Source organism: Mesocricetus auratus, unplaced genomic scaffold, assembly GCF_017639785.1.
Source record: "Mesocricetus auratus isolate SY011 unplaced genomic scaffold, BCM_Maur_2.0 Super-Scaffold_4256, whole genome shotgun sequence".
NCBI lineage: Eukaryota > Metazoa > Chordata > Mammalia > Rodentia > Cricetidae > Mesocricetus > Mesocricetus auratus.
In genome coordinates this window covers 109,300,338-109,372,426 of record NW_024429182.1, presented here as the reverse complement: position 1 = coordinate 109,372,426, position 72,089 = coordinate 109,300,338, and the positions used below count along the sequence as shown (strand labels likewise).

At 40.1% G+C, this 72,089-nt stretch overlaps 1 pseudogene; it reads right to left on the bottom strand.

The window, feature by feature from the left end:
- Nucleotides 1–42,954: 42,954 nt before the first annotated feature.
- LOC101844070 lies at nucleotides 42,955–46,410 on the bottom strand (annotated as a pseudogene).
- Nucleotides 46,411–72,089: the final 25,679 nt, after the last annotated feature.

The following is a 72,089-nucleotide window of genomic DNA, read 5'->3' as shown; positions in this document are numbered from 1 at the left end:
GCCCTGTGCTTATTGTTTCAATCTCTGCCTGCTCATATGCACTGTGCTTATTTGATTCATAGGGCCTTGTTCTCCTGGTGTCCTCCAAGCCCTCCCTCTAGATCTTACAATCTTTCTGCCTTTGCTTCAGTGTGATTTTCTGAGCTCCAAGGGAGGGATTTGATGGACAACTTCCATTCACTTTCTTACTTTGTATTATACATGGCTGAGGTTCTCTGAATCTGTTCCCATCTGCTTCTGGATGAAGTTTCTTTGATGATGATAAGGTACAGATCTATGTGTACAGCAGAATATCATTAGGAGTCATTTTATTGATTTTTTTTTTGGTTTTTCAAGACAGGTTTCCATTTTTTAAAAACAAGTAGTGTTTGGTTTTATGTTAGGTCTGTGTGCCATCTAATCTCTCTCTCTCTCTCTCTCTCTCTCTCTCTCTCTCTCTCTCTCTCTCTCTCTCTCTCTCTCTGCTTCTTGGTTTCCCAAGCAGTGTTGAGAATGGGTACCTTCCAGTGGAGTGGGCCATAAATCAAATCAGACATAGGTTGGCTTCTCTCACAAGTTCTGTGCCACTGTTGACTTAGCATATTTTTCACTCAGGACAGACTGTAGGTCAAAGATTTTGTGGCTGGGTTGGTTTCCATGTTTCTCTTTCAGTAGCCTGCAGAGTACCTTCCCACATCAAAGGGATTAAAACATAGGGGGAAAGTCTCCTTGGAGGCATCAGCTCAACTTCTCCATGTTCAATGAGTGGTGTGAGTATTGTCTGTCCTCAGCAACGGGGCCACATTGTCAGTTTGTGGAGAGCAACCCTTTGTCTTAGCAACTGCCTGGATCATGTACTTTCAGTTAGTATCAGAGGTCTATCTTGGTTTCCTACTTACATAAAATTATTCATTACATTTCAATTTTGAACCTAATGACATGAACATTCATACTATTTCTAGTATTTTGAAAATCTCTAAAAAGTCTCCTCTTTCTGTTGAACAGTCTTGACCAGGTGCTAACTATGTTGTTAGTTCTTAAAAAGCTCTGCTGATCAATGGTCTTCTGAGAAGAAAACACAGAAAATAAAAAGGGGTGAAAATGAAAGCAGAAATAGCCTTCAACCTGACACCCCAAAGATTTCCAGGACATATAGGAGCTGGAAGCAAGAAAGAAGTCTCCTAGAGCTGCCAGTGAGAGTGCAGTCCTGCCAACACCTACCATGCAGACTCCAGGTCTCTAAAAATCTGGCAGAAATTTTCAAACACTGTTTTCTGTGACCTCTTAAAACACCCTTATGTAACAAACAGGGTTCATTTACACAAGGTCCCCTTGAATGAGAGTGCAAAGCATCTTAGTAATTCTTCAGGTTTCTTCAGAGTATTGTGGACTACTAAGCTCCTCTGTCGTCTTTCATTCACGTCTGACTCTTCTATGTTTACATCAGAAGGTCCTTACCATGTACTAGTATATGAATCTTCAGTCTACCTCAAGAAAAGGTACCAACATCTTTCTAACTACTCAGCCCATATATCTGAGTGTCATGCTTGTGACCATTCTCTCCTTCATCCCACATATTTAATCAAAAGTTAGGTCCCGAATTACTTTCATATCTCTTAAATCTGCTGGTTTCTGTGAAGCCTCAATTTTACTTCCCTAGTCTAGACTATCATCATTGCTGAAGCAGAAAGTCTCCTAATGTTACAAGTTCATTTGTCATTCATCCATCCACCCATCCCACAAATACACATCATTTCACTTCTGTAAAACAAGCACTGTGCAAGGCACTATGAAAATGAAGGATATTAGGTCTCTTTCCTAATCTACTTTATAACCAGAGTGGGAAGGCATATTAATCAAATTATAAATAAGAGTACTGTAAGTTGACTCAGTAATAAGAACACTGAAGGAGAGGTTCTGTAATGTGACTGAGGCCTTTGAAGAATCCCTTTCCCTCTTTTCAAATAAAACGCCTGTGAAAATTAAAAGGATCATTTAAATTTGATGTTTGCACTTGTATGAGTGCTCAGCATTTATGACATTTCTATTGTTTCCAGAGCTACATTATATTCTGTGGTAAACATGAGATTTTTTTTAAATATTTCTTTTATTTTTGTGATTATAATTACATCATTTCCCTTTCTCTTTCCTCCCTTTAAACCTTCCCATATACCCCTCCTTGTTTTCATTTAAATTTGTACCCCCTTTTATTATTTGTTAGTATATACATATATATTTGGCATATATGCGTGCGCGCGCACACACACACACACACACACACACACACACACACACACATATATATATTCTATTTAGGAATATATATGTACATATAAATAGAACCAGCTGAATCTGGATAATGACACTTGAATGAGTAATTGAATAATTGCAGATATCAGGAAAGTAAAAATGGATTTTTTTATAGTATAGAAGCTAAAATAAAAATTGGCAGTAGTTATGGATAGTCAATTTTCTTTCACTAAGAATGTGTTGAAATCTGGTGGTGGTGGCTTATGCCTTCAATCCCAGCATTTTAGAGACAGAGGTGGGAAATCTCTATGAGTTCAAGGCCATTCTGGTCTACAAAACTATTCCAGTACAGCCAACACTACACAGAAAATCCCTATCTAAAAAGAAGTGTTAAAAATAGCATTGAACTGTAGCTGGTCTGTCATTCCAGAGATGACACTACAGTTTAACTGTCTGTCCTAATATCTATCTCTCCCTAAAAACTGGAAGCCTCTAGAAAGCAGTGTATGCTTTCTTAACTACTGTGTTACAAACACCAAAATCCTACAAACCATTTGATAGACCATACACAGGTTGTTTAATGGGTAGACAAGTTAAAATTTACACTGTGACAGTTTAACGCCTGTTAAGTAACTTTATGTCTTGAGAACATCAAATAGTTCCTGAAGATGGGGCTGGAGGGTATAAGAAGTGTTGGCATCTCTACCAAGAATGTTTTTTATATGTTTTTTTATTTTTTATTTTTTAATTTACATAGCTTGTTTTACATGTCAATCCCAGTTCCCTCTCCCTCCCCTCCTCCCGCACTCCCCTTCCCCCCCACCCTCCCACCCTATTGCCAAATCCTTCCACATAGGGGATATCTAGAGTCTGTCATTTCACTCTGGGTAGGGTCCAGGCACTCCCCTATGAGTCCAGGCTGAGAGAGCATCCCTCTTTGTGCTATAAGCGCACGAAGACTGTTTGTATTCCAGGGATAGACACTGATCGACATCTCAGGGCCCCATAGGTTGCCCAGGCCTTCTCGCTGACACTCACATTTGGGGGATCCAGATCAGTCCCATGCTGGCCTCTCCACTGTCACTCTGGGGTCCAAAAGCTCTCCCCTGTTCAGATCAGCTGTCTCTGCTGGTTTTGCCAGCCCATTCTTTGCCAATTTGCTCATCACTCCTTTCTCTCTGTGACTGGGTTCCTTGGGTTCAGTTCAGTGATTAATTGTGTGTTTGCCCCTGCTTCCATCAGTCACAGGATGAAGGCTCCTGAATGGTTATAGACATCAAGTTCATTATCATGAATGGGCATTCGAGGTGGTCTCTCCACTATTGCTTAGCTTGCCAATTGGTGTTATCCCTTTAGATCACTCGAGGTCACTCTGGTGCCTGATCTGTCTTAGATCCTATGATTCCCTCTTCCCCCTATTCTACCCCCACACCCTCAACTTCCTGTTCCCCCAGGACCAACTCTCTTCCTCTTCACCCCCTCTCTTCTTCCCAGGTCCCACTCCCCCCCCACCCCTTGCTGTGTTCCCCATCCATTCAGAGGATCTTGTCTCAATCCTTTTCTCTTGGGTACTATGCATATATGCATATCTTTTAGGTTCTTTCCTGTTTCCCAGACTCTCTATCAGTTGAATTGCAGACTGGCACTATCCTGATCCATGTCTAAAATCCATATATGAGTGAGTACATACCATGTTTGTCTTTTTGCGACTGGGTTACCTCACTCAGGATGGTTTCTTCCAGTGCTATCCATTTCCCTGCGAATTTCAAGATTCCATTGTTTTTTCTGCTGAGTAATACTCCATCGTGTAAATGTACCACATTTTCTCTATCCACTCTTCAGTTGAGGGGCATCTAGGTTGCTTCCAGGTTCTGGCTATTACAAATAATGCTGCTATGAACATAGTGGAGCAGATGCCCTTGTTGTATGAACTTGCCTCATTTGGATATATGCCTAAGAGTGGAATTGCTGGGTCTAGTGGTAGATGAATTCCCATTTTCCTGAGGAATCTCCATACTGATTTCCAAAGAGGCTGTATGAGTCGGCACTCCCACCAGCAGTGGAGGAGTGTTCCTCTCTCTCCACATCCTCTCCAGCATAAATTGTCTGCGGTGTTTTTGATTTTAGCCATTCTGACAGGAGTGAGATGGTATCTCAGAGTTGTTTTGATTTGCATTTCCCTGATGGCTAAGGATATTGAGCACTTTCTTAAGTGTCTCTTGGCCATTTTAGCCTCCTCTACTGAGAATTCTCTATTTAGCTCTGTACCCCACCTTTTAATTGGATTCTTTGGTGTTTTGGAGACTTGTTTCTTGAGTTCTTTGTAAATTTTGGAGATTAGCCCTCTGTCAGATGTAGGGTTAGTGAATACCTTTTCCCATTCTGTGGCCTGCCTTTTTGTCTTTTTGACTGTGTCTTTTGCCTTACAGAAGCTTTTTAGTTTCAGAAGGTCCCATTTGTTAATTGTCGATCTCAGTGCCTGTGCCACTGGTGTTATGTTTAGGAAGTGGTCTCCTGTACCAACTCGTTGAAGAGTATCTCCCACTTTCTCTTCTAAAAGTTTCAGTGTGGCTGGATTTATGTTGAGATCTTTGATCCATTTGGATTTAAGTTTTGTACAAGGCGATAAACATGGATCTATCTGCAGTCTTCTGCATACCAGTAACCAGTTATGCCAGCACCATTTGTTGAAGATGCTTTCTTTTTTCCATTGTACAGTTTTAGCTTCTTTGTCAAAAATCAAGTGTTCATAGGTGTGTGGGTAAAAATTAGGGCTTTTGATTCGGTTCCATTGGTCTACCTGCCTATTTTTGTGCCAATACCAAGCTGTTTTCAGGACTATAGCTCTATAATAGAGCTTGAAGTCAGGTATGGTGATGCCTCCTGAAGTTCCTTTATTGTATAGGGATGTTTTAGCTATCCTGGGCCTTCTGTTTTTCCATATAAAGTTGATTAATGTTCTTTCCAGGTCCTTGAAGAATTGTGATGGAATTTTGATAGGGATTGCATTGAATCTGTAGACTGCTTTTGGCAAGATTGCCATTTTTATTATGTTGATCCTACCAATCCAAGAGCATGGGAGATCTTTCCATTTTCTGGTATCTTCTTTGGTTTCTTTCTTTAAAGACACAAAGTTCTTGATATACAGGTCTTTCACTTCCTTAGTTAACATTATCCCCAGATATTTGATGCTGTTTTTGGCTATTGTAAAGGGTGATGTTTCTCTGATTTCTTTCTCAGTCACTTCATCATCTGTATATAATAGGGCCACTGATTTTTTTGAGTTTACCTTGTATCCTGCCATATTGCTGAAGGTGTTTATCAGCTCTAGGAGTAACATTGCGGAGTTTTTTGGGTCACTGATGTAAACTATCATATCATCTGCAAATAGTGAAAGTTTGACTTCTTCTTTTCCTATTTGTATCCCCTTTATCTCCTTTTGTTGTCTTATTGCTGTGGCTAGAACTTCAAGTACAATATTGAAGAGATATGGACAGAGTGGACAGCCTTGTCTTGTTCCTGATTTTGGAGGAATTGCATTGAGTTTCTCTCCATTTAGTTTGATGTTAGCTGTTGGTTTACTGTATATTGCTTTTATTATATTCAGGTACGTTCCTGTTATCCCTGATCCCTCTAGGACCTTTATCATGAAGGGGTGCTGGATTTTGTCAAAGGCTTTTTCAGCATCTAGTGAGACGACCATGTGGTTTTTCTTCCGCAGATTGTTAATATGGTGGATTTCATTGATAGATTTTCTAATGTTGAACCATCCCTGCATTCCTGGGATGAAGCCTACTTGATCATGGTGGATGATTTTTCTGATTTGTTCTTGAATGCGGTTTGCGAGTATTTTATTGAGTATTTTTGCATCGATGTTCATGAGGGAAATTGGTCTATAGTTCTCTTTCTTAGTTGTGTCTTTGTGTGGCTTGGGTATCAAGGTAATTGTAGCCTCGTAGAAAGAGTTTGGCAGTGAGCCTCCTGCTTCTATTGTGTGGAATACTTTGAGGAGTATTGGAATTAGCTCTTCTTTGAATTTCTGGTAGAATTCTGCACTGAAGCCATCTGGGCCTGGGCTTTTTTTGTTTGGGAGACTTTTGATGACTGCTTCTATTTCATTAGGGGTTATAGGTCTGTTTAGATTGTTTATATGTTCTTGATTTAGTTTTGGCAAGTGATATCTATCAAGGAAATTGTCCATTTCCTTTAAATTTTCAAATTTTGTGGAGTACAGATTTTCAAAGTATGCCCTGATGATTCTCTGGATTTCCTCAGAGTCCGTTGTTATGTCTCCTTTTTCATCCCTGATTTTGTTAATTAGCATGCTCTCTCTCTCTCTCTGTCTTTTGGTTAGTTTGGACAGAGGTTTATCTATTTTGTTGATTTTCTCAAAGAACCAACTCTTTGTTTCATTGATTCTTCTCAGTGTTTTCCTGGTTTCTACTTGATTGATTTCAGCCCTCAATTTGATTATTTCCTGGCGTCTGCTCATCCTGGGGGAGTTTGCTTCTTTTTGTTCTAGAACATTCAGCTGTGCTATTAATTCTCTAGTATGACTGTTCTCCAGTTTTTTCATGTGGGCACTTAGTGCTATAAACTTTCCTCTCAGCACTGCTTTCAAAGTGTCCCATAAGTTTGTGATGTTGTGTCTTCATTCTCATTGAAATCGAGGAAGTCTTTAATTTCTTTTTTTATTTGTTCCTTTACCCAGGGATGGTGCAATTGTGCATTGTTCAATCTCCATGAGTTTGTAAGGTTTCTGCGATTTGTGTTATTGTTGAATTCTAATGTTAATGCATGGTGGTCTTATAAGATGCAGGGGGTTATTCCAATTTTTTTGTATCTGTGGAGATTTGCTATGTTTCCTATTATGTGGTCAATTTTAGAGAAGGTTCCATGTGGTGCCGAGAAGAAGGTATATCCCTTTGTATTTGGGTGGAATGTTCTATAGATGTCTGTTAAACCCAGTTGGGTCATAACTTCTATTAGTTCTTTTGTTTCTTTGTTAAGTTTCTGTCTGGAGGTCCTGTCTAGCGGTGAGAGTTGAGTGTTGAAGTCTCCTACTATTAGTGTGTGAGATTTTATGTGCATTTTAAGCTTTAGTAATGTTTCTTTCACGAATGTAGGTGCCTTTGTATTTGGGGCGTAGATGTTTAAAATTGAGACTTCATATTGATGTACTTTTCCTTTGATGAATATGAAGTGTCCTTCTTCATCTCTTTTGATTGATTTTAATTTGAAGTCTAATTTGTTAGATATTAGGATTGCTACACCCGCTTGTTTCTTGGGATTGTTTGATTGGAAGATCTTTTCCTAACCCTTTACTCTGAGATAACGTCTGTCTTTGATGTTGAGATGTGTTTCTTGTATGCAGCAGAAGGAAGGGTTCTGCTAGTCTGTGTTTTATTTATAGGCAAGTTGAGGCCGTTGACATTGAGGGATATTAATGACCATTGATTGGTGATCCTTGTTTGTGCTTGATTTATTGTTAGTGAAGTTATTTTGTGTAGTTTCTCCTCCCTTTTTCTTTTGGTGTTTTGTAAAGTGTCATTATATATTGCCTGTGTCTTTGTGAATGTAGTTATCTTCCTTGGCTCTAGGTTTTCCTTCTAGCATTTTCTGTAGAGCTGGATTCATGGATACGTATTGTTTAAATCTGGCTTTGTCATGGAATATTTTGTTTTCTCCATCTATGGTAATTGAGAGCTTTGCTGTATACAGTAGTCTGGGCTGGCATCCTTGTTCCCTTAGCGTTTGTAGGACATCTGTCCAGGATCTTCTGGCTTTCATCGTTGCCATTGAGAAGTCAGGTGTAATTCGGATAGGTCTGCCTTTGTATGTTACTTGGCCTTTTTCTTTAGCTGCTCTTAATATTTTCTCTTTACTCTGTAGGTTTGATGTTTTGATTATTATATGGCAAGGTGACTTCTTTTTCTGGTCAAGCCTATTTGGTGTTCTGTAAGATTCTTGTACTTTCATAGGCATATCTTTCTTTAGGTTAGGGAAGTTTTCTTCTATGATTTTGTTGAATATGTTTTCTGTACCTTTAAGTTGAATTTCTTCACCTTCTTCTATACCTATTATTCTCAGGTTTGGCTTCTTCACGGTGTCCCATATTTCCTGGATATTTTGTGTTAAGGATTTGTTGGTTTTGAGATTTTCTTTGGTTGACGACTCTATATCCTCTAATGAGTCTTCAACACCTGAGATTCTCTCTTCTATCTCTTGTATTCTATTGGTGATACTTGCATCTGTAGTTCCTGATCGTTTACCCAGCTTTTCTATTTCCAGCATCCCTTCATTCTGTGTTTTCTTTATCGTTTCTATTTCAGCTTTCAATCCTTCAACTGTTTGAGTTGTTTCGTTAATTTTTTTGTTTGTTTTTTCTTGGTGCTCTTTAGATTCTTTGAGAGATTTGTTTATTTCTTGAATTTTTCCCCCATTTCATGGATTTTTTTGTTTGTTTTTTCTTCTATTTCTTTAAGGGATTTCCTCGTTTCTTCTTTGAGGGTCTCCATCATCTTCATGAAATAATTTTTAAGGTCTGTCTCCTCTTCTTCGTCTATGTAGTGCTTTTTGGGTCTTGCTGGTGTTGGATCCCTAGATTCTGCTGGGGTCATGTTGGTGTTTCTATTGTTGAGTGAGCTCTTATCCTGCCTTCTTCCAGTGGGTGCTGGTAGGGTCTTTCCGTCTCCACTGGTCTCCTTCCTTCCTGCAGCTGAAGCAGGGGATGCTGACATGGAGTTTGGGTCCTGGTAGGGCTGATGTATTTCCTGAAGCTGGACTCACTGGGTTTCGGTCTTGGAATTGCTGACGTCTTTGCTGTGTGGGCAGGTCTCCTGCAGCTGTACTTGCTGAGGTTGGGGTCTTGGAAGGGCTGATGTCTTTCCTGAACCTGGACTCGCTGGGGTTGGGGTCTTGGAAAGGCTGATGTCTTTCCTGAAACTGTTCTCGTAGGGGTTGGGGTCTTGGAAGGGCTGATGTCTTTCCTGTGTGGGCGGGTCTTCTGGATGCCAGGAGCAGCCCAGAAGATCAAGGGGATGGGTCTTGGGGGGGGTCCCGCCGGAGACGCAATCTCACCTGAAGCTGGACTCGTTGGGGTTAGGGTCTTGGAAGGACTGATGTCTTTCCTGTGTAGGCGGGTCTTCTGGATGCCAGGGGGGGCCCGGAAGATCAAGGGGATGGGTCTTCCCAAGAATGTTTTTAAATGTTTAGCATTGTTAATCTCACTCAAAGATGAGCAAGAGAAGAGAAAATTTCACCTCTCACTTGCACTCCAGTATGCACCTTTCTTATTTGTTTGGTCAAATGATTCTTTAATGTGAACTCTCAATGTGGCTTCAAACAGTGCCAATTATTTTCTGAACAGCAACAAGTCAATGAGCCAAATTAAATGTCTTTCCTCATCATCCTCTAATTATAATTCTTCCTAGTATGTAAAGTTTCTTAGCACAACATTAAAATATTACTGTATAATTCAAGGTCATGTTTGCACTGAATAAATTACTCTAATTCAAGTGTCACATTAATTAGGGATACGAACCATATGTACATATGCTTCTAGCACTTAGAGAGCCAACAGAATCACTAAAAGACTTCAGATGTTAGTATTAAAAATAATCTTCAAAGGAAAAATATGTCACCACTTACCTTTCCTGAGATACAGACCAAACTCATAACTAAGAGACAAGAATTTATTTTTTTATAATTAGCAATGTTTATTATGGAACTTGAAGAATGAAACACTTCTTTAAGGTAGTAAATTAAAGAAAAAGATCCAAGTCATTGCAGAAAGTGAGAAGTTGCTTAAATTTTATAATATTATAGGCCATCATGGTGTGGTAGTGCATGCCTGTAATCTAAACATTCTGAATGCAAAGGGAAAGCAATTAAATAGATGGAAATAGAAAAAATCACCCTTAGTGATATAGCAGACTCAAAAAGACAAATATAGTATGTATTCAATTAAATGAGGATTTTGGCTATTAAGTCTTCAACAAACAGGCTATAATTCATATAATGGATTATAAATTAAGGGACTATGGGGAGAGAAGGGAAAATAAGGTATACAATTATATGGGAGAGACTGGAATGGTCAAACCAAATGAAGAGGGAGATGAAAGACATGGGGTGGTGAGCTAAACTAAGGTTCATTTGAGGTGTTAAATGGAGGTTTTCTAAAATATAGACATATATGAATGTAATCAAAAGAGAATCACAAAATGGAGACAGAGTCCCAATTGGACATCTCTGTTGACAAATGAAGACTCTAGTTTGGGGAATGGGTTATATCTAATTGAGTTGTTGACCAAAGGGTCTCCCTGTGAATCCCCAAATTCCTCAGGCTATTGCTAAAGGCATTAGTTGCTCTCCACAAACTGATGACAAGGTCCTATTTCTGAAGATAATACCTACACAACTCAAGGAATAAGGAGAAGTTGAGAAGTTGAGCTGGTACCTACCTAGGGCACTCAATCCCTGCTGACCAGTGTTTAAGGTACTGGGAGTTACTCTGCATGCTACTAAAGAAAAAGGTAAACATCAACCCAGCCACAAACCATTTGATGGTGACCTTAATGCAAAATACATTAATGTAACAGTGACACAAAGCTTGTGGGACTAACCAACTAATATCTGATTGGATTTAAGGTCCAGTCCATAAGGGAACCCATTCTTGATACTGTTTAGGTGGCTAAGAATCTGAAACTAAATAGGCCAGGGATCTAGAGGAAAAGTTAAAGGTCTGGTTTATTAATAGCAACAGACTCATAACAACATTCTGATACACTAAAATCACATTCCTTCTCAATGTCTTAGTCACTGTTTTATTGCTGTGGAGAGATGTCATGACCATGGCAACTCTCATCAAGAAAAATATTTAATTGGGACTTGCTGACATTTCAAAGGTTTAATTCATTAACATCATGGCAGCAAGTGTAGTGGCATAGACGAAGAAATGATTCTGGAGTAACTCAGAGTTTGACATCTGGATCAGCAGTCAGTAGGAGGAGAGAGAGATGAAGTGCCTAGCTTGAGCATTTGAAATCTTAAAGCCCACCCCCAGTGACACACTTTCTCCCACAAGGCCACAGCTACTCCAACAAGACAACATCACCTAATACCTGTCAAGTAGTGCTACTCCTTAATAATTTAGGCTTGTCCAAACCACCCACATTCTACTCCCTGTCCCCTACAGGCTTATAGCAATAACATAATGAAAAATTGCATTCAGTCCAACTTTAAAAAACCCATAGTCTATTACAGTCTCCACACTGTTTAAAAGTGCAAAATTCAATGTCTCTTCTGTGACTCAAAGTAATCTCTTAAATATAACCCCATGTAAAATCAAAATCAAAAATGCAGATCACACGCTTTCAACACACAATGGTCAGAATATTCATTACCATCCTAAAAGGGAAGAAAGGGAACATAATGAAGAAACACTAGACTAAAGCAAAACAAAAAACAGCTGGAAAACTGCACACTCTGTATCTCCATATCTGATGTCAAAGCACCTTTCATATCTCCATCTAATTTCAGTTGTGTTGGCTGAAACAGCCTTCTCTTGAGCTGGTCCTGCATCCTGATAGCTGCTCTCCTTGCCAGGTGTCCCATGACTCTGGCATCTCCAACGTCTTGGAGTCTCCAATGAAATCCAGGCCTAACTCCCAGCTTCACACAATGGCCTTTCTAGGCCTCAATGCAGGGACATCCCTGATACTCACCTGGCCTCAACAACTTTCTTTAGACATGGTGTGGAATTCCACAAACTCTTGCAGCCTTTCCTCTAAAACCAGAATCACGTTGCTGAAGTCACCAATTTCTTCTGCTTGCTGGGGCCAGAACATGGCCTCCTTATTCAAACACATTTTCACCAGCTTTCTGTGTTTAATGGCTTCTTTCACTGTCTAAGCATGACTTCCTAGAACTCATTGTGTAGACCAGACTGGCCTTGAACTCAGAGATCTGCCTGCCTTAATGTCTGAGTGAGTGCTGGAATTAAAGAGGTGTTCCACGATGCCTGGCCCTAAACTTTTCTTTAATTCTTTTTCACAAGTTGGAAACTTAACTGGGTGAGGTGTTGCCTTAAGGTAAGTTACCACTCCATTATTCCATTTAGCATCAAGCTTTTCTTTAATCTGTTTATCTTCTTCAATACAGGAATTAGTTCCATTATAACTCTGAGTACCGCCTTTATCTTCAAACTAATTTTTTTTATTTTTCCTTGCTCAATTTTCTCCTTTTTATAGATCTGCGTAAGACTGGATACTAATAATCACATGGCACAGTCAATAATAGACTGTGCTGAAGTCTCCTCTGTCAATGCCATTAATCTAAAACTCTCCAATTTAGCTTCACACAGACTTTTTGTACAAGGGCCAAAAGTACACATTCCTTGCCAAAATACCACATTTAGCCACATTCCTTGCCAAAATACCACAAGAATGGTCTATAGGCCACTTGCTAATATTCTTTCCCACTGAAACTTCTTGAGCTAGGCCTCCGCAGTTCAATCTGCCCTCAGCACTGTCTTCTATGCTTTCACTAATAAATCCCATTAAGCACAGCTTAAAGTGTGCAACTACTATCCTAATTTAAAGTTCCAAAGTCTACATTAGGTCAACAAGCAACCTTGTCAGACCTGTAATAGCAATACCCCACTCCCTGGTATTAACTCCTGTCTCATTCAGTGCTCTATTGCTGTGAAAAGACAGCATGATCATGTCAACTATTGTAAAGGAATATTTTTAATTTGGGCAGACTTATTGTTTCAGAAGTTTAGTATATTCTTGACATGACATGAAGCATGGCTGCAGAGAGAGAGACAGAGACAGAGACAGAGACAGAGAGACTAAGCCTAGCTTGAGCATTTGAAAATTTGAAACCCCAATGAAACCCCAAAGCACATGCCCAACAGTTGCATACTTCCTCCAATAAGGCCATGCTTTCTAAAAGCTGTCAAATAGTGCCACTCAGTATTGACTATGTATTCAAATCTATGAGCCTACGGGGAACATTCTCATTTAAACACCACATTCAACCATCATCATAGAAGCTTCCTTCTAAAGGAATGGGAATAAATGCAGACCTCCTAACTGAACAATGTACAGAGAGTGAAAGACCTTAGAGCACTCAGCACTAAATGGAATGACTCTAAAAATTCTCCCTAGGGTCAGGGTACCCAGAGAAACAGAGGTAGACAGAAGAGGGGCTCTAGAACACCAAGGAGCAAGGCCTTCCAAATACAGGAGAACCGATGCACATGTGAATTCACAAGGACTGTGGCAGACTGCACAGGACGTGCCTGTGTCTGGGCCTGATGGGTTTCCCACTGCTGAGAGTGGAAGAAGCAAGCAACCCAGAAGCTATCTGCAAATGATAGCCACTGGCAAATGAAAAATCAGTTTTTTCCATTGTAGTCTCGCTGAGTATACAATCCAGTGAGTGTACTTAAGATCAGGCCCCATAGCTAGCAATGGATGGTCAATACAAAACAAACTCAATGTTATCTTTGGATTTGTTTTCTTTTGTTTTTAATCTCGTAATGTTTTGTCAGGGCATTTTTTTCATTTTTGTTATTGTTTGCTTGTTTGTTTCTTTATCTACAAGTCTTATGCTTATACATTAATAGTAATTTTTTATTTTTATTTTTTAATCTTTTTATTTAAATTAGAAAGAAGCTTGCTTCACATATCAATCCCAACTCCCTCTCCCTTCCCTCTTCCCCCCGCATCCCCATCAATCTCCTCAGCCCACCACAATCAAGACTCTACTCCCCAGGGGTGGTGAGATCCTCCATGGGGCATCTTCAAAGTCTGCCATTTCATCCAGGGCAGGACCTAAGCACTCCCCCATGTGTTCAGGCTGAGAGAGAATCCCTCAGTGTGGGATGGGCTCCAAAAGTCAATTTGATGCCAGGGATAAATACTTATCTAGTACCGAGGACTCCTCACTGACACCCACATTCCAGGAGGGGGGGGTTCTCGATCAGTTCCATGCTGGCCTCTCAGTCATCAGTCTGGGATCCATGAGCTCTGCCTTGTTCAGATCAGTTGTTTCTGTGGGTTTCACCAGCCTGGTCTTGACCCCTTTGCTCATAACTCCTCCCTCTCTGCAACTGGATTCCAGGAGTTCAGTTCAGTATTTAGCTGTGCGTGTCTGCCTCTACTTCCATCGTCCACTGGATGAAGGTTCTAGGATGGCATATGAAGTAGTTATCAATCTCATTATAGGGAAAGGGCAATTAAGGTAGCCTCTCCACTATTGCATAGATTGCCAGTGTCATCCTTGTAGAACTCTGGAAATCTCACTAGTGTCAAATCTCTCCACAAACCTATAATGGTTCCCTCTAGTATGGTAACCCTCATCCTGATCTCCTCTATTTTTCCCCCAGCTCAACCTTCCTGAGCCCCTATGTCCTCCTCTCCCCTCCTCTTCTCCCCATATTTTTCTCCCAGCTCCCTCTCCATTCACCCATGCTCCCAATCCCCTCAGGAGATCCTATCTAGTTCCCCTTTTCTGGGGTACCATGCATGTCTCTCTTAGGGTCCTCCCTGTATCCCAGGTGGGATTTTAGGCTGGCACTCCCTTGTTTCATGCCTAAAATCTGTATATGAGTGAGTAAATACCATGTTTGTCTTTTGTGACTTGGTTACCCCACTCAGCATGGTTTCTTCTAGTGCTATCCATTTGCCTGCAAATTTCAAGATTCCATTGTTTTGCTTTTCCCAACGAGTAGTACTCCATTGTGTAAGTGTACCATATTTTCTCTCTGCAGTTGAGGGGCATCTAGGTTGCTTCCAGGTTCTGGCTATTACAAACTGTACTGCTATGATGACGTCCTTGTTGTATGAATGTGCAGCTTTTGTATATATGGTTAAGAGTGGAATTGCTGGGTCTTTTTTTGGTAGACTGACTGCCATTTTCCTGAGAAATCTCCATACTGACTTCTAAAGTGGCTGTACAATTTGGTACTCCCACCAGCAGTGAAGGAGTGTTCTCCTTTCTCCACAACCTCTCCAGGATAAACTGCCATTGGTATTTTTGATTTCAGCCATTCTGACAAGAGTAAGATCGTATCTCAGAGATGTTTTGGTTTGCATTTCCTTAATGGCTAAGGATATTGAGCACTTTCTTAAGTGTCTCTCAGCCATTTTAGACTCCTCTACTGTGATTTCTCTATTTAGTTCTGTACCCCATTTTTTAATTTGATCCTTTGGTGTTTTGGAGACTTGTGTCTTGAATTCTTGTAAATTTTGGAGATCAACCCTCTGTCAAATTTGGGGTTAGTGAATACCTTTTCCCATTCTGTGGGCTGCCTTTTGTCTTATTGACTCTATCCTTTGCCTTATAGAAGCTTCTCAGTTTCATGAGGTCCCACTTATTAATTGTCAAACTCAGTGTCTGTGCTACTGGTGTTATGTTCAGCAAGCAGTCTCCTATACCAATTAGTTCAAAGGTACCACCCACTTTCTTTTCTAGAGTTTCAGTGTGGCTGGATTTATGTTGAGGTCTTTGATCCATTTGGACTTAAGTTTTGTGCATGTTGACAGACATGGATCTATCCACATTCTTCTGCATGTCAATATCCAGTTATGCCAACACTATTTGTTGAAGACAATTTCTTTTTTCCATTATATAATTTTAGCTTCTTTGTCAAAAATCAGGTGTTCATACATGTATGGGTTAATATCAGAGTGTTCAATTAATTCCATTGTTCTACTTGTCTATTTTTGTGCCAATACCAAGCTGTTTTCAGGATTATAACTCTATAAAGTCAGGGATGGTGATGCCTCCAGACATTGCTTTTTTGAACAGGGTTGTTTTGGCTATCCTGGGTATTTTGTTTTTCCATGCAAAGTTGATAATTGTTCTTTCAAGATCTGTGAAGAATTGTGCTGGGATTTTGATGGGGATTTTATTGAATTTGTAGATTACTTTTGGCAAGATTGCCATTTTTACTACATTGATGTTACCTATCCAAGAGCATTGGAGATATTTCCATTTTTTGGTATCTTCTTCAATTTCTTTCATTAAAGACTCAAATTTCTTGTGATACAGGTCTTTCAATTGCTTGGTTAGGTTTACCCCAAGGTATTATATGCTTTTTGTGACATTTGATGTTCCTGTGCCTGAGGATCACCATTGAATCTCCCATCCTGCTGGGAGCAAACACACCCCAGCATCCCAGTTTTCATCTCCACACACAGGACTAGGTAAACTGGGACCACCTTCCTGTGCCTTGGGATCTCCACTGCAGCTCCCATCCTGGCAGAAGCCTATGTGCCCCTGCATCCTAGTCTTCTTTTCCATCCACTTGACTAGATAAACCAGGACCTGTTTCCAGGCAGCTTTCCTGTGCCAGGGTACCACTATTGTGGCTCACATCCTGGTGGGAGCCAACATACCCCAGAATCCTAGCTCATTTCTCCACCTACGGCACCAGGAAGAAGAGAGCTACCAGAATAGTGGACTTCATTGTACCTAACAGAAGGGAACCCAGTACCACCAGGAGAGGAAGAGGCTCCTTCTGTACCCACTGGAAGAAGGAATGGGAAGAAGACAAAATAAAAACACATTCAGCAACAGGAAAATCAATATGACACCGCCAGAGTCTAGAGACTCTACATCAGCAAGACTGGAACATTACAATGCAAATGAAGCAGAAGAAGAGAATGACCTTAAAAACAACTTTATGAAAATGATAGATAGGATATGAGAAAATCGCTTAAAGAAATGGAAGATAAAACAAACCAAAATATGCAAGAAATGGAAGAAAAGACAAAGCAAAAATTGCAAGAAACTATTCAAACAGTGTAAGGGTTGAAAGCTGAAATAGAGACAATAAAAAATCCATTCTGAGGGAATGCTGGAAATAGAAAAGCTGGGCAAATGGTCAGGAACTACATAAGCAAGCATAACCAGCAGAATACAAAAGATGGAAGATAGAATCTCAGGTGTTGAAGATACACTAGGAGAAATAGATTCAGCTACAAAAGAAAGTCTTACGTCCAACAAATCCCTAACACAAAATATCCAGGAAATATTGGACACCATGAAAAGACCAAACCTAAGAATAATAGGTATAGAGGAAGGGGAAGAAACCCACCTCAAATGGACAGAAAACATATTCAGCAAAATCACAGAAGAAAACTTTCCCAACCTAAAGAAAGACATGCCAATGAGGGTACAAAAAGGTTACAGAACACCAAATAGAGTGGACCACAAAAAAGTCATCTTGCCACATAATAATCAAGACCCCAAACATACAGAATAAAGAAAGAATATTAAGATCAGTTGAGGAAAATGTCAAATAACATACAAAGGCAAACCTATCAGAATTACACCTGACTTCTCCATGGAAACTCTGAAAGTCAGAAGGTACTGGATAGATATTCTACCAACACTAAGAGACCATGGATTCCAGCCCAGACTGCTATAGCCAGCAAAACTTTCAATCACTGTAGATGAAGAAAACAAGATATTCCAAGACAAAACCAGATTTAAACAATGAATATCCACCAGTCCAGTCCTACAGAAAGTTCTGGAAGGAAAGTCCTAACACAAGGGAGTTAACTACAACCAGAAAAACATAGGCAACCAACAATCCAACTTTACCAACAACCAAAAGAAAAAAGGGGGTGAAAATCCACACACAATTCCAAAAACAACAACTTCAAAACAAAAATAAGCAATCAATGGTCATTAATATCTCTCAATATTAATGGTCTTAATTCACCCATAAAAAGACACAGGTTAACAGAATGGATTCCAAGAGAGAGTCCATCCTTCTGCTGCATAAAATAAACACACCTCAGCTTCAAAAACAGATGTTACCTCAGAGTTAATGGTTAGGAAAAGATTTCCCAATCAAATCGGCCCAAGAAACAAGTGGGGGTAGCAATCCTAATATCTAACAAATTAGACTTCAAACTACAATCAATCAAAAGAGATGAAGTAGGTCATATCATACTCACCAAGAAGAAAACAATCAAGATGAATCTCAATTCTGAACATCTATGCCCTAAATACAAAAGTACCCATATTGATGAAGTAGGTCATTTCATACTCATCAAGAAGAAAACAATCCAGATGAAATCTCAATTCTGAACATCTATGCCCTAAATACAAAGGTACCCATATTCATAAAAGAAATACTACTAAAACTCAAATCACATATAAAACCTTACACAGTCATAGTGGGAGACTTCAACACCCCACTTTCACCACTAGACAGGATCACCAGACAGAAACTTAACAAAGAAGCAAAGGTACTAATAGAAGTTATATCCCGATTGTGTTTAACAGACAACTATAGAACATTCCATCCAAACACAAAAAAATATACCGTCTTCTCAGCCCCACATGGAACCTTCACAAACATCAACCACATACTTGGCAACATAGCAAACATCAACAGGTACAAAAAAATTAGAATAACCCCCTGTATCTTATTAGACAATCATGCTTAAAAGTTAGAATTCATCAACAACGCAAATTGCTGAAACATTACAAACTCATGGAAATTGAATAATGTGCAATTGCACCATTCTTGGGTCAAAGAGGAAATAAAAAAGAAATTAAAGACTTCCTAGAATTCAATGAGAATGAAGAAACAATATACCCAAATTTATGGGACCCTTTGAAAAGAGTGCTAAGAGGAAAGTTCATAGCACTAAGTACCCATGTGAAGAAAATGGAGAGTAGTCATACAAGAGAATTAACAGCACAACTGAAAATTCTAGAACAAAAAGAAGCAAACTCACACTGGAGGAGTAGACACCAGGAAATAATTCTGAAATCAATAAAGTAGAAACCAGAAAAACAATACAAAGAATCAATGTAACGAAGAGTTGGTTCTTTAAGAAAATCAACAAGATAGACAAACCTTTATCCAAACTTACCATAATACAGAGAGAACATGCAAATCAGAAATGAAAAGGGGGACATAACTGAGGAAATTCAGAGAATCATCAGGTCATACTTTGAAAACCTGTACTCCACAAAATTTGAAAATTTAAAGTAAATGGACAACTTTCTGGATAGATATCACCTGCCAAAATTATATCAAGAACAGATAATCAATTTAAATAGACCCCTAAGGAAATAGAAGCAGTCATAAAAAAGTCTCACAACCAAAAAAACATCCAGTGCAGAATTCTACCAGAAATGCAAAGAAGAGCTAATACCAATACTCCTCAACTTGTTCCACACAATAAAAGAAAAAGCTTCATTACCAAACTCTTATTACAAGGCTTCAATTACCTTGGTAACCAAGTCCCAAAAAGACATAACTAAGAAAGAGAACTTTAGTCCAATATCTCTCATGAACATTGATACAAAAATACTCAAAAACTGGCAAATTGAATCCAAGAACACATCAGAAAACTCACCCACCATGATCAAGTAGGTTTTATCCCAGGGATGCAGGAATAGTTGAACATATGAAAATCCATCAGTGTAATCTACCATATAAACAAGCTAAGAAACAAAAATCATATGATCATCTCACTAGATGCTGAAAAGTCCTTTGATAAAATACAACACCCCTTCTTGATAAAGGTCTTGGAGAAATCAGGGATAACAGCAACATACCTAAACACAATTTTGTATTATTATGGATTTTGTGTGTTCAACAATGTGTGTCTCTGTATCTAAGGTTATTTCTTGTCATTTTTTTCCTTTGGCTCTTTGATTTTCTATTCATTTTTTCTTTCATCCTATTCAAGTTTGTTTCTTTTTATTTTATTGTATTTAATATTCTTATTTTATTTTTCATGTTTGCTTGTTTTCTAATAAGAGAAAACAAGAAAGAATATGGACTTGATCAAGTAGGGAAATGAGGAGAATCTGGGAGGAGATAAAGGGAGAAAAACAATAAAATAATCTATTTCAACTAAAAAAGGTGGAGGGATGTTGCCAAAATTAAAAGGCCAGCCTAGTCTACATAGGAATGTCAGGCCATCCAGAGCTATACAACTAACCTACTGTCAAAAAAAACCTAACTAACGTAGTTGTCATCTGTAGTAGTCCCATGTTGCAGCACCAAGCAGTGTTTGTTTGTGCCCCACATTTAGGGGCCATCTGGGGAAATCTGTCTTTGGGGAACTTCATCATATCCAACCTACTTGCCATGTTCATACCTGAGAAGGGGGATGTGTATTGAGAAAACAGCAGGTAAAGGTACTAAGGAAAAGATAGAGACACCAAATAGAGTCAGTAGGACAATCCAGTAAATACTGCATTCACAAAGTTTATTCTTTAAAATTCTTATATGCCCCAACCAAAATGGAAAAATGGAAAAAGACTTTCTTATCACGTTACAATAAAGAAACACACTTTCTTCCTTAATTCTCCAAAAATGTTGTAACCACTCCTTAGATTAAATCTCTCATTATCTGGTGATGTGGAAGTCCTGTGACAATAAAGCACTGCTGGCCAATAGGAATCGGATAGGTGGGACTAGGAGTCCAGGAGGACTCTGGGAAGGAGAAACACAGAGAGTCAAGATGTAACGCCATGGGGTAGGAAGCACGGAAACCTATCCGGTAAGAAAAATACTTAGATTAACAATTATGGGATAAATACTTAAGTCAGAAATAGCCAGTAAGAAACAAGCAAGGCCAACAGCTTCATAATTAATATAGCCTCCTGTGTGTTTATTTGGGACTGATGCAGCTCTGGAACCAGGCTGGCTGGAAGGCTTCTCTCAAAGGAAAATGTTTCCATTTACAAATGGTGATCAGAAGCGGGATTGAATTTCCACACAAAATAACAAAAGCTTTAAAGGAATTTTAGAAACAGAAGAACAGAGAGAAGCACAGATTTTTGGTAGCAGCATTTTTCTCAGGTGGGCTCTGTTTTGCTAGCGACAAGCTGAGATTCATGCGGCTCGCTTACAGGAGTCTTCCTGACTCTGCATAAAAAGAAAAAATAAAACCCAGCAAGGTGCTTTAAAGAGATTCTGCTAAAGATCCTTTGAATGGATGGGGAACACGGTGAGGGGTGAGGGGGAGTGGGAGCTGGGAAGAAGAGAGGGGGAGAAGAGAAAGAGAGAGTAGGTCATGGGGGAACAGGAAGTTGAGTGGGTGGGGGTAGAATAGGGGGAAGAGGGAATCATAGGTTAGAAGACAGATCAGGCACCAGAGTGACCTCGAGTGATCTAAAGGGATAACACCAATTGGCAAGCTAAGTAATAGTGGAGAGACCACCTCGAATGCCCATTCCTGATAATGAACTTGATGTCTATAACCATCTGGGAGACTTCATCCAGTGACTGATGGAAGCAGAGGCAAACACACAATTAAACACTGAACTGAACCCAAGGAACCCAGTGGCAGAGAGAGAGGAGTGATGAGCAAATTGGCAAAGGATGGGCTGGCAAAACCAGCAGAGACAGCTGATCTGAACAGGGGAGAGCTCTTAGACCCCAGACTGACAGCAGGGAGGCTAAAATGGGACTGATCTGGACCCCCCCAAATGTGAGTGTCAGTGAGAAGGTCTGGGCAACCTATGGGGCCTTGAGCAGTGGATCAGTGTCTATCCCTGGTATACAAACAGTCATCGTGTGCCCATAGCACAAAGAGGGATGCTCTCTCAGCCTGGACTCTTAGGGGAATGCCTGGACCCTACCCGGAGTGAAATGACAGACTCTAGATATCCCCTATGTGGAAGGAGTTGGCAATAGGGAGGGAGGGTGGAGGGGAAGGGGAGTGCGGGAGGAGAGGAGAGAGAGGGAACTGGGATTGACATGTAAAACAAGCTATTTAAAATTAAAATAAAAAATGATATAAAAAAGAGACTCTGCTAATGATTAAAAGGTGTGTACGTACAGCTGGAAGTGGCAGTGACCACATCTCCAAGCCAGCAGCTTTTGCTGGATGTCAGCATGGACTGAGACAGTAAGCTGGAGTCATGCTTACACCCGCCATCTTGGAAAAACAGCAGTTTAAACAGCCATGGTTTTAACAGATAAGACACATGGGCAGAAAAACATAAAGATTTACAGTAAAGTCAGACTTGGATGAAGAAAAACCTGTAAAGGTTTACAGTGTGTTTTGAAATATGCATAAAATTGAGAGAGAAAAAGAAACGACATAGTGGTAAATAAATAGAGAAGCCGGCTATGGTGGCGCATGCCGGTAGGATTTACTGCAGAGGCAGAGGCAGACAGATTTCCAAAGAAACAACGTCTCAGAGAAAAATAAATAAAAGTAAAAGAAATAGAATAATAATAATAAATAAATAAGCCACGTAAAGATGGAAAATTCACAGAGAGTCTGGATACTGTATGCTATTGTGTTTTTCAGATTTTTGATTGCTCAGGAAGGAACAGCTGCTAAAGTACACTTGATTATAAATGCTGCTGAATTAATTCAACTTATATCTTTTGAAAATGCCTTGACTTCAAAATTTAAGTATAAGGATATGTTACTTGGGAAAGGAGTTTTTGTTTATGTTTCTACAGAAAATGAAAAGCTGAGGATTCCTTCCAGGCTTCTGTGGTTTGATGAATCAAGACCCCCGGAAGCAGTGGGCCAGGTGTTCTAACAATTGAGACAGCTAAGATGATGGAGCTTCGCAGACCCTGAAAATAAGGACTTCTACAAGTTTCTGAGTTTTGTCATGATCCCCATGATATAAACAGTGCCCCTTTCCAGCACAAAGCAGTTTGGAATGAGCGACGTCCTAATTCCCATCTTGTTTATAAATCTTTGTTTTCATTTAAATGGGGTTGTTTATAATTGGCTAATGATCACAGCCAATCTCTTTTTAATGGTAAAAAAGGGAATTATGGTATGGGTATTGTTTTTCATTTATTGATACAAATTCAAGGTCAATTTTGTGATATGTATATTTCTCCTCTTGATTAAGTATTGTGCTTATACTGATCTTTTAAAACATTATGCATAATTGAAGACAGACTATAGATAGTTACTTATAATAGAATTTATACTTAGGTAAGTTAGGTTTTCTAGATATACAGAAATATATTTGAGATAGATAAACAGTCTTCAAACCTCTCAAAGACCTTCAGAAAATGGCATTTAAAATGGTTTAGGGTTTTTCTTGACAATGAGAAATGTCTGCTACTGGCAGCACCAATTATGTCTGAGAGGAAGATGGGCATCGAAGAAACTCGTTATGGAGTTTGCTTTCAACATGGCAAGATTAGCCATTTGGTCAAGAAACTGCTCTTGCCTAGACTGTTTGACTCTTGCTGTATAAACTGGACATGCAGGACCCACAGGAAAGTGACTGCTGAACTCAGTATTACAGGGTTCCTGCTTCATGGAAGAGTCTACGAGACTTTCTACAGGACACAGAGAAATGACTGACAGACTGCCAATGCAGATGGACAGTTTTGAAATTTCCTGCTTTGCTGAGAAATCTTCTGGATACATTGTGGCCTATGGGCTGAAGATGGATGCCCCTACATTACAGAGGAATTTTGGGTGACTGTCCAGGTAGCAAGATGTCTCTGTCAATCCTAGTGTTTATATATTATCCTTCTGTGGTCTTTGATGGAATTGAAGACAGATAGTTATAATTATAGTTTTCCTTAGTTATGATAAAAGATAAGCTACATATAGGACTTTGGACTCACAAGAATGAGATAGATGATATTTTCTTTAAATCTTGCTAAATGTTGATAGACAAAATGTTGTAACTGTGTCCTTACTTGATAACTTCTGTTATATATAATTTGACTATGTTAAAGTTAAGACCTTTCTTTTTGTTTAGACAGAAAAGAGGAGATGATGTGGAAGTCCTGTGTCAATAAAGCACTGCTGGCCAATAGGAATCTAGATAGGTGGGACTATTTGTCCAGGAGGACTCTGGGAAGGAGAAACACAGAGAGTCAAGATATAACGCCATGGGGTAGGAAGCCCGGAAACCTCTCAGGTAAGAGACATACTTAGATTAACAATTATGGGATAATTACTTAAGTCAGAGCTAGCCAGTAGGAAACAAGCAAGGCCAACAGCTTCATAATTAATATAGCCTCCTGTGTGTTTATTTGGGACTGATGCGGCTCTGGAACCAGGCTGGCGGGAAGGCTTCTCTCAAAGGAAATGGTTTCCCTTTACAATGGCCTTGAATGTTTAAGACTAACCACACCTTAGACTAAGCCTCTTGCTATTTAGAAAAAACATCCATGCTTAAAACCAATATTCTACAGCAAACACCCCTTTGACCTTTAGGTCTTATGACTTTAACCTTGAAGAGCAAGGATAGTTTTCTACTCTCTGACCTTAATTCAAGATGAAGCAGAGCCATTTTATGGCCCCTGACACTAAAGTAATAAAATATTATAATTATATAATTTATCTGTTTTAATCTAATACACAATGTGTTATATTAGTGGTGCTTTTACTTTGTTTTGTTTTTCTTGTTTCTTACATGAAGTTTTTGACTCCATAGGTCATAAAACTTGAAAGTCCATTTGTTTAAGAATATTAATAAAATTTGTCTTTTAAAGACTTCAGTCTCTGAAGAAGGCAAGGTTAGAAAAATAATTACAGATACATTTAGCTTTGTCTTCTGTATAGGGCAGAGGAATGCTAATCTCTCTCCAGTTACTTCATCCATTGGCCTTTAAAGGAGATGTCTCCAAAAAGTATCAATGTCATATGTTCAGCAAACAAAGCAGGCTATATTTCTTCCTGAGCACATGGACTCTATTATTTGTGGTCACTTGACCCCTGATGAGCAGAAACTGCTTTTGTACAATGTTGATCCTATGATAGTGATGGAAGACATGACTGACAAGCACTATTATTTACCTCTGATGTCTTCTGTAGGGGAAGTATAAGTGCTAAATCTTTCCAAAACTGTGCTGGCCCCTGCCCAGATGTGTATAATTGTGTGAGTGTGTCCTTAAAGATTTTTTTTAAAAAAACAGTCTTTTCAGGTTGCCAATCAAATACAGGGGAAGATGCTGGAAATTACCAGCATTCTCAATTATTGCCAAGACTCCATAATGGCAATACCATGTTCTAAAATAGGATAGCCTCAAGAAACCTAAAAATAAAGTTCTTCTTCTAGTTTCCAACTATTTAAGGAAGGTAAGAACTAGAAGCTCATGGGAAATTTCAGACAGAATTGTTTTGTTAGACTCAGAATGGATTCAGTTGGATCAAACAGTCTCATCTCCAATGTTTCAGATACATAATTTATAGGTTTATTTGCTCTAATCAGAAAGAAAGTTTCCCAACAAAGTTCACCTTCCTGAATATTTCTTAGATAACTTGGCTGTCCATTTCAGGGAGCCTTTTTATTCAGGAAAATTCAGTCTCAGAAAGACTGTGAAAGGAAGACCCAAGGTTTGATCTAATCTTCATATATTGAAGAAAGGCTGGGTGTGTGTCTTGAATGGATTGCTGCATTTACATTCCTGAGGCTTTCCTAATTCTCTTAGCTGAACCAGTCTTGAAACTCAATAAGGACAAGAGAATTATATTCCAAAGAAATTGAAAGAAACTTTCAAATACAATTGAACAGGGAAAAGGTTTTAAAGTATTTCAGAATATTTGAATATATTGCAATTTTAGTTAAGTTTTATGTTTTATACACAATGGAGAAAGGAAACAGATGGTATCAATACAATGGAGACTTGCTGCAATGAGACTTTCTGTCCCACCAGCCAGCTCCCAACTAATGGCATGACGACTTCTCATTAATTATGAAAGCTCGGTCTATAGCTTAGGCTTGCCCCTAACTTGCTCTTGTAAGTTAAATGAACCCATTTATGTTAATCTGCTTCTATCAGGTGGGATTAACCTCTCTTCCATCTTGCATCTCCAGTTTTCTCTTCGTGTCTCAAGCACCTAGGTTCCTCCTCTTCTTTTCTTTCCCTGGAAATCCTGCCTATACCCTATGCCTAGCTATTTCTAATAAGCTTTTTATTACACCAGTCACAGCAAATACATCTTCACAGAGCATAAAATACCCCACAACAATTTGACAATGAACTTCATATGCTATCCCAGTGTGACCACAGTGTGCACTAGCACACACTCTTTTGTTCCTTCTTTGTAGTTTAATGGGGCAGCATAGCCTGCATCCACAGATTGTCTTGTCTGATCACATGGAACTAAGTCCTTGGTGGAAAACTTGAAAGCAAGATACACCTTGATTTGCAGAAGCATCAACTCGTCCATTATAAGCTACAAATACACAGGCACATATCTTGCTGTGCAGAACAGTCATAGCAAAAATAATACCTCTCCTGTCTCCTGAGCTGGGAATTAAAATAAGAGGGGGAATTGCAACAGTACACCAGAAGACATTTAAAATAAGCATCTAAACTAGAAAGTTCTATAAAGATTAAATACAAAATGGAAAATTCAGCATTATCATGAGTAAGCACCACAAGAAAAAAATAATACATCCCCTCAAATGCATAAAACTTAAACAAAGAAATAATGTATATGTAATACAATGTTTTATAACTGGATTCTTCTATGGTATCCATAGAATGGAGGTAAATTGATTAAAATGTTCCTTTAAAATATTTGCTTTTGAAATAGCACTGCTAAAATTTGGGGGAAAATTCTAAATTCTTGACTGATATATTGATATCTAAATTAAGGTTTGAATTTTAGTCACATACATAGCATATGATGACAAGGATTTTTTAAATATAGTTTTTACATTGTATATGTTTTTAAAAACTGTAAGAAAATTTGAGGAAGCACTTTAATAAAAATCCAGAAATAGACATCAACATGATTATGATCTCCCTATGCTCTAAGACAAAACATATTTCTAAAATCTTCTAACAATAAAATAATAAATATGGTGGAAAATAACTGTATAAATTCAATATTTCGGTAATCATAAAATCTCAGGAATTCTTTGGATGCAATAGCAGAATAATTAAATTATGAAACATTTACATATGAGCCATAAGATGGAAATACTTCCCCTCCACTGAATCACAATATGTAACTGAATCTATTAATAAACTTACAAATGGTAGATTGATCAAAATTAAAGGAAATTCATTCATTGAGTATGTAGAATATATAGAAAAGAAATGAATTCAAATATGGAGAAAGAATATAAGTTTATACAGCATCTTCACAAACAATCTTTATAGGAGACATATGGGTCCCCACATAATATACAGAAAACATGATAACTTTTGACATGCTTTGTCTATATACAGTATTGACTTCAAATTACTTCCCTTTAAAAATATTTTTCATATTTATTTATTTTATTTTATGCATATGAGTTCATTTTCTGAATATTCACAAGTGCATGCACTCCTGGTGCCAAGAAATGTCAGAAGAGTATGTCAGATTTCCAAGAAATGAATCTATAGATGACTATGAGACACCATTTGGTACTGGGTACCAAACATGGTTCCTCTTCAATAACATGAATGATTTCTACTGCTGAGTCCAGTCTCTCATTCTGTGTCACAATGAGTACTGATCGTTCCTTATGATGAAACTCCAGCAGACAGATGAAGGCATTGCTTTAATTTTGGAGGGTAGATGTCTACAGATAAAAAGGGCTCAAAGGAAAGTTCTCCTTATATTTGCTCATTTTCTGTTGCATTCATTAATATTTTTGGTTATTACATTAAAGCAAACACTATATGAAAGTTGGATATTTTGAATTAGAAAATGTATATATCACTGTGTGTGTTTGTGGGTAGGGGTGTGGTGTGTGTATGTGTACATGTGGGTTCTCACAGAGGCCAGAAGAGCCATCAGATCCCCTAGAGCTGGAGAAGCAGGCTTTTGTGAGATGACTGATTTGTGTGCTGAGACTGGAACTCAGATAATCTGCAAAAGCAGTAAGCACTCCCAAACACTGAGCCATCTCTCATTGCAGGATTGGAGTTTTACTAGACAAGAAAATAAAATAACAAATTGAAAGGTATCAATTTTTGAGGACCATGCTAGCTAATTTTCTGCCAATGTGCCACAGGCTAGAGTCATCTGAAAGGAGGAAACCACAATTGAAAAGAAAAACGCCTCCATAAGATCAGGTGGTAGGCAGGCCTATATGGCATTTTCTTAATAGGTAATTGATGTGGAAAGGCCCAGCCCCTAGTGGGTTCAGTCACCCCTGGGCTGATGGTTCTGGCTTCTATGAAAAAGTAAACGGAATAAGCCATGGGAAGCAAGCCAGTAAGCAGATCCCCTCCATGGCTTCTGCATGATCTCCTGTCTCTTGGTTCCTGCCTTGTTTGAGTTCCTGTCTTGCATTCCTTCAGTGATGATCAGTGGTTTGGAAGTGCAAGTCCAATAAATCTTTTCTTCCCCATTTGCTGTTTGCTCACGGTGTTTCATGGAAGCAATTGAAATCCTAAGGCATATCTGTACCAGGATAGTGTGGTAGCTGTGACAAACATGACTATGTCATTTGGGGAAGGTTTGTGGAAGGATTTGATGTAGAAAGGTCATTATGTTTTGCAAGCTCAGTGAGCTGCTATGTGGGATCTTGGGAGATGAGAACATTGAGAGCAAAGAAGATTATGGATGTCTGGATTGTGAAATATTAGCAGCAAGTAAAGACTCTAATTGGCCATTTGTGAAAAGTATCTGTGATGTCTGGCCAGGTGGACCTGAAGAATCAGCTGTGATTAACCAGAGACCAGAAACACTAAAGTAAAACCTTTGTTTTGCTGGGACAATTGATGCTGATTAGCTAGAGCTGCAGAATCAGCCATGATTAAGAAGAGGGTGTCATCTCTGAGTGAAATTTTCTGGGAAGTTTGTTCTCAGAGGCAGCACATGCAAGCTGTGTTTACGGGTGCCCAAAGTTATACTTTGTGCTGCCAAGCCAAACTTGGTCATGTGTAAGAATCTCCCAGGTGGTACAGGTTTTTAAGGCATTTATGGGCCTGGAAGAGCAGCTTGGCTTAACACTCTGAGAGGCAGAAGAGAACTTGGGGTAGCAGTAGAAGCCCCACGATAAAGGCGACATGCAGAAAAGTTAAGACTGCACCATGAAAAGCATCCAGGAGAGACTATCGGTGAAAGTGCAACCCAGTTGCAGTAGAAGACCCCAGCATTTTGAAGATGGTTGTACCATGGGAGGACCACCAAAAACAGAAGCAGCTGTGAAGTGGAAACATCTGGAGCCTAGAAGACCAGCTGTGTGTGCTGCAGAGGGCAAAGCTGGAAAAGTGACCCAAGCCTCTTAGAGAAGACCAGAAGACTGTTGGACATGGAATAATTTACACCGTTGGAATGTCATTTTGTTTTGTTTAGATTGTGACTGTTTGCTCATTCCTCCCTCTTGAAGGAAGAAAGTATTTAACTTAATTTTTTTAATTTATAGCAACCCACAGTTGAGAGGCTTTGAATTTTTAAGTGATTTTGGATTTTAAAAGATCATAGATTTTAGAGACTGAACTTTTAAAATGTTTGAATTTGTAAAGAGAGTGGAGATTTTAAGTTTGTTATATGTTATATATTTGTGAAATTTATTAATCTTGGGTGCTGAAAAGATGGCTCAGTGGTTGAGAGTACTGGCTGTTCTTCCAGAGGACCCAGGTTCAATTCCCAGCACCTACATGGCAGTTCACACCCCTTTGTACCTCCAGTTCCAAGGGATCTGATACTGCCATGCCTATGCACATAAAATACAGTTAAATAAATTATTTTTAAAAAGAAATTTATTAATCTGGTATCTTGGAGACAAAACATAATGAAAGATTATGTATCAAAAAGTGTGTGTCAAGCAGACAAGGGATCAGTTGTACTGGCCAATTATATGTCAACTTGACACAGGTGAGAGACTCTTCAGATAGGGAATCCCAAATGAGAAAATGCCCCCATAAGATCAGATTGTAAGCAATCCAGTAGAGAATTTTCCTAATTAGTGATTGATGTGGGAGGGCTCAGTCCATTGTGGGTGGTACTATCCTTGGGCTGGTAGGTTTGGGTTCCACAAGAAAGCAGACTGAGCAAACTTTGGGAAGCAAGTCAGTAAGCAGCACACCCCCCACACCAATAGCCTCTGCAGCATCAACTCTTGCCTCTGGGTTCCTGCTTTGTTTGAGTTCCTGTCCTGACTTACTTCAATGATGGACTAGAATGTAGAAGTGTAAGCCAAATAAACCCTTTCTTCCCCAACTTGCTTTTTTGTTTTAGTGTTTCACTGCAGTCACTGAAACCCTAAATAAGATAAGGGGATACTCTCCTGTTACTGTAATTACTTGTTAAATACTCCAATTCAAAGTATATTGGTGTGTGTGTGTGTGTGTGTGTGTGTGTGTGTGTGTGTGTGTGTGTGTGCGTGTGTAATTCCAGAGATACACAGAACCAAGTAGGATGTTGTTAGCTTACTGGGCAATGATAATAGTAAATACCACTGTCAAACACTAATTGACGGCCAGGTGCTAATAATATTCCCACACTTCTATAAGACTTGTACCATTGTTATTCCGCTCTACAGATGAGGAAGCTAAAAGGAAAATAGGATGACTGACTAACCCTACTCTTATATCTATTATCAAATACATAAGTTGGTCTTTTCTTCTGAAATCCTCACTGAAATGAATATCAAAGAAAGAAAAGCTATGAATGCCTAAAAGCAAAGAAGAGAGAAGGAGAGCTGATGGGAGATGTGGACTCCTTTTACTTCACAAAGGAACGCTGGCATAGGAGCATGAAACAAGACACAACTAGAGGATATGGAGTCACCAAGTATTAGTGAAAGAAAGTAAGAATCTTACTTAAGATCACAGGACCCTTTTCTGCTCTTCTCATATTGTCAACAGTGATGTAGACCAGAAGCAGGATGTATTTCTTGATCACATGAAAAAGCAACAGTGAATCACTCAATATATACAGTAAGAAGCAAAACAGATGTACACTGAACTGGACTACAAGGCACTCTGCATACTGTCTCTACTGACCCAAGGGGAATCTAGGATTCTTCCAGGTTCTGGATATTACAAATAATGCTGCTATGAATAGATTCCTTGTTGTATGAATGTGCATCTTTTGGGTATATGGCTAAGAGTGGAATTGCTCGGTCTTGTGGTAGACTGATTCCCATTTTCCTGAGGAAACTCCATACTGATTTCCACAGTGGCTGTACAAGTTGGCACTCCCACCAGTAGTGGAGGAGTGTTCCCCTATCTCTACATCCTCTCCAGCATAAACTGTCATTGGTGTTTTTTATTTTAGCCATTCTGACTGGAGTAAGATGGTATCTCAGAGTTGTTTTGATTTGTATTTCCCTGATTGCTAGGGATGTTGAGCACTTTCTTAAGTGTCTCTCAGCCATTTTAGTCTCCTCTATTGAGAATTCTCCATTTAGTTCTGTAGACCACTTTTTAATTGGATCCTTTGGTGCTTTGGAGACTTGCTTCTTGAGTTCTTTGTAAATGTTGGAGATCAGCCCTCTGTCAGATGTGGGGTTAATAAATATCTTTTCCCATTCTGTGGGCTGCCTTTTTGTCTTGTTGACTATGTCCTTTGCCTTGCAGAAGCTTCCCAGCTTCAGCAAGTCCCATTTATTAATTGTCGATCTCCAGACAGAGACTATTAAAAAAAAGTAAGAACAAATCAAAATTAGGAGTTGTGGAGCTCAGCTCGAGCAGAGAGATTTACCACAAAATCCCTGCATCTAAGGCTCATGGATCATTGAAAAAGAGGGCTATAGAAAGATTGTAAATCCCAGAGGGACAGGAAGTTTGCTGAGATTGTATTTCCTAAAAATCTCAGATAATAGACCCACGAAGTCTCACCAACATGGTGGCCTAAACATGACCCACAGAAGGATGACACCAATAGCCTCGCTAACATGAAAAGTAGAAAACTCAGGTGACCTCAACTCAGCTGCATTCTGACTCAGAACACTAACACCCTTGTCAGTAATGATGTGAAAAATAAAGGGAAAAGAGAAACACACTGAAGTCATAGGAAATGAAGATAGTGTGGGAAGAGAAATAAAGCAAGCTACAATACCCGGGCAGCAAGTACTTTTACAGAGAAAAGTAGCTCTTACAAAATAAAATGTTGATATCAGAATTAAAGTCAAACAAGCATTACAACTTAAGCATAAAACAGTCTCTAGAAAAAGAAACAAAATGAGCAGAAGAAAAAAGTTATGAAATTCATAGCTCTAACTGAAGATGTTCAATTTATAGTTAGTAGAAGGTACAGAAGGTAATAATGTAGAAAATGTAAGAGTAAGGCTCCAAAAGGCAATTAGTATTCATATATTTCTTTTGTCTGTAGTGAGAAGAGCAGCAGGCTCCTATGTGTCCAGGAAATAAACAAATAAGGTCCATGTTCAGTCACATTGTATGGAATGTTCAAATACCAGAAGTAAAAAAAAAATCTATTTTTTTTGAGGGAAGAACAAAGAATCAACTCAGATAAAAAAATCAAATATCACAGTTCAACGACAAACATGCAAATTAAAATTGTTGAAGAATGTACTCAAAGCACTAAGGGAAACAATTTACCACCAGAATTCTCTACCCAGCCAGCCCATCAAATGGCTTAGTTCGCAATAATTTTCCCTTCAAAGTATTCTTTCTCAAGCTTTGTGCCACCAAATCAGTAGGGTTAATCTAGATGAAAGGAAGTAGAAAATCCAGTAACATCAAATTTTACACAAAAACTGTCCAAAAGGGGATCCTGTAAGGGGTGAATGTTCATATTGATAGTGGTATTAATTACTTTGGAGTACAGAGATACAGGTTGGCAGTAGAAATGTTGCCAGGGAAATAAACTGGTAGTGTTGTCAGAACATTGAGAAATTTATGAGGAAGCACTCTACAAATTTGATGAGAAAACTGGAGAAAATTACCAATAATTATGTAGAAAAGAGTAACCGCAGACATACTTCAATGACTAACTACAGAGAAGAAATAATAGTATTCCACAAAAGAATACATGTGCATTCATGCATAAAAATATTTATACAGTAAATATTAAATAATCATTTAAATCAAACCACGAGTCTATTTTAAAAAGAATAGATGATCAGACATGATGTGAAAAGCTAAATTTCAGCTACAGTGAAGAAGACAAGCATGTCTAAAACTGTAAAAAATACTTAGAATTAGATTATCTAACATACTATTCATTTTTAAAAGGAATTCTGGACAGGTGGTTGTGGTACACACCTTTAATCCCAGCACTAGAGAGGCAGAGGCAGAGGCAGGTGGATCTCTGTGAGTTCGAGGCCAGCCTGGTCTACACAGAGAGTTACAGGACAGCCTCCAAAGCTACAGTGAAACCCTACCTCAGAAAAAAAAGGAATTCTGTTGTAGTCATCACTAATTAATAAATTGGAAATATTAAAAAAGTAAAATAAAAATTGATTTTATCATCATTTAATCTCTAATTTTTATTATTTAATTTCTAATGATTCTCATCATCATTTAAAGAAAATAAAGGAAAGAGGAAAAGAAGGTAGGAGAAAGATAGAGGGGAAAGAAGGGAAGGGGGAGTGATGGGGAGGCTTTCTTGCCTGGCATGAAACCCAGGGCCTGAAGCATGCTAGGCAAATGTTTGTTGAACTGCATCTTCAGGCACACACTGTCCTTTGGAAAGCTGCCATTGCAGTGTAAGCTGCATTGGTCACATGATATCGCTTCTGTGATGCACTGGATCTTTAACTAGTTGCCAATATTCACTATGGTTAAGAGTCTTGTCACTGGGGCTAGAGAGACAGCTCAGCACTTAAAAGAACTTGCTGTTCTTGTAGGAACAGTGTTCTGATCCTAGAACCCATGTTGGTGGCTCACTACCATCTGTAACTCCAGCTCCAGATGATCTAACACACACTTCGGGCCTCCATGGTAGTTATGCACACAGAGACACACTCTAATACACACTGATTTTTTAAATTGAACCCTTTCTAGCTTTACACATTTCTCCACTGGCACCCATGTTTTCCTTTCTAGACTTCCTCCAACCAGTTCACCATATGCTTAAAGCACAAACTCCACTCTCAACTCTCCCCTGCAACCAGCTCTGTTTGACATTTACACAAAGATTCTTTTCTCCCAGGCTCTATGCACACTTTCCAGTTAGAAAGTGAAGTCTAGGATGTGCAGGATGACTCGAAGAGAATCCTACTGTTTGAATTGACTGTAGACAAGTCTCATGCATTCAAGACTAGTGAGAAGCATTTGCATTCTTGTAAGGATGTATACATGTAGACAATCTCCACAGTTCTTAGCATGGTTACTTTTAACCCTTTTGAGCACCACCACTCTGGGCAAGCAAGAAAAATTCATTGAGCATACCTTGCAATAGAAAGGTGATTGAGCAAGTATACAATGACATAAAACAATGGTGACCTTAATATTTGTAAAGGGGTTTTACTAATCACAAAAGCAGGGTGTTTTGTGACCTGCAGTTAGTAGCCCATCCAAGAACAATGCCAGATTCAAAACATAGCGGTTTTACCTACCAAATATCTACCAAATAGTAGTACCAGTTAAAATAACTTAAACCCATCAGCAATCCCTATGGGATGAGGTCCTGAAGAGCCACTGATGACACAGCAAGACTGCTGGATACCCTCTACTCTCAATTCTTTTCCTCACACCCAGTTAAGGTCTAAACTCTCTTACACCTAAGATGCTATCCCTGCTGTCTTTGCCCTGGGACCCTGGGTCTTTCTTCTTCCTTTTCCCCAGACCCATTCTTAATTAGCTGCTTCCAGACCATAGGTCCCCTGTTCTTGTACAGTACCACAAAGTCCCAGAGACAGCAACTGCCAGAAATACAAGAATCCTCAGGTGGCAAAGCTGTGGTAGGGGAAAGTTGCAGGTGGTGTATTGTGAGCAGATTACCCAGCTGTGTGGTAACTGTTGCTTCAAGTCTTCAGATTATTAAGTATCTGTAGTAACTCTCAGCTCCCCCAAGGATCCACAGTCTATGTTGAAGGCCACTACCTTGACACTTGTGTTTTGAGATAGAGGGCAACAGCATTGTCTCAATACAAACCAAGGGTAGCCAGTCGGTGGTAGCACATGCCTTTAATCCCAGCACTCGGGAGGCAGAGGCAGGTGGATCTCTGAGTTCGAGGCCTGGCTGGACCTACAGCCTCCAAAACAATACAGAGAAACTCTATCTTGTAAAACCAAAATAAAAATACAAACCAAGGGTGAAATGTGTCCCTGGCAGTTGATCGATGTTGCCACTTTTATTGACTTACTTGCCTAGGAAAGAAATTCCAGGACAACACTTTGTTGATTCAGCCCGATTCACTCCCCAAAACTTAGAAAACAAATTAGTCCGTGTGTGTGTGTCTGTGTGTGTGTGTGTGTGTGTGTGTGTGTGTATCTGTCATTTCCAACATTAACTACTGGCTAATCATAAATCAGTACATATGAGTAAACTTTAGAAGTCTTAGCAGAATAAAAATTAAAAGTTGAAAGAAGTTTAATGTATTGAGAATTCTGGTATATTTCTTCAGCTGCATGCTAATGCCTGTTCCAACATGAAGTGTGAATGATCAGGATTCTAACTATGTGAGGTGCATCTTTTCTATTGGGAAATGCCCTTTGGCCCACTAGAAAATAAGCCGCTGAGAAGCAAAATACACAAGAATGAAATAAATAATAAACACAAGCATTCTTAGCACATGCAGTAGGGCCGTGAACAGGGACCAGCAGAGGTAATACTGAAAAGGCAGGAATACAAGTCAGGGAGCTGAGCTTGGGTGCTGGACCCCTCCACAGAGTCTGTGCACAGGTAGCATATCATGCCATGGTCTAATTTTCTGGAAATTTCAGAATGATAACATGTTAGTGTCCTTTCCAATTCTGTAAATCAAAATCATGAAAATATTCCCACATAATTGAGTTCTGCTTCTTTATCCTCAACTCTAAAAATCAAATACAGTGGGTAAAAGCATTAAAATGAGAATTAAACCCTACCTTTTCCCTCAGATGTGCAACTTTGGGCAAGTAGTGATCTTATTTTTATTACTGTGCATTGTCCCCTCGATATGGGATTTTTTTCTTATATTGTTGCTAAAGCTAGAAATAATAATCATATACCTACATATAAATTATTCTAAATGTAAGCATAACACAAACATCTATTTTAAATATTTGCAGGTCCTCACTGGCAGGATTTGTTCCAAATCTAATTAGTGAGATAAAGAAAATTGGCAAAATACCAGGTACAATATCCTTTCTATTTTCTCTCTACCTATCTCCCACTTTTAATAACCATTGTTTTATTCCCTATCCCTATATAGCTTTTTTAAAAAATACAAGGATAACTTTTTACCCAACATGGAAGTTATAACTAATAAAATTATATTGTATTAGATATTTTTAAAATGTGTATTCTAGTTGCTCTTGCCTCAGAAATTAATAATAAAAAATGTGTTAGCTCTCCTGTTTTTACCTACCATTTTACTCTCTATACTTATTCTATCTCATCATTTATAAACCTAAAATAGGTATAAATCAAATTCACTAAAAGAGAGGAAGTAGCTGGAATACAATGTTTCTCTCTTTCCCCTAGAACTCATTTATAGAGACACAAGAGACAGACCTGAGGAATTGTCTTACAATTATTCTATTATTAAGATTTGAAATTATTTCCATAATTAGAGAAGAGACACCAGCAATACCTCTCTAAGTAATTAAATGGTGTTATTAGTTTTTTAATAAATTGGACAGTAGCAAGATATTGTTCCAAAGTAGGAGAGATGAAGCAGCATATTCAACTACAGAAACATCAGTCAGGTTCACAAGACAAATCTTCTATTCCTATAGCATTCATTGAACATCCAGGTGTAGAAAGGTGTCCTATGGTGCTTATTTCACCTTCACTCTTGGAAACTTTGGCAACTTTTTCTAGACTCCTAAATAGTTTTACCAAACTCTCCTTGTCTGTCTGACCAAGAGTTACCAAGACATGCTTGCTGGGGTGGGGGGGCATAAATTAAAAATTACCACTGCCTGCTCTCTTGTTCATGAATAGTTATGTAAATGCTCATCTGTTCTAAAGTTTGGAGCATCCGATGAGAGCATCAGCCTCCTCGCCAGAATTCTTATTCCTATTAACATTTAAAGTCAGTGTACACTGACCTACCTGGAGCTCAGAAAGAAGCTAGCAAGCAGGTTTTACAATATCAGAATGATGGGTAACAGTTTACACATGACAAATCTCATAAAGGAATTGTGACTCTCTCTCAGGCCACTGAAAATGTCACAACCACCTAATGGAGTGACCCTCCTTGTCAGACAAGTCACGTTGGTGTTTTTAAACAATCTTATCAAGGGAAATCTTGCAGTATGAGAAAAATATACTTCCCCAAACTGTCTCCCAATGTTCTTCTCCCACTCCTTTCCAGACTGATACCATATTGACTTGTTAAAATGTTCCTGAAGTAAAATGCTAACTATTTGATTATCAAACATGGATAGCATTGAGTCAGATTCTTTACTGTAGCCAGGAAATTTATTCCTCCTTTTCAGCCAAGAATTTGGAGAAAAGTTTTGTTAGGAGAAACTTGTCTGTTTGGACACTGCTTGATATTTCTCAAGGATTGTGGTAGATAATGGTACCCAGGAGAAATCTGAATGTAAATAATTAGATGTATCCATAAACATCCTGAGCACATCTTGGTGAGAGAGGTGTATGAAGAACATACAAAGACACTGGTATTTGTATGTAAAAATATAATAATTAGAGGGAAAATGCTCTTAAAATCTAACCTTTTTTCATTTCCCATTATGCTCAAGGCTGCTGCAACTGTCTTCATCAGCTGTATAGTCTTCAGTGTGATGTCTAAATGTGGGACTGATATTCTGTGACATGCCCCTTCCAGAATAAAACTATTTAGCTTTAGTTCTTCTGGGCTTTCCACGTGTCACTAGTCCTGCCCTGGACTGGAATTATCTTCTTGCATGTTTATTGTTGTACCCAAAATATTGCATAGATCCAAGTTCACCCCCATACCCAACTCATGGTCTGAATGAACAACCACACATCAAATCCTAAACTATCTGTGTTTAAAAAATGCTTGGTTAGTAAAAATATATGAATAATTTTTATCATATTTCTCATAATCTCTGTTCTTGTTACTCTTCTCATGAGTGTGTAATTGGGTGGGAGATATTCTTTTTTTCTTTATTTATTTAAATTAGAAACAAGCTTGCTTTACATGTTAATCCCAGATCCCTGTCGCTCCCCTCTTACCTCCCAACCCTCCCATCCAATCTCCACTTGATTCTCTAGAGAGGATGAGGTCCTTCATGGGAGATCTCCAAAGTCTGTCATATCATCCCAGACAGGGCCTATGCCCTCCCACATGTGTCCAAGCTGAGAGAGCATCCCTCCAGGTGGAATGGGCTCCCAAAGTTCATTCTGATGCCAGAGATAAATACTAATCTACTACCCAAGGCTCCAAAGCGTGCTGAGGTCTCCTCACTGACACCCACATTAAGGGGGTCTGGATCAGTCCTCTGCTGGCCTGTCAGCCATCAGTCTGGGATCCATGAGCTTCCCCTTGTTCAGGTCAGCTGTTTCTGTGGGTTTCACCCACCAGGTCATGGCCCCTTTGTTCATCACACTTCCCTCTCTGCAACTGGGTTCAGTGTTGAGCTGTGTGTGTCTGCCTCTGCTTCCATCAGCCACTGGATGAAGGCTCTAGAATAGCATAAGGTAGTCATCAGTATCATTATTGGGGAAGGGTATTTAAAGTAGCATCTCCACTATTGCTTAGATTGCCAGTTGGTGTCATCATTGTAGAACTCTGGAAATCTCATTAGTGCCAGATCTCACCTCAAACCTATAATGACTCGCTCTGTTATGAAATCGCTTATGCTGCTCTCCTCTATTCTTCACCCTGACTGAACTTCCTGCTCCCCCATGTCCTCCTCTCCCCTTCTCTTCTCCCCCTCACTTCACCCCATTCTCTCAAAAGTCTCTCTTTATTTTCAGGCTCAAGGAAGCCCTCAAGATACGAGGAATTAAGGTGAAAAAAAAGGATCTTATACAATTCTTAGGAGGAACATGGGTTAAAAACAAAGATTTAAAGAGGTTGTAACTTGTATGGGAGATGTTTGTCCCTGAAGGGGACAATAAATAAATAGAAAAAGAAAGGTGGCAACTGCCTTCAAGATTATTAAGGGAATGTATAGGAAGGAAATTGTTGGTCAGATGATTGTGTATTTACTTGTGTGTTTTGATAGCCAGGAGAGCTAAAAATGAAGCAAAATTAGAGGATTTTGGAGTTTAAAAGTTTTAAATGATCCTTCCCCCTCGCAGAGGCCACCACAGCTGTATAGGAGCTGTACCAGGGCTCAGGAAGGGAAGGTGTGGTCGCACATATGAGAGAGACAGAGGGGAAGTAGATGCCGCTGAAGTGGTTAGCAGAGACCTCCACACCTACTGAGGAGTGGCCAGATCAAAAAGAACATATTAACTAATCATAACCTAGGCTAGAGGAGAGATGAAAGAGACGTGCGCATGGTCTGTGTGAATAGGTGTGGCCACACCAGTATATATGGAATGTGAAGTCTAAATGCTAGAATATTGACAAAAGCAACTGTTCTAATTGCCTTGGATATGATTAAAAGGATACTTAAATCATTTCGGATATAGTTAAAAAGCTACCTAAATTGCTTTAGGTATAGCCAAAAGGAGCATCCAGCCATTCGGTTAATGTATTAACAGGAAAGATGAAAGACTTAAGCCTTCGGAGCAGAAGCCTACAGCATGGCCTAGGAGCCAAGAAAATCTGCATGGATGATTCTATGGAGTTTAACAAAGGAGAGGATACAGAGATCCTCCTAATTTTTTATGGTTAGCAAAAGAAAATCTAGAAAATAGAAGTTAATACATGATTTAAAAAGGATTTTGTTCCAGGGAGATGCTGCTTTGTTTGGCCACACACACAAAGGTGTCTGTGTAGATGCAAATGAGGCCTTGTCAGCTAGTGAGAGCTCTACCTGTTAGATTAAAAAAGACTGCTCACAGACTTTGAGTAATTTTCAAAAGTTATTGGGACACATGTTATATTCTAATAAAAACTAAACCTCAATTTAAAAATGTAAAAAAGATAGCTTACAATCTTTTAAGTGATTTTCAAAAATTGTTGGGAAATAGTTAATGGTTATGTCTTTTAAAAAAACCCTTAAATGAGACTCTAAAAGAAAATAGTGATCCCAATTCACCTGGATGGTTGACTAAAGAAGTTAACAAAGTCTAGTGTTAGAAAATAGAGTCTGGCATCAGCAGATGTTATATTCACAATACAAAACTATAGGAAGCTTATGATGTTTCCCCAGCCAAAGTGTTAAATCCTTAATTTAAAGCAGTAGCCTGTATGGTGCGGAAATACCATATGGAAACTGGGAGTTATTTTGACAGAGAATGAAAGACCCCCAGAGTGGGGAGACCCTCACTTGAGTCTCGGGATAAGTCGACACCCCAATAATTCAAGAGAGACCATTCTTGATGCAAGCACATAAGGTTTATTCGGGGAACCAGTGCACTGGGGTCGAGCTCATAACCCTTGCAGGGGCAGAGGAGTTCGATCCCTAGTAGTTGCAGTTGGGGGTTTTTTAAAGGGAAAAACTATAAAGAATGGGGGAGTTAGGTAAACATCATAAACATAAAGGATGAGGAAGTTAAATGGTAGCTTATGTCTTAACAGGAAGGTTATAGGTTATCTCAAGCAAGCATTCTTTGGGCATTGTACAGTTAAACATTGAGCAGGAATGTGGTGAGCTAGTTCCTGGATCAGGGAGTGTTATCTTTTAAGTGTATCTTGAGGTTTCCAGTTTCTCAGGAAAGAGCAGAAGGACAAGTTACTCTGTGATGGGCTAGTCATGAGGGTTCTAAAAATACTGAGTTGGGATCTCTCATTCCCCACTTCTTTTAAAAAGCAGTTCTAATCATAGAACTGCAGAACTAAATTTCTGACTCTATATAGTCTGCATTGCCCTGTTCTAATTTCTGATACTGTTGGCGTAGCATAAGAATCTGTACAGCACTAACTCTTTATCTAATAAAAGCAATTAATCTATTCATTATGCAAGGTCCCATAGTCAGTAGAAGAAGCAAGATCAGTAAGGGACCCATCAGGGCAGAAAGCAAAGTCGTCATCCATGGCAATTTGCTGAACCAGTCCTTGTACCAGTTTTGTGTGGCCTCCCGGTCTCGTTTGCGGTTTTCTAATCTTTCTCTGAGCTTGCTCGTGGAATCTCTGATAGCTCCAGAGTGATCAATGTAAAAACAACATTCTTCTTTAAGGGCAGCACATAGTCCCCCTTCCTTAAGGAACAGCAGGTCTAAGCCTCTTCTATTCTGCAGAACTACCTCAGACAGGGAGGTGAGAGATTCTTCTAACTTTGTGACAGAGCGCCTACAGAGTATTCACACCATGTTGGAGGTCTTGGGGTCCCTTAATGAGTGCTGTAGTCTCAGTACCAATTCCTGCTGCTATGCTCAAACCCAACATTACTGCTAAGATGAGGGACACCTGTTCCCTCTTGTCCCTTCTTTGGTTATAATCATAGGCATCTATGACTGTCTCCTCAGGGTGGCAGTGGACACGAGGAACCAGCTGAGCCATAACACAAAAGTCTCTTGATCATTTAAACACAACATTAGAGACACAGGGGGTAAGCCCAGTAATACACGCCCACCAGCTATTGTTACTTGGTAACAGATAAGGGTTGGTCTCTGTTACCATAACTGTTGACAAGCTGTTGCAGAGGTGGTGGTGGGAGCTAGGTACTGTCCCTAGGCATAATCCTGAGCCTGAGACTTTAGTAAGGGTGAGCTTACTTCGGGAGCCCCAGGAACATTGATTTGGATCTGTCACAGAGGTGACAGTACCAGAGATGGCAGTTTCCTCGTCATAAGGAGGACCAGCAGCAAGACAAACCCAGCAAGACGAGGTAGCATCGGGATTGGTAATATTTAAAGCTAGAAAAGGCCCTTGAATCAGGTTAAAGAGTCTATCGCCAGTGGTAGGGGGCAGAGTGAAGGTTTCTGCAGTGGGAGTTATCATCCCATGGGGTTGGGGCTCAGAAACAGGGGAATCAAGACTTATGGAAGGAGGAGGCAGTGGTAACACCCATTGGGGAGGTCCTTGCTCTGGGAGTACCTTATCAGGTCCCATGGGAATCGTTGAAGGGCTCTCAATCTTGAGCCTAATCTAGAACGAAAACCTATTATCCCTTCCTGACATATAGAACCTCAGACCCCAGGTTGGCCCCTTGGTCCAGGCAGTAAACTGCTTCCCTGGATTTTTGAAGGTGATATTGAGGGAGTCTAGGCCCTTATTTTTTCTAGCAATAGTAATCAAGTCTCATAGGGATGTGGGATGCCAGTGGGCATCTCTAGTAGTTTCACATTCCCATTGTTTGCAATAGAAATGTCCCAGTCTTCCACATCTGTGTGCCCTGACCTAGATCTGCCATCTCTAGGGCAAACATAAACGGAGGTCTGCTGCATTCTTCTCTGCATAGATCTATCTTTACATCCCAGGGAATCAGCAAGATGCTGGCCCTGTGAAACTGTTCCTTGATGAAGGGACCGTTTTTAGTAAATGCAACTCTTCTAAGGGTATTTCTTCATGAATCAACCCAGGAATGTCCCATAAGTCTAACCCTGCCATCAGTGCACAGATTTCAGGAAACAAAGAGGGCCACCAAGTACCGGGGGAGCGACTTTAGAGGTGGACCAGACTACATCCCCAGTTTGTGATAGTATCTGCCAGGTTAATGCTTGAAGAGCATGGGGATTTCTATTCTTCTGTGGTGAGCAGGAGACATAAATGCAGCTTAAGAGGATCACCAGTCCTTTCCAGCTTCCAGGAGTCATCTTGGGTTGCAGGAGGGGCCACCACTTTGACGTGGCATGCGTGGATCCAAGCTGGGATGCCATCAACCTTGATGGTGGTGGGACTTGTCAGGAGCACTAGGTAGGGTCCCTTCCATATGGTTTCGAGGTTGCTGGATCGATGACGCTGGACTAAGACGGAGTCTCCCACTTGGAACTTATGTGGTACAGCTGTGGTTCCCGGTTCTTATGATCCTTTTAGCTGTTCCCAGGCATCCTTTCTGACCAGTTCAAGAGCCTTTAAATGAGCTAACAGGGGTTGGGAGAAAGAGGCATCAAGATCAAGTACCCCTCCTGTTTCTGGCAAGCGGGGCGGTCCCCCATGGAGGAGCTCAAATGATGTGAATTTATATTTCCCTGGGGTGTTCCCATACTCGTAACAAGGCAAAGGGCACGAGGGCTGTCCAGTCCTTTCCACTGGTCTCTAAGGTTCATTTAGTAAAGGTCTCTTTTAACGTTCTATTTATTCTTTCTACCTGTCCTGAGCTCTCGAGTCTATAAGCCCAATGTAATTTCCAATTAATACCCAGTTGGGTGGCCAGTCCCTGACTTACCTGGGCAACGAAGGCAGGGCCATTGTCTGATCCAATTACCTTACGGATGCCGAATCATGGGAAAATCTCCTCCAGTATCTTCTTTGCTACCACGTTGGCTATTTCCCTCTTTGTAGGGAAAGCCTCTACCCATCCTGAGAAGGTATCTATGAAAATGAATAAATATTTGTTACCATATTTTGCTGGTTTAACTTCTGTGAAATCGACCACCCAGTATGCTCCTGGCCTATCTTCCCAGAGGCATTTGCCGTGGACGCCTAGGTGATGTCCAGCATTGGTTAAAGCACAGGCCTTGAATTCTGAACTGCTTTTTGAGCAATGTCTGAGAGGCCCATGATGTGATAATCAGAGTGACGTATGATGTCCTTTAGCTTCTTTGTCCCTAGATGAGTTAGTTGATGTAGATTGGTGACATAATGTCGTTCCTCCTCTTGGGTAGTATGGATTTGCCATCTTCTGTCTCAGCTACTCCATGGGGGGAGTAGCCATGCACAATTTTTAGTTTCTCCATCTGCTTATGATCCTAAGGGTTATACCTGAAGATAGTTGTTTCTCTAATGTCATAATAGTCTTTAGGTTCCTTAGTTTTTTGTTCAGCTGCTTGGCAGCCGTGTCAGCCATTTGATTTCCTTTGACTATGGCATCTTGGCCCTTTTGGTGGCCGGGATAATGTTTAATGGCCAATTTCTTTGGCAAATGTATGACCTCTAACAGGCTCAAGATTTCTTCTTTATTTTTAATGTCCTTTCCAGCCAACGTGAGTAACCCCCTCTGTTTCTAAATTGCCACATGTATGTGAGCGGTAGCGAAAGCGTACCTGCTGTCCATGTAGATGCTGATAGCCTTTCCTTCTTCCAGCCACAAGGCTTGAGTGCAATCAGCTCAGCTTTTTGGGCCAACGTTCCCTCGGGTAAGCTGCTGGCCCAGATGGTCCACTTCCTGTCTACTACTGCTGCCCCAGCTCTCCACTTACCTTCAACCATGAAGCTGCTACCATCCATGTACCAATTAGGGCACCCTGGCCATAGCTGATCAGTGAGGATTTTCCTGGTTCCGGCTTCTTCTGCCAGGATGTCCATACATTGGAGTACCAGTAATGAGTCGTCTGTTTCTGGCAGCAAGGAGGCAGGGTTTAGGATAGCTGGGGGTGCAAACAGCACTCTCTCTGTTAACAAGAGGCTCTGATAGTGAGCCATGCAGGCGTTGGTCATCCAGCGGTCAGGCGGTTGTCTGATGATGCTTCCCAGGGAGTGTGGGGCTACCACTACAGTCTGTTGACTTAAAGTTAGTTTGTCGGCATCTTTGATAAGCAGTGCCACTGTGGCAATGGCTTTTAGGCAAGATGGCCATCCACTAGCTACAGAATCTAATTTCTTTGACAGGTAGGTCACAGGTGGCTTCCATGGTCCCAAAGCCTGAGTTAGGACCCCTTGCATTATTCCTGCCCTTTCATCTACATAGAGAGTGAATGGCTTTGTCAGGTCTGGCAGAGCTAGGGCTGGTGCACTGAGTAAAGCCCTTTTGATCTCTTCAAAGTCTTTTTGATGGTCGAGGGTCCATGAGAAAGTCCTAGTCTCCTTAGTGAGGGGGTAGAGTGGAGCTGCCAGGGTGGCAAAACCTGGAATCCAGAGTCTACAAAATCCTGCAGTACCTAGAAATTCTCTCACTTGCTTTGGGGTTGCAGGAGTAGGGATTTGTGTTACGGTCTTTTTCCTAGCTTTGGTCAGCCATCGATTCCCCTCCTTAAGAGTGTAGCCCAAATAGACTACTTCTGTCTGACAAATCTGGGCTTTCTTTACTGAAACCCTGTACCCCAACTCACCCAGCTCAGTCAGTAATCTCTCAGTCACCAGTCTGCACTCTTGCTCGGTGACAGCAGCTAGGAGCAAATCATCAACATACTGAAGTAGGGTAACTAGAGGATTTTCTAACCTGAACAGAGCCAAATCTTGATGGAGGGCTTTGTTGAAGAGAGTAGAAGCAGGGTTTAAATCCCTGAGACAATCGTGTCCAAGTCAGCTGTCCAGCCTGTCCCCGATCTGGGTCTCTCTGTTCAAAAGCAAAGATTGCCTGGCTTGTAGGATGTAGTCTCAGGCAAAAGAACATGTCTTTCAAGTCCAGAACCATGTACCATTGTCTCTCAGGAGGAAGAGAACTAAGCAGGTTGTAAGGGTTAGGGATGGTAGGATGGATATCTTTCACCCTTTTGTTAACTTATCTTAGATCTTGTACTGGCTGGTAATCATTGGTGCCTGGCTTCTTAACTGGCAGCAATGGAGTGTTCCAGGGAGACTGGCAAGGAATCAGAATATGTAGTTGCAGGAGTCTTTGGATGTGAGGTCTGATGCCCTCTCAGGCTTCCCTGCTCATAGGGTATTATCATACCCCAATGGGGGTTGCAGCAGTCTTTAGGCTTATGACGATGGGAGGCACTCGTTTGGCCTCTCCCATGCCCCCCCCGTCTCTGCCCATGCTCTGAGGAACCTCTCTAGCCATGTTCCCCCCAGTGTCTTGTCTGGCGAGGACAGGGGCTCATGTAATCTATATTCTTCCTCCAGTTTTAAGGCCAAGATCATAGAAGTGGGAGTCTGCCAATTGACTATGGTTTCTTCCAAGGAAAAGCTTATTTGGGCTTTTAGCTTAGTCAGCAAATCTCGCCCTAATAGTAGCATGGGGCACTCTGGGATGACGAGAAAGGAATGAGTTACTTGACCTTTTCCCAAATCCACCTTCCTGTCAGTGGTCCAAGAATATGGTTTCTGGCCAGTGGCACCAATTACTATGTTTTATTTATATCTTTTAATTTCCCCAATGGTTTCTTTAAAACTGAAAATTCTGCTATAGTGTCAACAAGGAAGTCTGTAGAGGTCCCCTCCACAATTAGGGTTACCCTAGGCTCAGGGAGGGGGCCGAGCGCAGTCTCCCCTAATCATCTTCCTCTAAGGTGAAGACCTTGGGTGTCTTGTGCTTCTTCTTGGGGCAGTCCCTTGCCCAATGTCCCTTTTCCTTACAATAAGCACATCTTTCAGAGTTCCAAGGTCTCCTTGGCCCTGCATTACCCAAGTACCCTGTCTGCCTAGTTCCTTCTTCCTTCCTATGAGCTTCCCTGTTGCCTACTACTGCAGTCAAAATCCTAGTTAAGTTTCTTTCTTGCCTTCTATCTTGTCTATCCTGTCTCTCCTCACCTTCCTTCTTTTCTCTTTCTCTTTTTTCTTCCTCAGTCTTTCTGTTATGGTACACTTTCTCTGCTTCCTTGACTAGGTCTTGCAGAGACAATGCTTGCAGTCCTTCCAGGCACTGTAATCTTCTCCTAATATCAAAGGCAGACTGCCCAATAAAAGCCATAGCAACTGCTGCTTGCTGACTCTCTGAAGTAGGATCAAAGGGAGTATAACACCTGTAAGCCTCTAAGAGACATTCTAAAAACACAGATGGGGGTTCCTTCTCCCCTTGTAGAATTTCCCTTACCTTAGCCAAATTGGTGGGACGCCTGCCGGCTTCCTTGAGACCTGCCACCAGAGCCAGGTGATAGACTGTCAGCCGCTCCCTACCTTCAGCTGTGTTGTAGTCCCAGCTAGGATGATTTAAGGGGAAGCCTGCATCTATTTCATTCTGAAATTGAGTTGGTTGAACATTGATTCCAGGCACATTCTTTTGCGCCTCCAAAAGTATTCTCTCTCTTTCCTCAGTGGTGAAAAGAACCTTCAAAAGCTGTTGACAATCATCCCAAGTAGGCTGGTGAGAGAACATGAGGGACTCCATCAGACCTGTAAGGCTTGAGGGATTTTCTGAAAAAGGGGCATAGTTAGATTTCCAATTGTAGAGGTTGGCCGAAGAGAAGGGCCAATACTGCAGTAATTTCAGCAGGTCAGGGTTCACCAGTAGTGGGACGTATACATGCAGAGGCATTGCTGTAGTTGAATCTGGATGCTCAGGACGCTGGGCACATCTGCTCCTGGTCCTGGTGGCCAGTTCTTCTGCTGCTCCTTCAACAACACCCTGTTGAAGATTCTGAGGGGGTATTGGGAGGGGATAAGGGAGTGGGATACTAGGCCATTCTGGAGGCTCCTCAATTTTGGGATATATCTTAGGAGGAGCCGAGGGTTGAGTCTTATTTGGCGGTTCAGACTCCGCCATTTGTGCTTTCATTTTTTTTCTCTGTGTTGTGGAGTGCCAGGACTCCGGAGCCTGGCTTACTTTTCTGACTCCAAGTTTTTAACCAGGATGGAGGATCTTGCACCAGATCTTCCCAGACACAAATATAAGGTCCTTGGTCAGGGTGAGGCCCTGGTCCCTTCTGAAAAAACATATTCTTAATGGCAGAAATCACAGTAAGGTCAAGTGTACCCTCCAGAGGCCAGCCAATATTGTACATTGGCCATTCTGAAGAACAAAAAGTTCTCCAAGGTCCCTTCTTAACTTCTACAGACAGGTTGCGTGCCCTAGTTCTAATTTCCACCCAGTGGTTGAGAGTTTGACCAACAGGAGTACTGACAGTCTGCCCCATCATCCAAGTCACACAAAAGAAGACAAACAGAACACTCAGAAAAACCGAGAAAGCCGAAACCAGAGCCCACCTCTTGTGGGACTTTCAACACCAGGAAACAGAATCAGATGGCTGAGGGGATGTGAAGTCTCTCCTCGGCACCCAGATGGGAAATCTCTGGGCATCCCCGGACTTCCCTCAGACCTCCTGGGACATCTCCCAGGGCGACGATCAGTTATCTCCTGACACGTCTGTTGATAACTCTCCCCTCCATCCCAGATAGGGAGATGGTTGCTCTCACGAGCGTGGACGACTGCAAACTGAAAGTACCAAATTCAGACACAGCCGGCAAAGACACAGACAAAGACAGAATTTTACCTCCAAGAGGGGTCCCCAAGAATTTGGGTAGTCACAAATCCCAGACAAGCCCCCAGCTGAAAGATCCCCAGAGTGGGGAGACCCTCACTCAAGTCTCGGGATAAGCCGATGCCCCAATAATTCAAGAGAGACCATTCTTGATACAAGCACAGGAGGTTTATTCAGGGAACCAGTGCACTAGGGTCGAGCTCATAACTCACAGGAGCAGAGGAGTTCGATCCCTAGTAGCTGCAGTCAGGAGCTTTTAAAAGGGAAAAACCATAAAGAATGGGGGAGTTAGATAAATATCATAAACATAAAGGATGAGGAAGTTAAATGATAGCTTTGTCTTAACAGGAAGGTTATAGGTTATCTCAAGCAAGCATTCTTTGGGCATTGTACAGTTAAACATTGAGCAGGAATGTGGTGAGCTAGTTCCTGGATCAGTTAGTATTATCTTTTAAGCTTATCTTGAGGTCTCCGGTTTCTCAGGAGAGGGCAGAAGGACAAGTTACTCTGTGATGGGCTAGTCTCGAGGGGTCTATAAATGTTGAGTTGGGATCTCTCAAGAACAAAGTATAACACTGTTGTGCCAGGTTTGTGGGTTCCCAGAGACTAACCCAAGGAGTCCATACTTCTGATGCAAAGGAAAAAATTTTCTTTAATTCAGGCTGGTCAGATTGGATTTCTCTTTATGTCAGAGGAGATCACATGACCATCAACAAAAAGGGGGGGTGGCTTTTAAAAAAGGGCCACATGTTTCAACTTCCATGATTAATTAGGGTTATACAGGATCCAGAGTAAAACACTATATGTTTTAGGCAGGATACATCTAAATAAGATAAGATAAGGCTTACAGAGTTACTGAGGAAATTGGGTCTGTCAATTATACCCTGGGCCAGGAAATCTTTACAACTGGCAGAGAATCTTTTAGACCAACTATTAGCAAAGGAATGTTAACAGGAGTGGTTGACAGCTGCCTCCCCTCCTCTGAGGGCAGGGGCTCAGGTACTCCTAATTTATTGTTTCAGAATACTGATTTGTGGATAACCGCTTTTGCTCAGTTTTCAAAAAAAAATTGACAGTCAGTTTACAGCACATAGACTGTTACCATTTGAGCTAATACATGCTTTTATGTTCTCCAAAATAGTAAAAGATAAAAATGTTGTACTAGGTTTTACTAATGGTTATTCTAATGAAAAAACAGCTTATGGTATAGATGGTAAGAAATGTGTGAAGCAAACAACTCTGATTTCAGCTCAGATAGTCCAGTTACAAGCTGTTATAATTGTTTTTCAAGTTCTAGTAAATGATTCATTTAATTGTATACTGACCATCATCATGTTTTTAAACCTATTCAAATAATAAAGATTATTCAGTACTTGGCACTAACAATGATCAGGTTAAAATGTTATTTGCCATGTTTTGTGGGTAACATAAGAGCTCATTCAAACATTCCCAGCCCACTGGCCAGGGGAAATGATAGAACAGATAAACTAAAAGTTGGTGACTAAGACTCTGGTGGAAAGAGCTACAGTCTCCTCAGTTTTCATAATCAAAATAGCAAAAGTCTAAAAAGTCAATTTGTTTTAACTAGAGAGACTGCTTGTCAAAATCATCAAACAATAAGGTGTGCTCTCAATATTTATCTGTAACTAATTTAAGCATGAGCCCTAGAGGCCTCCTTCCTAATCATTTATGACAAATGCTACAGAATTTGACAAATTAAAATATGTACACATGGCAGTTGATACGTATTCAGGTTTTTTTTGATGGCCACCACACAAACTATGAACATTAACAAGCATGTGATGAGTCACTGTTTGGAATGTTTTGCTTACATGGGAGTTCCAAAGGTGATAAAGAACAAACAATAGGTCTGGATATTCTAATAAGGCATTCAGCTATTTTATGCTCAATAAAAAATTGAATCACTGATTTCCAAAGTGGGTGTACGAGTTGGCACTCCCACTAGCAGTGGAGGAGTGTTCCCCTCACTCCACATCCTCTCCAGCATAAATTTTCTTCGGGGTTTTTGATTATAGGATTCTGACAGGAGTAAGATGGTATCTCAGAGTTGTTTGATTTGCATTTCCCTGATGGCTAACGATGTTGAGCACTTTCTCAAGTGTCTCCCTGTTGGGGAAGTCCTATGTATATGTGAATAAAGCACTGTTGGACAATAGGAAAGCAAGATAGGTGGGACTAGGTGTCGAGCAGAACTCTGGGAAGGAGAAACACAGGGAGTCATCATGTAGCCAACCAGAGAAGTAAGATGTCTGTCCAGTAAGAGAAATACTTAGATGGGTTAAATACTTAAGTCAGAGCTATCCACTAAGAAACAAGAAAGGCCAACAGCTTCACAATTAATACAATGCCTTGTGTGTTATTTGGGGACTACAATGTAGCAGAGCCCAGGTGACTGGTGGGGAAAAACCAAAGCAGCTGACAAGGATAAGGTTTCCCTCTACATCTCCCAGCCATTTTAGATTCCCCTATTGAGAATTCTCTATTTAGTTCTGTACCCCACTTTTTAATTGGATCCTTTGGTGTTTTGGAGACTTGCTTCTTGAGTTCTTTGTAAATTTTGGAAATCAGCCCTCTGTCAGATATGGGGTTAGTAAATATCTTTTCCCATTCTGTGGACTGCCTTTTTGTCTTATTGACTGTGTCCTTTGCCTTACAGAAGCTTCTTAGTTTCAGGAGGTCCCATTTGTTAATTGCCAATCTCAGTGTCTGTGATACTGTGGTTCAAGAAGCAGTCTCGGTCTCCTGTACCAATTCATTGAAGACTATTTCCCACTTTCTCTTCTAAGAGTTTCAGTGTGGCTGGATTTATGTTGAGATCTTTGATCCATTTGGACTTAAGTTTTGTGCAAGGCGATAGACTTGGATCTATCTGCAGTCTTCTGCATGCCAATACCCAGTTATGCCACCACCAGTTGTTGAAGATGCTTTCTTTTTTCCATTGTATAATTTTAGCTTCTTTGTCAAAAATCAAGTGTTCATAGGTGTGTGGGTTAAAATCAGGTTTTCAATTTGGTTCCATTGGACTACCTATCTAATTTTGTGCCAATACCAAGCTGTTTTCAGGACTATAGCTCTATAATAGAGCTCGAAGTCAGGTATGGTGATGCCTCCTGAAGTTCCTTTATTGTATAGTTTTGTTTTTGCTATCCTGGGTCTTTTGTTTTTCCATATAAAGTTGATTATTGTTCTATTGAGGTCTGTGAAGATTTGTGCCAGAATTTTGATAAGGATTACATTGTTTGTTTATATGGTGTATTACATTGATAGATTTTCTAATGTTAAACCATCCCTGCATTTCTGGGTGAAGCCTACTTGATCATGGTGAATGATTTTTCTGATGTGTTCTTGAATCTGATTTGCTAGTATTTTATTGAGTATTTTTGCATCAATGTTCATGAGGGAAATTTGTCTATAGTTCAGTATGGAGATTCCACAGGAAAATGGGAATCAATCTACCACAAGACCCAGCAATTCCACTCTTAGGCATATATCCAAAAGATGCAAATTCATACAAGGACATCTGTTCCACTATGTTCATAGCAGTACTATTTGTAATAGCCAGAACGTGGAAGCAACCTAGATGCCCCTCAACTGAAGAGTGGATAGAGAAAATGTGGTACATTTGCACAGTGGAATATTACTCAGCAAAAAAAAATGGAATCTTTAAATTCACGGGCAAATGGATGGCACTAGTAGAAACCATCCTGATTGAGGTAGCCCATTCACAAAAAGACAAACATGGTATGTTCTCAATCATATATGGATTTTAGACATGGATCAGGATAGTTCCAGTGTGCACTTCCACTGACAGAGAGTCTGGGAAACAAAAAAGAAGTACCCCAGAGAAGAGGAATGAGGCAAGATCTTCTGAACAGATTGGGAACAAGGTCCCTGGCTGGGGCTGCATGGGACCCATGAACAGATTATGTGCCCCAGGGGAGTTTGTCTCCTTTTTGTTGTGTGGAGACTGGGAACATTAGGCAAAGTTTACCTTCCTCCTTGCCATCACTATCAGCTTTCTGATAAGGACCACTCTTTTTCATGGGCAGCCTCTGATAATGCATCTGGATAGGCCTTATGGCAAGATTATCTACTTGCTGTTTAATAAGATCTGTAAGGTAACTAAGGGCCCATGGGCCATAGAAATAAGTAAAACCAATTATTATACCAACTCTCCTGTTGCTCTGGCCCACTTTTTATTTTATCTGGACCCTCTCTGTTTTTCTTCACTCTATCTATGACTCTCCCTGTTTTGTTAACAGAGAAACAGATTCCTCTTTGTATGAGAGCACATGGAATGGAATCCTAGTGCCTGCTTCTGTGGCCCCCAGCCCCAAAAGCACATCTTGTTAGAATAATAGTTAAGGTGGAGAATCAATTTAACTAAAATGTAAACATAGGGGAAGTATTTATCAGGTAGTAAGGCTATCCTTGACAGGTCCACAATTCTCAAGGATCAGATAAGTGGAGGAGTTAGTATTCTGGAAGATAGTGAGATGCATTGAGGGAATTTGGAAACTGAGCAGGGGAGGGGGCTATGCAGATTCAGGAACACTGGTCCAGCATGTTTCCCTGGAACTGGTTTAGACAACTTTCCATAGTTTCAGGTCTGGTTTTTTTCTCTGCTCCATGCATCCTACCAAGTTTTTAGCAGCCACAAAACTTTGTTCTTTTCCTGTAAGAGAACACAAATATTCCCTCCACCCCAAATTGAGTCTTTTCCACTTTCAAAAGCCTCTCGAGTTCCATCATGCTAGAATCTGTCTGTAGCAGATTGTTTACTGGCATCCACATTTAAAAATTTAAATTGAAGAGTGCATGATTTAATGCATCATGTGGAAATAAAGGTGATTTTATATCCATTTTTGCAGTCAGTATATGACTAAGGTTCATTGTGGAGTATGTCTGAATAGCTACTCCCATGCTTGCGGAGCCGGTGGTTAAGGCCCGATAATCCACGTCCCATTAACAGGGGTATGAATTAGATGGCTCTCTTATGTCTAGGAATAAATTATTCTATGGGCTCACTTCCTGGAATAAACTCTACATCTGGGAGTACCCTCTCCAATTTGTAGGCAACATGGAATAAGCCATTTCATTTTCACATGTAAAAACTTACCAGGTGGGGATTTGTGACATTACTATTACTCCCCCTTTTTAGATTTGTAGATGTTGCATTTTAAGGAGCTATTAGCATGCTCCACAACTCCCTGAGGACTGTAAGGAATACCTGTTGTGATTTAATTTTAAAAAATTTTTATTACTTTAATTTTAAATAGTTTGCTTCGCATGTCAATCCCAGTTACCTCACCCTCCTCTCCTCTCTCACACCCCCCAGAGCCCCCTCAGCCTTCTACCCTATCCCCACTTCCTTCCACATAGGGGATATCCAGAGTCTGTCATTTCACTCATGGCAGGGTCCAGGCACTCCCCTAAGAGTCCAGTCTGAGAGAGCATCCCTCTTTGTGTTATGGACACATGAAGTCCGTTTGTATGCCAGGGATAAACACTGATCTACTGCCCAGGGCCCCATGAGTTACCCAGGCCTCCTCACTGACTCTCACACATAGGGGGTCTGGATCAGTCCCATGCTGTCCTCCTAGCTGTCGGTCTGGGGTCCATGATCTCCCCCTTGTTGAGATCAGCTGTCTTTGTTGGTTTTGTCAGCCCATTCTTTGCCAATTTGCTCATCGCTCCTCTCTCTCTGTCACTGGGTTTCATGGGTTCAGTTCAGTGTTTAACTGTGCATGATTGCCTCTACTTCTATCAGTCACTGGATGAAGGTTCTAGGATTGCATATAGGGCAGACGTCAAGTTCATTATCAAGAATGGGCATTTAAGGTGTTCTCTCCACTATTGCTTAGCTTGCTAGTTGGAGTCATCCTCTGCCATAACTCATGCCCTCTTCATAGAGAAGACGTGACTTCAAGTCACATTGCTGAAATATCACCTCTTAAGATAGGAAGCAAGCAGGTTCTTTGAGAAAATCAACAAGATAGACAAACCTTTGTCCAAACTTACCAAACAGCATAGAGTGAACATGCAAATTAACAAAATCAGAAATGAAAAGGGAGACATAACAACAGACTCTGAGGAAATCCAGAGAATCATCAGGTCATACTTTGAAAACCTGTACTCCACAAAATTCGAAAATTTAAAGGAAATGGACGACTTCCTGGATAGCTATCACTTGCCAAAACTAAATCAAGAACAGATAAGCAATTTAAATAGATCTATAACCCCTATGGAAATAAAAGCAGTCATCAAAAATGTCCCAACCCAAAAAAGTCCAGGTCCAGATGGCCTCAGTGCAGAATTCTACCGGAAATTCAAAGAACAGCTTACACCAATTCTTCTCAAAGTATTCCACACAATAGAAGCAGAAGGGTCTTTGCCAAACTCTTTCTATGAGGCTTCAATATCCTTGATCCGCAAGCCACGCAAAGATACAACTAAGAAAGAGAACTTCAGACCAATATCCCTCATGAACGTTGATGCAAAAATATTCAATAAAATACTGGCAATCAGATCCAAGAACACATCAAAACAATCATTCACCACGATCAAGTAGGATTCATCCCAGAGATGCAGGGATGGTTCAAAATACATAATCCACCATATAAACAAGATGAAAAACAAAAATCACATGATCATCTCACTAGATGCTGAAAAAGCCTTTGACAAAATCCAACACCCCTTCATGATAAAGGTCTTGGAGAGATCTGGGATAACAGGGACATACTTCAACATAATAAAGCTATATACAGTAAACCAACGCCAACATCAAACTAAATGGACAGAAACTCAACACAATTCCTCCAAAATCAGGAACAAAACAAGGCTGTCCACTGTCTCCATAACTTTTCAACATGGTACTTGAAGTTCTAGCCATTAAGATACGACAACAAAGGGGGATCAAGGAGATACAAATTGGGAAGGAAGAGGCCAAACTTTCACTGTTTGCAGATGATATGATAGTTTACATCAATGACCCAAAGAACTCTACCAGGGAACTCTTACAGCTGATTAATACCTTCACCAAAGTGACAAGCTACAAGATCACCTCAAGAAAATCAGTAGCCCTACTATATACAGATGATAAAAGGGCTGAAAAAGAAATCAGAGAAACATCACCCTTTACAATAGCCACAAACAACATAAAATACCTTGGGGTAACGCTAACCAAACAAGTGAAAGACCTGTATCGCAAGAACTTTGAATCTTTACAGAAAGAAATTAAAGAAGCCCTCAGAAAATGGAAAGATCTCCCATGCTCTTGGATAGGTAGGATCAATGTAGTGAAAATGGCAATCCTGCCAAAAGCAATCTACAGATTCAATGCAATCCCCATTAAAATCCCAGCACAATTCTTCACAGACCTCGAAAGAACAATAATAAATTTTGTATGGAAAAAGAAAAGACCCAAGATATCCAAAACAACCCTGTTCAACAATGCAACGTCCGGAGGCATCACCATCCCTGACCTCAAGCTCTATTATAGAGCTATAGTCATGAAAACAGCTTGGTTTTTGCACAAAAATAGACAGGTAGACCAATAGAATCGAATTGAAAAACCGGATATTGACCCACACACGTATGAACATCTGATCTTTGACAAAGAAGCTAAAAATATACAATGGAGTAAAGAAAGCATCTTCAACAAATGGTGCTGGCATAACTGCAGGCTGGCATGTAGAAGAATGCGGATCAATCCATGTTTATCTCCATGCAAAAAACTTAAGTCCAAATGGATCAAAGACCTCAACATAAATCCAGCCACACTGAACCTCTTAGAAGAGAAAGTGGGTGGCACCCTTGAACGAATTGGTACAGGAGACAGCTTCCTGATCATAACACCACTAGCACAGAGAGTGAGATCAACAATGAATAAATGGGACCTCCTGAAACTGAGAAGCTTCTGTAAAGCAAAGGACACAGTCAGCAAGACAAAAAGGCAGCCCACAGAATGGGAAAAAATATTCACTAATCCCACATCTGACAGAGGGTTGATCTCCAAAATTTGCAAAGAACTCAAGAAGCAAGTCTCCAAAACCCAATTAAAAAGTGGGCTGCAGAACTAAATAGAGAATTTTCAATAGAGGAGTCTAAAATGGCTGAGAGGCACTTGAGAAAGTGCTCACCATCCTTAGCCATCCAGGAAATGCAAATCAAAACAACTCTGAGATACCATCTCCTTCCTGTCAGAATGGCTAAAATCAAAAACACCAATGACAATTTATGCTGGAGAGGATGTGGTGAAAGGGGGACACTCCTCCATTGCTGGTGGGAGTGCCAACTGGTTCAGCCACTTTGGAAATCAGTATGGAGATTCCTCAGAAAAATGGGAATAAACCTACCACAAGACCCAGCAACTCCACTCTTAGGCATATATCCAAAAGATGCCCATTCATACAACAAAGATGTCTGTTCCACTATGTTCATAGCAGCTTTATTTGTAATAGCCAGAACTTGGAAGCAACCTAGATGTCCCTCAACCAAAGAGTGAATAGAGAAAATGTGGTACATTTGCACAATGGAGTACTATTCAGCAGAAAAAAACAATGGAATCCTGAGATTTGCAGGTAAATGGATGACACTAGAAGAAACCATCCTGAGTTAGGTAACCCAGTCACAAAAAGATAAACATGGCATGCACTCTCTCATATATGGATTTTAGATATAGATCTGGGGAGTGCTAGCCTACAATCCCATGGCCAGAGAGTCTGGGAAACAGAAACTTCATTCAGTGGCTGATCGAAGAAGAGGCAGACTCCCTCGGTTAAGTACTGAGCTGAACTCAAGAAAGCCAGTAACAGAGAGGGAGGACTGATGACCAAATGGATTAAGACTGGGCTGGTTTAACCCCCAGAAACAGCTGACCTGACAAGGGTTAACTCTTGAATCTCAGGCATCAGCCTGGGAATCCAGCATGGGACTGATCAAGACCCCCTGAATATGGGTGTCAGTGAGGAGGCCTAGGTAATCTATTGAGCCTTGGGCAGCAGATCAGTACCCATCCCGAGTATACACACGGACATTGGATTCCCATCCAACAATGTGAGGTGCACTCTCACCCTGAACTCTTGGGGAAGGGTCTAGGCCCTGCCCTGGATGAAATGACAGACTATGGACACCCCCATGGAGGGCCTCACCCTCCCTGGGGAAATGAGGGGATAAAGGGGAGGTTTGGGGGAGGGCACGGGAGGAGGGGAGGGAAAGGGAGAGGGACTTGGAACTGACTTGTGAAACAACCTTGTTTCTTATCTAAATTTAAACTGAAAAAAAAAGACAGATACCCTATCATCCAAAAAAATGTAAAATGGCCAAAGATAATGCAAATATTATGCAGAAGTTGATAAATTGATGACTCAGAAGCTGCATAGATGCATAGCTGAAATGCACATAGTATTTGCACGGTGAAGCAATGCCCCTCCCAACTTCCACCAGGTGCAAGCCTGTTCCCTTGCTTGCTGCTAAAAAGGGAGGGAACCTCCTTGGCCATGGTCTACCTGCAACCCAAGCAAGTCTGATGCTGACTGACAGAAGGCCTCTGTACCACTGGATGCCCACTTTTGTTGCTGCTGGCCTCACCCCGAGACTTCTCGTAAGAAAGAGAAACCTGAGAAGTTGCTTTGCTTTTAATAGTAGCCAAAATAAAAGAAAGGAAACCATTAAAAAAAAAGATAGGAAGCAAGTTCTTAGGAAACAGACCTGCGGCTTATCTACCTAGTCACTAGGGCATAGGCTTGAACAACAGAAGGTAGAATGTTAAAGATAAAGTTTGAATCTGCTGTTAGCTGTTAGGTTACCAGAGGACACAGGATGATCTACCCATCCCAATGACCTTTGCTCCACCAGGCTCATTGCAGCTGCAGCACACCCCCATTCCTTCCCCTCCTCCCTTCCCCTATACAGATCCCTTTGGGGTGAAATAAAGTTGTCACCTTTATCAGACTCCTGTCTTGGCATCCATTCTTCGTATCTCCTGTTCTCATCTTTCTCCTAGGTGCTCTCCAGCCCCCACGTTGAATGTTCCGGGGTTCGGGGCATCTTTGTATACAGGGCTTCTGTTGATTAGTAGGTGATGTTGGTTGGGGTTTCTTAGTTGACCTTTCCTTCCTTGAACTTTGATTCCTTTTGGCTAGGAATATAACATTGAGGAATTCCCATGGCTACTCAGGGCACATTTGAAAAAAGTACAAAACAAATATTGTGCTAAGAAAACCTTGTCTAGACACACAGCTTGTCTGGTCACACAGCTTGAGAGGAGAGGTAAATGAAAGGAAGAAAGAAGAAAGCAGAGAGGACAGCCCTTGTATGTTCACCTGATCTGTGCTCAGATAATGCTTCTGTGCCTTATGTAACAATTGCTTTGACTCTGAGAATCATTTTTATGACACATACGAATTTCTAACTTGTAATCTAGTGCCCAGTCTTGATGTTAGGAGAGGTTACTGCCATAGATAATATCTCCATCCTTTGCTTGAATCCCACTTGGAAACAGAAGGTCAATCATTCCACCTGCTGCCTTCCTCCAGCTTTCGTGTGTCCCTGGCAGTTGAGAGTGCTGCCTAAAGGCTTCAGGGCATCTTGGGAAGTCTGGCCTCCTTGCAGCATCTGCCTTCCTCTTGCTGGACTCTGAAAGATATTGATTTGGCAGATACATGAACATCTTGGAAGCTCACCTTTCCCTAAGCTCTGCAGCAACCTCTCAGCAGTACTTGGCAAAGACCTGGGAGCTCATCATCTATCATACTCACTTTTTCTACTCTGAATAGAGCAGATTCTCTGGGTATTTGTCTATCAGAGTCCTTCCCTGTTATACGTACCTTCCCATATAGTAAACAGAAGCAGAGGCTGTGCCTGTTCATGACTCAGGGCATTTTAAACACAGAAATCCATCTAGATCAATTCTAGAGTATCTGGAGTAGTTCCACTTGGAAAGAAGAAAAAAGAAAGGGCAAAAACACAGGTGACTCAGCTGTCTTCTCTGCCTTAGACAAAATGCATGCATACTCATAGGCCAGTGCTGTGAAGGGAAGTGGGGGTTAAGATGTCTTCTGTGAACTCCATCCACCAATGAATGTTTACCAGACAAAGAAGTCTATTAGAAAGAAGCTATGGTCATGACTACAGAGGCCAAAAGATAGAGACTTAAAATGTCAACCAAGAGACTAAGTACCAATGCCAGAGAGCTGGGTACAGTGGAGACCCAGAAAGGCTTTTTAGAATATTGGTAGTTCTCTAAAAGAACATGAGAAATAGGTAGCAACCACTTTGACAGCACCAACAATCAGAATGTAATAGTACCAGTTAGGTGATGCATTCTCTCTTCATCTTCTAAATCTCTATCCCTTTTCTGTCAAGAAACAGGGAAAAAAGAAAAAGGGAGACATGCAACACCAAAACCATGCATTTCCCCCATGACTTTCTTCTAGCTTGTCGCCATAGACTACAGTCTGCCCTTGGGAATAAAGTCCTAATTTACAAAGCCACTGATTTCTATGGTACAAATATTCCCACCGTGGCTGATTTTCAGATACCAAGGAGACAAACTTTCATTCAGAGTTGTAAAGTTGCCAACTGACTTTTTCTGAGAATAGTTCTCTCCACGGAGGTGCTACAGCTGAGTTATGGACCAGTGCTGATGTATAGAGGAAGCAGGTAGCAGATAGAAGGATGAGAGGAGATAGGATTTTTTTTATTTGGAATCCAAAAGGTTTGTTTGTAACTAAAGTTGAAGTCTGAGCAGAAGAGTAGTTTCACTGGATTTTACCAACAAACTCCTTAAGTTCTCAAAATAGTATCAAGAAAGAGCAAAGAACATTTAACACAGCAGTAAGAAATAAAGTTAATCTGTTAGTGTCTCTCCAAGTTTCACACTGTTTAATTTTCCTGTTACATTTCAATGTCAAAGGCTCTTTCAGGTGTTTATTATAGAGAACATTCCAAAGTAACAGTGAATTTTCTCTAGATTATTTTATTACTCCACACACACACACATGAAAAATAACAGACACATTCAGCATGTTGTTTCAGGTAGGATGAACTATCATAATGAAAGCTCATATAATTTATTTTTAAGAAAATAAAATCAGCTTCACCCAGGGTGGGGAATATGTAGTTACAAACTAGAAGTACAGGTTATTTGGAGGAAGAACAGATTAGAAAGGCATGTGCCTGAGGTATACGTTTGTTTCTCCTCAGCTCTGTGGGCCAAGCAAGGTTCACAAGTCCCTATGCAACGACATTTGTCCTCAAGGATTAAAACTATGAAAATGATTGCTATGGAAATTGAACTCCCTGGAGCCAAATGACTCTTGGAATGGTGTTAGTTAGGTTAGGTCCTACCCACAAGACTCCCAGAACAGTGACTTAATGTATATCCATCAGTTTGGGTTATGTCCCTAGTACCTTCATGATACATATTTAACAACATAATGGATATGAAAAATAATGTCTATACCATTTGGCTACTAAAACCAAAATGGGGAAAAGATTTCCCAGTCTACAGATTAAAGGGCAACTTACAAATAATTCGTTTACTTCTTCATCTTGTGACAGATGGAAAGAAATGTTTGTTCTGTACTGTGCTTTGTTGTTGGTGGTGGTGGTACTGCTGTTGTTGTTGCTGCTGTTTGAGAGAGTCTCATGTAAACCAAGGCAGCTTCAAGCTAACTAGGCAGCTGATGATAACTGATCCTACTGTCTCTATTTTCCAGTAGCAGGGTTACTTGCATGTACCACTCAATTTATAAGATGCCAGTGATAAAACCTGGACTTCATGAATAGTAGACAAGAATTCTATCTACCAACCTACGTCCCCATTGGCCAGCACTCTATTTTCCTTGAAAGGCCATAGAGGCCCTACCTGGAAAGAATTAAACATAGATATAAGAATACTGAATTACCCCAAAGTTATATTTGTCTTCAATCAAACATATCCATCTTCTTTTCACCCTCTATACGCTGACCTATGCATTCTTTCAATTCTTCCCTTCATTTACATGTCTCATAACTTTGAAAAAAGTAGTCTCAAGATCTGGTAAATGGTAAGTATATTTTGAATTTTATCTCTTTAGTAAATAGAAAGGATTTTAATCATGCTTGATGCCTGCTGTCTAGACAATAAAATATTTAACTGACAATAGCATGATTCTTTAAGTTACACATTAAAGAAGCACAGCGCTGATCATGTGGAGAGGAAGACATTGGTAGCAATATACCCTCATATGATATATACACCTATCGAGACACAAAACATTTCCACTAATTCAGAATGATCCTCCTTCTTGTGCCTTTTAAACAAATGACTATGTCTTCCCAGAAAGATCTATTGTTCTGATACCTGGCAACATAATTTTTTTCTAGTTATGAATTTTACCTAAACAGATGGAGTTAAAAAGCTTCATCTCTCTCTCTCTGTCTCTCTCTGTCTCTCTCTGTCTCTGTCTCTCTCTCTCTCTCATCCTATTAATCAGTTGCCGCCCCACCCCACATTATTTCTGAGTAACATTTCATTGTAAGACTATGTCATGTTTGCTTATCAATTGTTATTGATGGGCAGTCAGACTCTTTTGAGATTTTAGCTTTTATTAAGTTTTTTTGCATGCCAGCATCCAGTTGTTCCAGCATTATTTGTTAAAAGGATCATCTCTGTCCACATTAGGTTACCTTGACAACTTTATCAGACTTTGACCATACAAAAATGGGTCATATTCTTGTGCCATCTGATTGCTATAATTACATAGTAAGTCTTGAAATCAGTCAATTTATGTCCAGCACTGTTTATCTTTTCCAAAGTCAGCTTGCCTGCTTATGGTGATATTTTGCTTATGCTCTAATAAATAAAGCTTGCCTGAAGATCAGAGGGTGGAGCTAGCCACTAGTTAATCATAGAGGCCAGGCTGTGGTGGCACACACCTTTAATCCCAGCACTTGGAAGGTAGAAGCAGGAATATTAGAAGTTCAAATCCACACTGGGTACAGGAGATTTAACCTGTCTAAGAGAGAAACAGAGCTCACAATTTTTATTCCAACACTTGGGATCTCATTAAATTAATCCCAGCCCTAGGGAGTTGGAGACAGGAAGTGATATGGCTAGGCAGAGAGGAATATAAGGCAGGAAGAGACTGGAGCCCAGTCCCTTTTTCTGTCTGAGGATTTCATGGAGTTAAGAACTTTAATGCCTGGCTCCTTTATTTCCCTGATCTTTTAGCATTTATCCTGAAATCTGACTCCAGGTTTTTATTATTAAGACCAGTTAGAATTTGTGCTATGCCTAGTCTAGATAATTTGTATCTGTATAAAAATTGTAATATCTGGTTGGAAATTTCTACCCAGAAACTTTTCAATAAAGCTGTTCCCTGTCTGCAGGTTGCTTGAGAAGGACCTGTAATGTTATCAATTCTGAGGCCTATGACCATTGTATAAAGCACACTGCTCCATTTTCTAGAGTCTTGCTGAATAGTTTAAGTGTTTTGTTCTTTTAATTGTAGGGTGTTTGAATATCTTCTGCAAAATACTTCATGTATTAGATACTATAAAGTTGGGATTTTTTTATTAAATTCCATATTCTCATTTTTGTTATTTGTAAAGTTGACTTTCCTGATTTCAGGCATTACATCTTTGCTAAGTGCGTTCATTATTTCTTGTAATTATATTTATGTCCTGAAAATTTTTGACATATGCAAGGAATTTGTTTATTTCCATTATGTTTATTTATTTTCCCTGAATCATTTCACCAAGACTATGAGCAAAATATTTGATTGTCATGATAACATTGAATTGTATTTGCAGTTTCCAGCCATGTATTTTATCACTAATTGTAATATTAGCTGTAGGTTCACATACATGACCTTCATCTGGTCAAGGAGGAACCCTTCAGCTCCCTTTTTCAATATGATGAAAAAAATGAATATTTTAGTACATTTTTCATCTGTATTGAAATGCTCATAAACTGCTTCATTTTATATTCTGTCTAAATACTTAATTATAATGATTTATTGTAAAGGTTAAACAAAGCCTGAATTAGCAGAATAATTATCATCTGTTCCTAATGTGTTTTTCTTTGATACATGTAATACCTTTACTAGAATTCAGAGAAGCCATTCTACACTAAAGATTTTTGTGTTGTGAAGTGTAGAAGCTATACCATCAGCTTACTTAACACATATAGGACAATTTTAGAACTCTTTTCCTGCTAGTTTAGCAATTGTTTCATATACTTTGTCAGTTTCACCAAATGAATCCAACCTACTAGTTCCTGACTGTCATCTCAGTGTACAGAATTTGTCATAAGCAACTCTTGTGTTTCTGTTTTCCATGTGACGACCTTTTCTCTAGGATTTTATTGATTTGTCTGAACTTATATTAATCAGTTCTATTGTTCTCTTTCCCTTCCTCCCTCCCTCTCTCCCTCCCTCCCTGCTCTCTCTCTCTGTCTCTCTCTGTGTCTCTGTCTCTGTTTCTGTTTCTCTGTCTCTGTCTCTCTGTCTCTCTTGTCTCTGTCTCTGTCTCTGTCTCTCTCTCTCTCTCTCTCTCTCTGTGTGTGTATGTGTGTGTGTATGTGTGTGTGTGTATGTGTATAACAACATCTCATGAAATAGCCCTGATTGGCCTGGAACTCACTACATGGACGAAGTTGGTTTCCAATTCATGGAGATCCATTTGCTTCTTCTTCTTCCCCTCTGTCTCTCAAGTGCTCAGATTAAACTCATGTACCATGAGCTCAGCCACTTACTCTTCCATTTTCTCTGTGTTACTATTTTGTTCGTTTTGTTTCCTTGAATCTCCATTAGTCCCCACTTTTTTATTTAAATTAGAAACAAGCTTACTTCACATGTCAATCTCAGCTTCCTCTCCTACCCCTCCTACCCCGCCCCCTTCAATCCCCCCAACCTCCCATCCAATCCCCACTCCACTCTCCAGGGGATCTCCAAAGTCTGTCATATCATCTGGGGCAGGGCCTAGGCCTTCCCCCATGTGTCCAGGCTAAGAGAGCATCCCTCCACTGGGAATGGGCTCCTAATGTCCATCTGAATGTCAGGGATAAATGCTGATCTATTGCCTGAGGCCCCAAAGAATGCCTAGGCCTCCTCACAGACACCCAGGGGATCTGGATCAGTCCTACTCTCAACTATCAGTCTGGGGTCCATGAGCTCCTCCTTGTTCAGGTCAGCTGTTTCTGTGGGTTTCACCCGCCAAGTCTTAACCCCATTTGCTCATCACTGCTCCCTCTCTGCAACTGGGTTCCAGGAGTTCAGTTCAGTGTTTAGCTGTGGGTGTTTGCCTCTGCTTCCTTCAGTCACTGGATGGCAAACAAGGAAGTCATCAAACGCATTATCGGGGAAGGGCATTTAAGTTAGTCTCTATTGGTTACATTGCCAGTTGGTGTCATTCTTGTAGATCTCTGGATAACTCACTAGTACCAGATCTCTCTTCAAACCTATAACAGTTCCTTCTATTATTGTATCTCTCATCCTGTTTTGTTCTATTATTCCCCTGATTCAACCTTCCTGCTCCCCTATGTCCTCCTCTCTCCTACTCTTCACCCCCTCTCTTTCTCCCAGCTTCCTTTCCCTGCCCTCATGCTCCCAATCACCTCAGAAGATTTTGTCCCATTTCCCTACCCTGGGGTACTATGCATATTTCTCTTAGGGTCCTCCCTGATTCCCAGACTCTCTGACTGTGGGAAATATAGGTTGTCACTCCCCTGTTTCATGCCTAAAATCCATATATGAGTGAATACATACCATACTTGCCTTTTTGTGATGGGGTTACCTCACTCATTATGGTTTCTTCTAGTGCCATCCATTTGCCTGCAAATTTCAAGATTCCTTTTATTTTTCCATTGAGTAGTACTCCATTATATAAATGTAGCACATTTTCTCTATCCACTCTTCAGTTGAGGGGCATCTAGGTTGCTTCCAGGTTCTGGTTATTACAAATAATGCTGCTATGAATACAGTAGAACAGATGTCCTTCATGTATGAATGTGGGTATATGCCTAAGAGTAGTATAGCTGCATCAATTTTCTGGTATCTTCTTTAGCTTCTTTCTTTAAAGACTCAAAGTTCTTGTGATACAGGTCTTTCACTTGTTTGCTTAACATTATCCCCAGATATTTAATGTTGTTTGGGGCTATTGTAAATAGTGATGTTTCTGTTATTTCTTTCTCAGCCCATGTATTGTCTGTATATAATAGGGCTATTTATTTTTTTGAGTTAATCTTGTGTCCTGCTACTTTGCTGAAGGTGTTTATCAGTTGTAGGAGTTCTCATGTAGAATTTTCTGGTCACTTATGTAAACTATCATATCATGTGCAAATTGTGAAAGCTTGAATTCTTTCTTTCCAATTTGTATCCCCCTGAACTCCTTTTCTTGTCTTATTGCTCTAGCTAGAACTTCAAGTACAATACTGAAGAAGAGTTATGGAAAGAGTGGACAGCCTTGTCTTGTTCCAGATTTAAGAGGCATTGTGTTGAGTTTCTCTACATTTAGTTTGATGTTAGCTGTTACTGTATATTGCTTTTATTATGTTCAAGTATGCAAATGTTATCCCTGATCTCTCCAGGACCTTTATCATGGATTTTGTTAAAGGCTTTTTCTGCATCAAGTGAGATGATCATGTGGTTTATATTTTGTAGTGTATTTATATCGTGTATTACACTGATAGATTTTCCTATGTTGAACCATGCCTGCATCATTGGAATGAAGCCTTCTTGATCATGGTGGATGATTTTTCTGATATGTTCTTAAATTTGATTTCCTAATATTTTATTGAGTATTTTTGCATCAATGTTCATGAAGGAGATCGGTCTGTAGTTTTAGTTGTGTCTTTCTGTGTCTTGGGTACCAAGGTCATTGCAGCCTCATAAAAAGAGTTTGGCAAAGAACCTCCTGTTTCTATTGTGTGGAACACTTTGAGGACTATTGGAATTATCTCTTCTTTGAATTTCTGATAGAATTCTGCACTGAAGCCATCTGGGCCTGGGCTTTTGTTGGTTGGGAGATTTGATGACTACTTCTATTTCAGTAGTGGTTATAGGTCTGTTTAGATTGCTAATCTGTTCTTGATTTAATTTTGGTAAGTGATATCTATCCAGAAAATTGTCCATTTCCTTTAAATTTTCAAATTTTGTGGAGTACAGGTTTTCAAACTATGACCTGAAGATTCTCTGGATTTCTTCAGTGTTCATTGTTATTTTCCCTTTTCATTCCTGATTTTGTTAATTTGCATGTTCTCTCTCTGCCTTTTGGTTAGTCTGGATAGAGATTTATCTATCTTGTTGATTTTCTGGAAGAACCAACTTTTTGTTACATTGATTCCTTGTGTTGTTTTCTTTGTCTCAAATTTATTGATTTCAGCCCTCAATTTAATTATTTCCTGGTGTCTACTCCTCAGGAGTGTGTGGGCTTCTTTCTGTTCTAGAGCTTTCAAGTTGTGCTGTTAATTCTCTAGTGTGACTATTCTCCAGTTTCTTCATATGAGCAGTTAGTGCTATGAACTTGCGTCTTACAGCTTTCAAAGTGTCCCATAAGTTTGGGTATGTTGTGTCTTCATTTTCATTTAATTTTAGCAAGTCTTTAATTTCTTTCTTTAATTCTTTCTTGACCCAGGAATAGTGCAATTGTGCATTGTTCAATTTACATGAGTTTGTAGGGTTTCTGCAATTTGTGTTGTTGTTGAATTCTAACTTTGAAGCATGGTGGTCCAATATGCTACAGGGGGTTATTCCAATTTTTTTGTACCTATTGAGGTTTGCCATGTTGCCAATTATGTGTTTGATTTGAGAGAAGGTCCCATTTGGCATTGTGAAGGTATATTCTTTTGTGTTTGGATGGAATGTTGTATATATACATGTCTGTTAAACCCAATTGGGTCATAACTAGTTCTTTTGTTTCTTTGCTAAGTTTCTGTTTGGTGGTCCTGTCTAGTGGTGAGAGTGAGGTGTTGAAGTCTCCCACTACAACTGTGTGAGGTCTTCTGTGTGATTTGAGCTTTAGTAATATTCCTTTTATGAACATGGGTGCCTTTGTATTGGGAGCATAAATGTTCAGAATTGAGACTTCATCCTGATGGATTTTTTCCTGTGATGAATATGAAATGACCATCTTCATCTCTATTGCTTGCTTTTAGTTTGAAGTCTAATTTGTTAGATACTGGGATAGCTACACCAGCTTGTTTCTTGAATTCATTTGATTGGAAAATCTTAACCCAATCCTTTACTCTGAGGTAATGTCTGTCTTTGAAGTTGAGGTATGTTTCTTGTATGCAGCAGAAGGATGGATTCTGTCTTCGTATCCATTCTATTAGCCTGTGTCTTTTTATAGACAAGTTAAGGCCGTTAATATTGAGGGAGATTAAGGACCATTGAGTGTTAATTCTTGTTAGTTTTTTATTTGTTGTTGCTGGTGTTATTTTTTGTGGAATTAACTGCTTTTTATTTTGGCTTTTGGTAAATTTGGATTATCTATTGCTTATGTTTTTGTGAGCATAGTTACCTTCCTTAGGTAGGACTGGATTAGTGGATATGTATTGTTTAAATCTAGTTTCATCGTAGAATATCTTGTTTCATAGTGATTGAAAGCTTTGTTGGGTATAGTAGTCTGGGCTGGCATCTGTGGTCTCTTGGGGTTGGTAGGATATCTATTCAGGACCATTTCTTTAATGATTTTCTCATTTCTTCTTTTAGGGTCTCTACCATCTTAATGAAGTTGTTTTTAAGGTCATTATCTTCTGCTTCATATGTGTTGTGATGTTCAGATCTTGCTGGTGTACAATTCTTAGACTCTATGTGGCACCATATTGGTTTTTCTGTTGAATTTGTTATTGTATTGTTGTCTTCCCTTCCCTTCTTTAAGTAGAGGTGGGGTCTCTTGTTTTCCTGGTGAGTATGGATCTAAGGTTCTCTTCTGGTGGGTGCAAGCAGGTCCAATACATTGACAGGTCTCATGGTGTGTGCAGACAGTTCTGAGGCACTCATTCTCCTGGTTGGTGGGAGCTCTGCCATGTGCACTCTGCCCTCTGCCCTCTGCCCTCTGCCATGAGTGGGTATGGGAGTAGACTGGCTCTCTCAACAGTCTCCTGATTGCTGAGTCCTCCTGGATCAAGTCAACCTTGCCACAGTCTCCAGTCCAGAAGATCCCAGAGAGGGCAAGCAGAAGGAAGTTGGAACCAAGATGGGGGGCCCAGAGCTCACCCCTACCTCTGCTCTGAGTGGGAGCCAGAGTAGGCTGGCTCTCTCAGCAGGCTCCTAGTTACTTGTTCCTCAGGCACAAGCTGAGCTTGTTCTAGTCATCATTTTATCTTTGGCAGTTTTGTTGTTGTTGTTGTTGTTTTGCACACACATTAGGCTTAATTTTCTATTTACATTGAACTTTTGTTTTCCCCTTTGGCAAGGTTCAGTCTGCTATTCATGCACTTAATGATCTTTCTTTTAAAATTCAAATATTTCATATTCTACAATAGGGTTTTTTTGTTTTAATGCCTAGCTTACTTTACTCTGAAAAGCATTCCATGATTCTCTCACATGTTCTATATATTTAAGTCCTCGAGTCCATGCATAGCTTCCTTGAAATCTTTGTTTCCTTTTTTCAACGCTAGGGTCAAATTTGTCTCCTGACCTTTCCTCCTCATATCCTGGTTCATTTCCTTATTGTTTGAATACAAGGTCCACTTTTGCTGCTGTTTGCTGAGTTCATATTTGGTTGTCTTCCTTCAGCATGTGTAGTTTTGTATTGGAAAGAACATAATCTTATTCCTGATTCATTCTGTCCTGGCAAGGCTTACTGTAAGCATTCTTAGAAAAGGTGGAGAGAAGTTCTATTCCTAAGGCATGGCAGCCTAGAGGGGTTCAGCCATAAAATCTGCTAGTACATATATATAGTATATATGTACTTTTAAATTATTTTCTTTTAAGACTTAATATGTGTGTGCTGTGTTTAAACCATTTCCTCCTCCTTCCAATCTCTCCCATGCCTCCCAACTCCCTCTCAATTCTGTAGCATCTTTCTTCTTAAATGTGCTCAGTTCTGACCATTTAGTATTATATAATCAATTAGTGGGCTTATTCCTAGGAAAGACTGAGTCTCCTGTAAAGGGAGGCTTTTCCTTGCTAGCTGCTTTGGTTTATCACCTGCCAGTCGCCTGGGCTCTTCCACGTTGTAGTCCCCAAATAACACACAAGACGCTGTATTAATTATGAAGCTGTTGGCCTTGCTTGTGTCTTACTGGCTAGCTCTGACTTAAGTATTTATCCCATAATTGTTAATCTAAGTATTTCTCTTACCAGAGAGGTTTCCGGGCTTCTTATCCCTATGGCAGTTACATCTTGGCTCCCTGTGTTTCTCCTACCCAGAATCCTCCTCGACTCCTAGTTCCACCTATCTTGCTTCCCTACTGGCAAACAGTGCTTTATTGACATATACACAGGACTTCCCCCATCAGTCTCCCTCTTTCAATAAGCATGAATTTCCTATAGCCCTTCATATAGGAATGTGGTTTGTGACATGCTCCTTATCTACACTGGCATGTAAGCTGTTGTTCTTATTATTTGGGTCTTGATTAGGTAACCACATTGTTGAAAGTTTATAGGTGCAGCTTACCTTTCATAGATACAAGACACAATTTTTTCCCACATGTTCTGGTTATCTCACACTTAAAAACTACCACCCCTTCTTCATCAATAGTCCCTGGATCCTGAATGTAGGTATTATCTTGTAGATGTATCAAGTGAGACTGGGTACTCCATAGTCAATGGTTCTCTGCATTTTAGCTAGTTGTGAGTTTATGTATTAGACAACTGTTAATCAGTTACCACTAATCTACCTTTGGGAGTATCTTGCCTCCCTAGTCATTGTTGTTGTTCACAGGCATCACAGTTGAGCAATAATATTTATTTTCTCCCTTAGCAGATTGCATGGCACCTTTTCCCTTGCAATAAAAGATAGTCCTCAGGAAAAATGTTTTAGTTCAGATTCAGTTGAATTTGAAGTGCATGGTATCTTCAGCATTAGGGACTCAGATTAAAATTTTGGGAGACATCCAAGGGCAACAGTAACAGCCGGTATTATATTGTAGATCTCTTGGATTCTCCTGACCAACAACTCAAAGGGAGATTTCTCATGCTTGATACTGGAGATTCTCTTATTTAATTTGTATCCCTTTCCTCTCCCTTATTCCTCTGTAGTTAAAGTATCTTCCCCATTTTTTTCCATTTCCCTCATCATAGCATCTGTATGCTGCTATTATCTTCTCTAAAACAACTCTTCCCTAATTGCCATGGTACCTTTTACTTTCCTGGTCTCTGCAGTTGTTCTAGGTTATATTCTTATGCCAGGTTTGAGGTAAAGAACAACAACTAAGGGAGAACATGTGGTATTTGATTTTCTGAGGAAGAACCATGTATTTTAATCTGGTGAGAAAAATAGCTCAATGAAAATAATCTGAAATTTTATTTTTTAATAAGTGGAAAAACCATGCATTTTCAGTAGTCTTGGATTTGAAGTTTGACTGTACTACAGATTAGGTGAGTGACTTGTAGGGTTTGCATATCCTCTCTGAATATTAGTGATTTCATATGTCAAATGGAGAAGCCAGTTCTCATTTACAGGGTTTTGTGATTTGGGGAGCTTTAAACTACCTACTATTTGAACACAGTAGGAGCTTTTATGGCTATTAGTTCTTTCTCTTCCTCATATCACTAATTTGTAAAGAATAGAAGCAGGGAAAAACTTCATGCCCCCCCAAAAAAATTAGGAGCTTGTGTTCTCAGGAAAAATTGATGCTGCTTCTCTGACACACAGAATGTTTTATTTTTTGTTCCATAAAATATTGTTGAGGTGACCACATGGTCTGTCTGGTTACCACCTGCGTTTTAGGGGTCTATGAATACCAAAACTATTAAACATTTTCTCCCTAGGCTTGCCTTACAAGCTAATCCAGATCGATGACAACTAACAAATAGACAATCAGAAGAACTTAGGAAAACAAGATATTTTCTTTCAAAACTATGTGAAAAGTGGAAAATGTTTGGCATCTAATGGTAAAACACATATTGCCTGGGAGCGGGGATGTTTTTGGCACTTTTCCCTGAGAGCTCTGCTCTTGGAAATCCACAGAGATGACAGGAGGAGTAGAAAATTGTCCGCCTGGGGACTGCTTTGGGCAGTGCTTAGATCTTTCTGCCTCAAACATCACAGCTTAATTTCTGAGCTTGCAAATCACTAACTATGCTTAGCTTAGAAATGGTAATTTATGAAGCTCTTTAAATTTTAATTTTGGTTTAAAAAATGGAAATCCTGTTTTTTCCCGGTGGAGGATTGTTTTCTTGGGGGGGGGTGGATATTACTGGTTTTCTTTGTAAAATGCTGAACTGTTATGGTAGAGATTAGTGAGAAAAGAGAGTATGCCACAGAGGTTTTGGAAGTCATAAGGAACTCTCAGTACCAACAGAGTGACCCAATCTGGAACCAGTAAGAGACAGTAGCTGCATTTGCTCATCCCATTCTTTTTCCACCACAATTGCAGTGAATTCACATTGGGAAATAACATTGAGCTTACAAGGGGACAGTAAGTTAAGTTTTGAAATTCATGTACTTCTTCAAAGA